This window comes from Magnolia sinica, chromosome 14 (genome assembly GCF_029962835.1).
Source record: "Magnolia sinica isolate HGM2019 chromosome 14, MsV1, whole genome shotgun sequence".
Lineage (NCBI taxonomy): Eukaryota > Viridiplantae > Streptophyta > Magnoliopsida > Magnoliales > Magnoliaceae > Magnolia > Magnolia sinica.
This window is the reverse complement of record NC_080586.1, coordinates 34,815,609-34,887,697: the sequence shown is the minus strand read 5'-3', so window position 1 is coordinate 34,887,697 and position 72,089 is coordinate 34,815,609. Positions and strand designations below refer to the sequence as shown.

Genomic DNA, 72,089 nt, shown 5'->3' with positions numbered 1-72,089 from the left:
CAAAATTAGTTACTTTATGTACCCTATATGATTTTGGGGTAGGAGAAGCTACTTTAGCCAACTAACCTAGTTACTTTCTAAGGTTCCATCAGGTTGATGGTCGAAAATCCATTTCATTCACTTTGCGGTCAATTTCAATCAGTTCGTGGTCATTTCCATGCATTTCACCGTCAATTCCCTCCACTTCACGGACAATTCCATGCATTTCACGGTCATCCCAAACTATTCCGTGTTGATTCACAGTCATTTCGAGGCATTTCACGGTCATTTGCATGCATTTCACAGTTAATTCACTTCAAACCATGATCATTCCCATGCATTTCACGGCCATCCCAAACATTTTCGTGTTGATTTACGGTTGTTTCGAGGCATTTCACGGTCAATTCCCTTCACTTCACGGTCAGTTGCATGCATTTTGTGGTCAATTCACTTCAAACCATGATCATTCCCATGCATTTCACGGTCATCCCAAACAATTTCGTGTTGATTCACAGTCGTTTCGAGCCATTTCGCAGTCAAGTCCCTTCACTTCACGATCAGTTGCATCCATTTCGTTGTCAATTTGCTTCAAACCATGATCATTCCCATGCATTTCACGGTCATCCCAAACAATTCTGTGTTGATTCACGGTCGTTTCGAGGCATTTCGCGGTCAATTCCCTTCACTTCACGATCAGCTGCATGCATTTCGCGGTCAATTCGCTTCAAACCATGATCATTCCCATGCATTTCACGATCGTCCCAAACAATTCCGTGTTGATTCACGGTCGTTTCGAGGCATTTCGCGGTCAATTCCCTTCACTTCATGGTCAGTTGCATGCATTTCGCGGTCAATTCGCTTCAAACCATGATCATTCCCATTCATTTCACGGTCGTCCCAAACAATTCCATGTTGATTCACGGTCATTTTGAGGCATTTCGCGGTCAATTCCCTTCACTCCACAGTCATTTGCATGCATTCCGCGGTGAAATTGTTCAAACCATGATCGTTCCCATGCATTTCACAGTCGTCCCAAACAATTCCATGTTGATTCACAGTCGTTTCGAGGCATTTCGCAGTCAATTCCCTTCACTTCACGGTCAGTTGCATGCATTTTGCAGTCAATTCGCTTCAAACCATGATCATTCCCATGCACTTCACAGTCATCCTAAACAATTTCATGTTAATTCACGGTCGTTTTGAGGCATTTCGCGGTCAATTCCCTTCACTCAACGGTCATTTGCATGCATTTCACGGTCAAATTGCTTCAAACCATGATCATTCCCATGCATTTCACGGCCGTCCCAAACAATTCCTTGTTGATTCACGGTCGTTTCGAGGCATTTCGCGGTCAATTTGCTTCACTTCACGGTCAGTTGCATGCATTTCGCGGTCAATTAGCTTCAAACCATGATCATTCCCATGCATTTTGCGGTCATCCCAAACAATTTCGTGTTGATTCACGGTCGTTTCAAGGAATTTCGCGGTCAATTCCCTTCACTTCACGGTCATTTGCATGCATTTCGCGGTTAAATCGCTTCAAACCATGATCATTCCCATGCATTTCGCGGTCATCCCAAACAATTCCGTGTTGATTCACGGTCGTTTTGAGGCATTTTACAGTCAATTCCCTTCACTCCACAGTCATTTGCATGCATTTTGTGGTCAAATTGCTTCAAACCGTGATCATTCCCATGCATTTCACGAACGTCCCAAACAATTCCGTGTTGATTCACGGTCGTTGCGAGGCATTTCGCGGTCAATTCGCTTCACTTCACGGTTAGTTGCATGCATTTCGCGATCAATTCGCTTCAAACCATGATCATTCCCATGCACTTCACGGTCATCCCAAACAATTCCGTGTTGATTCACGGTTGTTTCGAGGCATTTCACAGTCAATTCCCTTCACTTCACGGTCAGTTGCATGCATTTCGCGGTCAATTTGCTTCAAACCATGATCATTCCCGTGCATTTCACGGTCGTCCCAAACAATTCCGTGTTGATTCACAGTCGTTTTGAGGCATTTCGCAGTCAATTCCCCTCACTTCACGGTCATTTGCATGCATTTCGTGGTCAAATCGCCTCAAACCATGATCATTCTCATGCATTTCGTGGTCATCCCAAACAATTCCGTGTTGATTCATGGTCGTTTCGAGGCATTTCGCGGTCAATTCCCTTCACTTCACGGTCATTTACATGCATTTCACGGTCAAATCGCTTCAAACCATGATCATTCCCATGTATTTCACGGTCATCCCAAACAATTCCGTGTTGATTCACGGTCATTTCGAGGCATTTCGCAATCAATTCCCCTCACTTCATGGTCATTTGCATGCATTTCGCGATCAATTCCCTTCAAACCATGATCATTCTCATGCATTTCACGGTCATCCCAAACAATTCCGTGTTGATTCATGGTTGTTTCGAGGCATTTCGTGTTCAATTCCCCTCACTTCACGGTCATTTGCATGCATTTCGCGATCAATTCCCTTCAAACCATGATCATTCCCATGCATTTCACGGTCATCCCAAACAATTCCGTGTTGATTCACGGTCGTTTCGAGGCATTTCACGGTCAATTCCCCTCACTTCACGTCATTTGCATGCATTTCGCGATCAATTCCCTTTATTTTTGGAGGACTGATCACCTGCAACGGAGATACATATGCACATACAAATTTCTGAAGGCAGAAACTAGGCTGTGGCGTACCACTGGTTGTAGGTGGTGATCGTTCCCCCTATTCTCTTAAGATTATAGAATAATTGTACAGATATCGATACTGGTTTCAACGACATCACCCTAGCAAACGCTTAATCTGACCTGAGAGAATATACACTGGGCACTTCTGTTTCAAGTATTTCAATCAATTACTATAGGAATTTGGAACTACAAAAGGAGATTATTTCCATACCTTAGCTTTTGCTTGAATAAAAGCATCCAAATTTAGAGGCCTCAATACTCACGGTGCATTATTTGTACCTCACTAAATCAAAAGGCAATGGCAATTTATCACATGTGAAAAAGTGAAAGAGAGAGTAACGAGTAATCAGATGAATTGTAAAACTGCACAAGTGGACACACACTCTCCAGCGACAAAATGCATGAGAATGATCATGGTTTGAGGCGATTTGACCATGAAATGCATGTAAATGACCGTGAAGTGAAGGGAATTGATCGCGAAATGCCTCGAAACGACCGTGAATCAACACGGAATTGTTTGGGATGACCGCGAAATGCATGAGAATGATCATGGTTTGAGGCGATTTGACCATGAAGTGCATGCAAATGACCGTGATGTGAAGGGAATTGACCGCGAAATGCCTCGAAACGACCGTAAATCAACACGGAATTGTTTGGGATGACCGCGAAATGCATGGGAATGATCATGGTTTGAAGCGATTTGACCACGAAATGCATGCAAATGACCATGAAGTGAAGGGAATTGACCACGAAATTCCTCGAAACGACCGTGAATCAAACAAAATTGTTTGGGATGACCGTGAAATGCATGAGAATGATCATGGTTTGAAGCGATTTGACCGCGAAATGCATGAAAATGACCGTGAAGTGAAGGGAATTGACCGCGAAATGCCTCGAAACGACCGTGAATCAACACGGAATTGTTTGGGATGACCGTGAAATGCATGGAAATGATCATGGTTTGAAGCGATTTTGTAAGGCTCGTATTCTAACCCGTACCGTCCCGTAGGCTTCCGTGGTCCTCCCGGTAGAATTTCGGCGACCCGTGATCTTTTATTGGCAGTTGCACGCTACCCCGAGTGGTATCCCGTATTCAAGAGTCGGCTCGACCCGAGACCTATACCCTTGCGACCGTGCAGTCACTACGATTCCGACGCCGCGTCTCTCTCACCGAGGGGATACTTAGGCCAGGAAATGTGGGCCCGCGTTCGGTTCGAGAAAACGTCGCGCGTTGCAAATACCGAGGGAATCTCTACAACCTTTCAAATCAATCCCATCAACATTAGTCAAGTACATCCCATCATAAGCCATCACTCACCCTTACCTCTTCTTACCCAAAGTCAATTCAACCCATGCTTAGCCCATTCTTTTCTTACAAAAGTCAAAAGAACCCATCCCTTTCCACTCCATCACCACTCCTCCCCCTCTCTCTCATTTCTCACTCTCCCAAGCAACTCCCAAGGAGAGGAAACGTCCAAGCTCTCCATGAGAAGACCCATGTGTGGCCCACTCCCTACCACCCTATCTCTCATCTCCACCCTTGGATCATCATCTCCACCGTTCAAGGAGCACTTTTGGAGCATTGGAAGGCTAGGGAGGAAGAAGAATGATAAGTGGGTGCTTCTCTCTCTCTCTCTCTCTCTCTCTCTCTCTCTCTCTCTCTCTCCCCCTCTCTTATTCATTTGTTTTGTGTATGAAGACGTGATTGTGTGGCCCACTTAATGAGTTATGAGATGTCCAAACCGTTCATCAAATGGACCTCACTTTGATGTGTGTATTACCCACATCATCCAACTATTTGGGTGACTCACCTGGACAACATGTCCATAGGTGGGGCCCACCTTAAAATGCATGTCCTAGGCAACCGTCACTGGACGTTGCCACTGTGAAGCATGAGCTGACAGTGGGTGTACTCGTTCAAAAAAAAAGAGGGGCTTTTGGGATGGGCTGTTGATGTAGGCCCCACCTTGGTGTATGTATAAAATCCATGCCGTCCATTTCGTTTCTCGGCCCATTTTAGACGTTGAGCCAAAAGATGAGGCTGATCTGACAATCAAGCGGACCATACTATAGGAAATAGTAGTGGTTACCGTTAAAGAAACCATCTTGATGTTTTTATTTGCCAATATGCTGCATATTAGTCTCATTTCGTCGATCATGAGTCGTAGAATCCTATGGCTGGGTCGGATCGGGCTGATGTGAGCCCTACCATGAAAAATCTATAAAAAAAACTATTTTCTTTTTTTAAAAAAACAAGATAAAGGAGGAAGAAGCGCTGACGTGCTGCTGCCGCTGCCTGCGGACGAGCTAGGCCTCACGGCTCCAGCTATGAGCCCCACCGTGATGCGTGTCGACCATCAACACCGTGCATTTGATGGGTCCCCTCGGACCAAGAGGTTTCCCCAAATATCAGCTGTATCCGAAACTCAGGTGGGCCACACCATTTAAAATCATGTGGAGACATGACCAAACATATAAAAACACTTGGCAGGGCCTACCTGAAATTTGGATGCGGCTGAAACTTGGTCTGAACGTTCATCCAAGTGGGACACGCATAATGGGCGGGCTGGATCAGTGGACCACATCACAGTGGGCCCCCGAACCGTGACCCCATGAACGGTTTAGATGGCAAAAAAATTTCCAGCATGGATGTAAATAAACATTATGGTGGGCCCTGGCCCATGTGACCTTATAAACAGGTTGTATGGCAAGTAAACATTGTAGTGGGCCCCTGGCCCATGTGACTTTATCAACAGATTGGATGCAAGTAAATGTTGTAGTGGGTCCCAATGTCGTGTGACCCTATCAACAGGTAAAAAAATAAAATAAAATAATAATAATAATAATTAATTAATTATTGTAGTGGGCCTCAAGTCTATATGACCTTATCAACAGGTTGGATGCAAATAAATATTACAGTGGCCCAGGTTGGATGCAAATAAATACTACAGCGGGCCCTAGGCCCATGTGACCCTATCACTAAACCAGTTTGGATGGAAAATAAACATCATGTTGGCCCTAGTTTGGATGGACGGTATGTTGGACCCTAGGATGGGTGGAAAATAAACATTTTGGTGGGTCTTACTTAAGACCCATTTATGTATGTGTTGTGTCCACAATTGTAAACCTCAATCATGGAATATGTGACTTATCTATGCCTTCCATCCCTATGGGACCCACCACGATGCATGTGTTTCATCCAACCATCCAACCATTTTTGGAAAATGATTTTAAGGTTTAGGATGAAAATAATACAGATTTATTTATCAAGTGGACCATAGTGCACGGTGAGGATTGAGCGGCTATTTTTGAAATCCTTGAGATTTTATGATTAGATTAAATGGGAAATAAATGTTATGGCGGGCCTTGGAAATTTTAGTAGTGGAAATCATTATCACCACTTATATTTTAGTGTGGCCCATTTGATATACATGGGGCCCAGTGGTGTGGCCCATTTGATGTACGTATGACCATGTTATGAGGCCTACTTTGATGTGTTTTGTGGCCCATTTGTCAGGCCTACTTTGATGTATTTTGTGGCCCAATTGTCGAGCCCACTTTGGTGTATTTTGTGGCCCATTTGTCAGGCCCACTTTGATGTATTTTTATCCATGCCATCCAGGGTAGGCACCCCATTATGATATATATCAGGGCCCATGGGTTGAGGCCCATTGAGATGTATTCAAGGCCCTTGGGTTAAGGCCCATCGAAATGTATTTAGAGCCCATGAGCAGAGCCCACCTCATATATTCCATCCTAACCGTCCAGATCATAGAGGACTAGCCTCGATGTATGTTTTATCCACACCATCTATGGGACGAGTGACCCACTATATGTATGCATGCTATATCCACACTAACCATCTAGTGGGGCCCATCTGCTGCATGTACAGGGCCTACCTATTGTGCATTTGTGCAGCCATTTGACGCAACCCACTTGATGTGTCACGCCCCAAACCCGGAAATCAGATTCGTAGGAATCCCGATTGCCGAATCTGGTGCCGACAGCCTCCGTAGTACCCCATTCTCGGATCCTAGCGTTCACACGCCAGATTCCGATCCTGGAATCCTACAAGGAGGATTTTTTTTTTCTGCTAATGTACATTTATCTCGTAATAAGCATAACCACAAGTATACCCAAATCATAAAAGCAACATCATTATCACATATCAATTAATATAATCATTTGAATACAATGCTGAAAGGGAAATACATATATCGAAATCAAAGCTCCAGAATACAACTGCATGCTCCAAGCTCAACGCTGTCATGACTTAACGCCACTCGCACGCATCTATCGTGCATAAGCTTATAGAAAGCTTAGAGGGTGGTGTAAGTGTGTGTACAAGGTAAGTGCCAAGTATTCGATATAATGCCATTATCATACAAACTGGAAGTACTGGTAATCCATAAACCGTACAATATCGGAATAAGCAAAGATACTAGCAAGATCATGAATTATCTGAGTAAACAGAAATACTCACAAGATCATAGATCATACGATAACAGAGTAAGCGAAAATATGAACAAATCCATGAGCCAATCAATATATACGCAATATATAACAGCTACGCAAACGAGGAGTCATAAAGAGCCAAATATCAAATGTAGAGGATGCATTACAATATACATTTCTGATGAGTAACACAAATAGCATCAGTCGTACCTAGACCATATAACCATATAAATGCAATTGGGTATATAATTCCTTATGTGTTCACAAATACGTCAGCCATATCTAAATCATATAAATGCAGAAACACAGTAACTCAAGATGTCGTATGCCGCGGATGTAATGCAATATGCGGTGTGGATGGAATGACCATACTGGAGTGTGAGTCGGGATGGTAGTACGTAGTATCGCAGGCTATGGGGTCCATCACAAGAGACTTCTATCCAAACCAGTCCCATACCTAAATTTGGATAGTCAGACTCAATGTGGTAGACTCCTGATCTCAGGTTAGTCGCGTGCCCCAACCGAAATCCTGGCCAGTGCGAAGGCACACGTATCAACTAGTTGCTTACCACCAACCCGAGTAGATAGTGAATGAATGAATGCATGAATGAGTATGCAACCCCTGCTCACTAAATCCACATATCAGTACGATTCATCTCTGGGATCATCACCGGGGTTTAATACACTCCAAATGGCACTGTCGCTCTCCCAGCCGCACAGTCCAAGTGAGCGTAAGAAACCTCACTATCCGCCTGACCAATAGTCTGCCAATACCTATCTGGCATGTCGATAGCGGACCCATTCACGAGCTGGTCAAACTCAGCCTAGTATTGCCCCCTACCCTCGGGCGGGTAAGGCCACACCCCCTCCCAACCGACCACGACACAGTGGGAGACGCGGCCTCCTGGTATTCGGCACTTGGGCGCTCATGTATCCACTCGGTCTCGACGTTGGGGCGTCTCCTGGCCACGGAGGTTTAGGGATTTTCACCCAGGGACATCTATGGCGCCCGTATGCTAGAACCAAATATTTCCGGTGTCCCATTTGGCCATCCACGATACGCCTGTGGAGGCTACGACCCTGATGTCGCTAGGGCGTACAGAAATCATAATGCGAGATGCATGAGTCATACAATCCAGTCATGCATCAATCCTACGCATACTGCGTGCTCATGTGAGATAACCTCCGCCTATCAGGGAGCCTCATAACGACATGCTCAATGTCATATGCAATGATCAACTACATCTCATAACAAACATGCAGATGATGCGTATGGGCATGTATCATGATGCTATGCTGTCACATACTCATAACCAGTATCAACAATTGGCATCGACAATCAACCTAAATAATGTGGATATTTAACCAACATTGCCCCCAAAGAATGACCCACATAGAGCCAAACATATAATGGGCCCACGGCCTCACACAAGGGCCTAATATACAACACAATGGGTCTTACTCAAGGGCCACATATACACAACAGGTGGACCCTGCTCATGGGCCTAATACATATCACGATGGGCCTTGCCCATGGGCCATGAATACATCACAATGGGCCTTGCCCATGGGCCTCAAATACAGGACATGTGGGCCCTACACATGGGGCTTGAATACATCAAATGGACCATGCATCATAGGCTTAATACATATCACAATGGCCCTCAACTACGGGTCACATATACATCATATAGGTCTCGACAATCGGCCTCGACAAATCGACACCGATAATCTACATCGATAATAAGCACCGACAATTAGCAACGATAATCGACACCGACGTCCGGTCACATAGACAAGACTGGGTCCATAGATGAACATCTGATCAACCATAATATAAAGATCAGCCCTCGGCCGTGGTTATATCAAATCTGGTAGCATGGAGCCATCCGTCCATGGTAAATGGGGCCCACTTATTTAGGTTAACCCACGAAGAGAATGATGAGAATGGGCCTGATAAGGCCTAAGGAAGGGTCACAATGTGGACATCTAACCATCACTGCCCAGTAATGTGGACATTTAACCAACATTGCTCCCAAGGAGTGGTCCACATAGAGTCAAACATAAGGTGGGCCCAAATATCCAACAAGTGGGCCTCAAACAGTCATCACAGGTGGGCCTTACACATACAGCACGTGGGCCTACACATCACGGTGGGTCGATACATTGGGCCTTACCATTGGGCCTAATATACACATCACGGTGGGTCGCATCATTGGGCCGCACCAATGGGCCTCATACAATTCAAGTCGGGCTTCAATAAATGGGTCAGAAATATATCACAATAGGCTACGACATACAGGCCAGAAATACGTTGCAATGGGCCGCACTAATACATCAAGGTGGGCCTCTTTATATGGGCCGCACCAAAAATCATTTCAATAGTTGTGGGTATAACATATGTATCACCATACCCATGGCCCACGTATGATGATCAGCACTGGTACAAACAAATCCATGTAAATCGGTGCCAACCAAACATTGTCGAGCACTATCCCAACATTATGGATGAGGTGGATACAAAATACGAACATCTAGGCAGGCCGCACAAGTGGACGGTGTGGGTGAAGTACACACAGCATGGTGGGCCTGTACAGTGTAGGCGGGCCTAGCACATGCAGCAAGCGGGCCCTGCGCCATCAAGACGGGTAGATGGTGCGGATATACAATACATTTATCATGGCAGAATCATACATGGAAAATGGCCTTATATACATCATATTGGGCCTCGACCCATGAGCCCCAAATACATCTAATGGGCCGCAACATAGGGACCTCATATATAACAAGGTGGGCCATAAATATGGTAAGTGGGCCACACCACATGGCCACATGTATATCAAATGAGCCACACTCAAATATAAGTGGTGATTATGATTTCCACTACTAAAATTTCCAAGGCCCGCCATAACATTTATTTCTCATCCAATCTAATCATAAGATCTCAAGGATTTCAAAGAGAGTCGTTCAATCCTCACCGTGCACTATGGTCTACTTGATAAATAAATCTGTCTTATTTTCATTCCAAACCTAAAAATCATTTTTTTTTTCAAAAATGGTTGGACGGTTGGATGAAACACATGTCCCATAGGGATGGAAGGTATAGATATGTCACATATTCTGTGATGGAGGTCCACAATTGTAGACACAACACATACATAAATGGGTCTTAAGTGAGACCCACCAAAACGTTTACTTTCCACCCAACCTAGGGCCCAACATACTGTCTATCCAAACTGGGGCCAACATGATGTTTATTTTTCCATCCAAACTGGTCATAGGGTCACATGGGCCTACTGTAACATTTATTTGCATCCAACCTGTTGATAAGGTCATATAGACCTGGGGCCCACCATAATGTTTATTTTCATTCAAACCTGTTGATAAAGTCATACAGACATGGGGCCCACTACAACATTTATTTTTCTCCCAACCTGATGATAGGGTCACACGATCATGGGACCCACTGAAATGTTTACTTACATCCAATTCGTTGATAAAGTGGCATGGGCCAGGGGCCCACTGCAATGTTTACTTACCATACAACCAGTTTATAAGGTCACGTGGGCCTTTGGCCCATTGTAATATTTATTTGCCACCAAACTTTTAGTACGATTTTGTGGTCCTGGGGTCCACCGTGATGTAGTTCACAAATCCAACCCGTTCATTGTGTGTGTCCCACCAATTTAAGGGTCCAAACTGAGTTTCAGGTGGGTCCAAGTTGCATGTGGACCCCAGCAGTTGATTCCATGTGGCTTGGCATACCACCGCATGAAAGGTGATGGTGTGGGCCATCCGAGAACTTTTTATGACTTATTTTTGAAATCAACGTATCATAAAAGGGGACCTATTAAATGAATGGCATGGATCTAGAACATACATCACGGTAGGGTCCACAATTGGGGCCAAGGGGGCCTCCTTATTTAACGTTAACGTTGGACGTCCAGGAGTCTGGACGTCAACGTATACATGCATATATAGATATTTTTTTTTTCTTTTATCCTAGGTGGGACCCACATTAATCAGATCTACTCCGTCCATTATATGTGTCCCATAAACTTAGAGGTCCAAACCAAGTTTCAATCACATCCAAAACTCAGGTAGGCCCCACCAAATGATTTTATATGTTTAGGCATGTTTTCACATGATTTTTGATGGTGTGGCCCGACCGAGTCCCGTATAAGGATGATTTTTGGGATGGACATCTGAATTGTGGGGAACCATCAAATTCATAGTGTTGATGGTCGAAACACATCACGGTGGGGCCCACAACTAGGGCCGTGCGGCCCTGCCAGACCGTCCGCCAGTGCTTTTTTTTTTTTTTTTTAAATGCCGTTTTCTCAAGGATTTTCACAGGTGGGGCCCTCATCAGAAAAATCCGCTCCACTCATTGGCTTCCATACCCTAAGACCATCCAAACAAGCCCGATATGTAGCATATTTTTGGCGAATGAAAACATTTAGGCAGATTTTAACGGTAAACATTATTATTTCCTATGGTATGGCCCGCTTGATTGTCAGATCAGCCTCATGTTTTGGTTCAACGCCTAAAATGAGCTGAGAAGTCAAATGGACGGCGTGGATTTTATACATATATCAAGGTGGGGTCTGCATGAGCAGCCCACCCAAAAGCACTCTTTCTTTCTCTTTTTTTTTTTACACCACCATAACAGTACAAGCACTCCACCTTGGCCGCTCCCTGTCCAGCGTCCCCTGGACGCTGGACAGCATGGATATAACACAATCATCACGGTGGGTCCCACGTATAGGTGGCCCACGTGTCATAAGGGTGGGTCCCACATGAGCGTGGCCCACCGTTCTTAAATCAATCTTATGTTTGTGTGTTTCCACCACCATAAGGTAGGGTCCACATGATTTGGACGGTTTGGGTGAAACATACCTCAAGGTGGGGTCCATCCAAGTAGGCCACACATCATACCAAAAAAAAGAGAAGGAGGAAGAAAGGGCACCCACCTTTGATCTGCTTGGACCTCTTCTTCCATCAATGCATCCTAGAGCTCCAAATGGTGCATTTGAACGGTGGAGATTGATTTTGGAGAGTGGGATTGGGTGGTAGAGAGTGGGCCACACCAAGCTCCTCCATGGAAGCCATGGACGATGGAGCTCTTGGGGTTGTTTGGAGAATGAGAGAGAGATGAGAGAGAGGAGTGAGAAAGAGATGGGTGATGGGAGAGAGGGATGGTGCATGTTGACTTTGGGTAAAAAAAATAATGGGTGCCATGCCTTGTTGGTGAAAAGGGGATGGCTAAATAAGGTTATGTACTTAAACTTGATTAATGGATTGATGTGACATTTAGGCTAGAGATTCTCTTGAAAATTGCGACGCGCAGTGTTTTTCTCGAACCGAACGCGGGCCCACATTTCCTGGCCTGAGTATCGCCTCGGCGAGCGAGACGCCGCGTCGGAATCGCAGCGACTGCGCGGTCGCAAGGGTATAGGTCTTGGGTCGGGCTGACTCTAGAATACAGGATACCACTCGGGGTCGCGCGCAACTGCCAATAAAAGATCGCGGGTCGCTGAAATTCTACTAGGAGGATCACGAAAGCCTACGGGACGGTACGGGCTAGAATACGGGCCTTACATGATGTGTACAAAGCCCATTAGTGCCACCCATTGATGCAAGGCCTATTGTGACATGTATTGGGCCCATGACGCGTGACCCATTTGATGCGTATAAGACCCATGGGTAGGGCCCACATGTTATGTATTTGAAGCCCATGAGTAGGGCCCACCTGAGGTTTATATATGGGCCCCATTAATGTGGCCCACTTGTATTTGAGGCCCACGGGTTGCGGCCCATGGGTCGTGGCCCATTGTGATGTATACTCGGCCCATACGTCGTGGCCCATTGAGATGTGTTTCTGACCCATTTAGTGAGGCCATTGTGAAATATTCCTGCTCATGTGATGAGGCCCATCGAGATGTATTTCTAGCCCATATGCTGCGGCCCATAGCAATGTGCATTAGGCCCATGTGATGCGACCCACTTGATTTATGAGACCATTGTATAAGGTCATGGCCCTACTATATGTTTGGCCCTATGTGGGCCACTCGTTGGGAGCAATATTGATTAGATGTCCACACTGTGACCTTCCCTTAGCCCTTGATTGGGCGATTGCCTAATATCGATCGAGGCTGATTATCGATCAAGGCCGATTACCGATTCTGATTTGTCTTGGCCGATTGCCTAATACCGATCGAGGCCGATTACCGATTCTGATATGTCGTGGCCGATTGTTGATTATCGATCGAGACTGATTATCGATCGAGGTCGATTACCGATTTCAATTGTCGAGGCAGATTTTGATTTTCGAGACCTATAGATGTATATGCGATCCGTAGTTGAGGTCCATTGTGATGCATTTGAGGTTCAGGCGATGGAGTCCATTGTGATGTATATGAGGCCCATCTGAGAGGCCTATCGTGATATGTATTAAGCTCTTGAGTAAGGCCCATGGTGTTCTATATTTGGCCCTTGTGTGAGGTCATGGGTCCACTATATGTTAGGATCCATGAGGGCCATTCCTTGGGGGCAATGTTGGTTAAATGTCCACATTGTCGAGGTCAATTGTAGATGTCGGTTGTTAATACCGATTATGAGTATGTGACAGCATAGCATCATGATACATGCCCATATGCATCATCTGCATGTTTGTTATGAGATGTGGTTGATCATTGCATATGTCATTGAGCATGTTGTTATGAGACTCCCTAATAGGCAGAGGTTATCTCACATGAGCACGCGGTGTGCGCAGGATTGATGTATAACTAGATTGCATGACTCATGCATCTCACATTATGATTACTGTACGCCCTAGCGACATCAGAGTCGTAGCCTTCACAGGCATATCATGGATGGCCAAATGGGACACCGAAAATATTTGGTTCTAGCATACGGGCGCCATAGATGTCCCTGGGTGAAAATCCTTAAACCTCCGTGGCTAGGAGACGCCCCAACGTCCAGACCGAGTGGATGCATGAGCGCCTGAGTGCCGAATACCAGGAGGCTGCGTCTCCCACTGTGTCGTGGTCGGTTGGGAGGGGGTGTGGCCTTACTCGCCCTAGGGTAGGGGGCAATACTAGGCTGAGTTTGACCAGCTCATGAATGGGTCCACTATCGACGTGCTGGATAGGTATTGGCAGACTATTGGCTAGGCGGATAGTGAGGTTTCTTACGCTCGCTTGGACTGTGCTGATGGGAGAGAGACAGTGCCATTTGGAGTGTACTAAACCCCGGTGATGATCCCAGAGATGAACTGTACTGATACGTGGATTTAGTGAGCAAGAGTTGCATACTCATTCATGCATTCATTCATTCACTATTCACTCGGTTGGTGGTGCGTAACTATTTGTTACGTGTACCTTCGTAATGGCCAGGATTTCAATTGGGGCGCGCGACTAACCTGAGATCAGGAGTTTACCACATTGAGTCTGACTATCCAAATTTAGAAATGGGACTGGTTTGGATAGAAGTCCCTTGTGATGGACCCCATAGCCTGCGATACTACGTACTATCATCCCGACTTCACACTCTAGTATGGTCATTCCATTCGCACCGCATATTGCATAACATTCGCGGTATACGAAATTTTAAGTTATTGTGTCTCTGCATTTATATGGCCTAGGTACGGCTGATGCTATTTGTGTTACTCATCAGGAATGTATATTGTATTACATCATCTGCATTTGATATTTGGCTATTTATGATTCCTCATTTGCATAATTGTTCTATATTGCGTATTCTGACATTGATTGACTCATAGACTTGTCCATATTTTCGCTTACCCTGTTATCGTATGATCTTGTTAATATTTCTACTTACTCTGATAATTCATGATCTTATCGATATTTCTTCTTATTCCGATATTGTATGCTTTATGGATTACCGGTATCTTCGATATTATATGATGATGTTATTGTGTTGAATACTTGGTACTTACCTTGTACACACACCTATACCACCCTCTAAGCTTTCTATAAGCTTTTGCATGATAGATGCATGCAGATAATGTTAGGTTGCAGCAGTGTTGAGCTTGGAGCGTGCAGCGGTCTTCTGGAGCTAAATTTTCGATTCATGTATTTCCCTTTCAGCATTGTACTCAAATGATTATATTAGTGGATATATGATGATGATGATGTTGCCTTGTGATTTGGGTAAACTTGTCGTTATGCTTATTACGAGTTAAATGTACGTAAAAAAAAATATCCTCCTCGTAGGATCCCAGGATCAGAATCTGGTATATGGACGCCAGGATCCGAGAATGGGGTACTACGGAAGCTGTCGGCACCGGATTCGGCGATCGATATTCCTGTGAATCCGATTTCCGGGTTCGGGGCATGACAGATTTGACCACGAAATGCATGCAAATGACCGTGCAACTTAAGAGACTAGAAAAAGCACAGTATGAACACAACTTGGATAACATGGAGTGTGTACCGACATGGGTGTGTACTAACAAGCTAACCTAAAATAGCAAAACAAAATATATATATATATATATATATATATATATATATATATAAAATAATAAAAAAACACATTAGAAAAAAAAATGAAAAAATTATACTTCGATATATCGAATAGACCACGATATATCGAAACTCTTCGATATAATCGAAACCTAATCGATTAATGGTAGAGTAAGTTGTCGATTATATCGAAATCTAGTCAATATAATAGTAGCAAGTCATCCTTACAACCGACCGATATATCGACTATTATTCGATTGATCGAAAATGGTCACACACTGTCCAGCGACAAAATGCTTTTTAAATTGTATTATCGATATAACCGAGTAGATGTTGATATATCGGGGTATTGATATATGAAAAGGCCAAGCTATATGTCCTAAAGGGGGGGTGAATAGGACAATGCCAAATAAAAACTTATAACAGCGGAATAATAAAGAATATGATAGCCAAAGTAAATCACAATGCAGTAAATTAAAGTAACCTCAAAATTCAGATCTTGAGAGGTTGATACAAACGTTGTTCTAAGGACAACCTTACACCAAAAACCAGAGTTTATGGTAGGACAACCTTATTTCTAGAAAGATCTTTGTATCAAGTCTCAAATCGAAGAGGAATACAATAATAAATATAAACTGAATTGAAATAACTTGTAATTAAAAATGTATTGTTCTAGGGACAGCCATACACCATAAAAATGGTAGGGCAACCTTGCTAGAACAACTTTCAAATGAAATTGAAAATCAAGCGATAAAGGAATAGCAGAAAATAAATTCTAAGCTATTACAACATTCTCACAAAGCTTGAATTAAATAATTACAACATTCACCACCAAACATACATCCCACAAAAGAATAAAAAATTAGAAGAATAAAACAATCAAACACAAGGGTTTATAGTGGTTCGCCTGTGTGTTCACCAACTGTTAAACAACAGCCACACAAAAAGCTACTCCACTCCTAATATCCTCACACAGGGGATATTAGCGTTCACTAAAAATAGGTTTTCCCAGGTTCACCCAAAACCCTTACAATTGTGTCTTTGTCCGTGGGCTTACAAAATTAAAAAACCCCACTTCTGAGTTTTCCTGGCTTTCCTCAGATAACCAATATAACAAGATTTTTCTGGCAAATCTTGAAAGAAACCAAAATAATAGAAAGGAATTTACAATATGTAAAATACCTGAATATCTCCTTCGTTGTAGCAGCCCGGTAGAACCAAATCAAAGTAGATGATTGAATGTCCAAGTTCAATGTCCAGTACTCGATTACAATGGTTCTAATTCTAATAGATTTTAAATTAAACCAAATAGGGCTTGCCTTAATTGATTTTGATTCCAAAGAAAGGGAATAATAATTCCTCTTATCAAATCAGATTGGAATAGCAGAAACAAAATCAATTAAAATAAAGCTAAGGAAAGAGAATATTAAATAAGCACACTTAGCTTAGATGGAGCACAAAATTATCTCTCAGAAGCTCGACGAAGATTGGCTTGAATACTTTTATTAATTCGATAATTTCTTCTGAGATTCGTGCACTATTTATAAGTGAGAAGATCGGGTCTTCGACTGGTCTAGAGTGCTCTTCGACTAATTGAAGTCATAACAGATATTTGAAAAATCCGGTGGAATATGCTTTGACCGTTCTACGACGGGTCGTAGGTCACCTACGACTGGTCGTAGGTTTCCTTCGACTGGTCGTAGGTCCAGAAAATCTTCGCTGGACTTCGAGTCGAAGATTGTACGACTGGTCGAAGATCAGTCGACACTGTTCCTACGACTGGTCGAACAGATTCCTGGACTAGTCGAAGGCTAACAGATTTTATCCGGAATTTGTAACAAACTCACGATTGGTCGAGGAATTTCTTAGACTGGTCGAAGCAAGTCTAGGACTAGTCGAAGAAGGCCTAGGACTAATCGAAGAACAGACCAATCACATGTAAAATAAACATTCGATTTATGTATCCGAAATGACCTACTTCTAAGGTCAACCTATGGTCAATCAAACCTCAACCATGAAGTATGGACATTGAAACATTCGGAACTTGAGACCTTGAAGAATGAGCCTTGTAATCTTGATGTAGATCAAACCTTGATGTAGCTCAATCTTGAAAGTGTACAAACTGCCTTGAACTCTTCTTGAAGTCTTGCAGCTTGAGTCTTGTCTTGTGAGCAGTTCTTTCATTCAAGATCTTGAGTCTTGTCTTGTGAGCAGTTCTTTCATTCAAGATTGATCCTTGTACTTGTGAGCTTTGCTTAATGTGAGCTTAGCTTGTTCATGAATGTTGATCTTTGAGAGAGCTTCACTTAAGCAAGTTATATATAACATAATAGTGATTTTGTCATCACAAATTTGACAACAGACAGGGATAAAAACTATAGCACTTACAATCTCCCCCTTTGTCAAATTAGTGACAAAACACATAACCAAACAAAAGTAAAACAACTGGTTAATACCTGCAAATCAATATTCAATATTCAACATTCAACCAGTTTCATTCAACAAGATCAAACATATATTCCCCCTAACTCCCCCTGAGAAACATAACCAATGCTACTTCTCTCACAATTATATTAAGAACAAACCATTCTCCCCCTTTTTGTCACAATATGACAAAGGAGAACTAAATAAAGGAAGTCATGAGAGGAAACATGAGGAAGTAAGAGAGTATAGCAAAAGATTCATAGAGATACTCAAGATAGCATCACATATATCCAGCATAAATATTACATCAAGAACAAATATCCAGCATAAAATCCAACTCAAACTCAAGCAAACAAGTGCGAAGTAATAAAGTTATTACAGACCAGAAGTCTCATAAAAACTAGTCAGAACTAGAACTTGATGACGGAGGAGGAATAGAGGGATCAAGTTGGTGCATGCCTTTGTTCAAGCGCCTAAGATATTTGCGCATGTACTTGAATTGTAAATCATGAGCAACAGACATGTTTTCCAACTTAACATTAATATCCTCAACTTTACCCTCTAATGCACTCAGACGTGCATCAATATCAGATGGTACAAAATCTGGATCATTAGCTGAGTCAGAATCCAGTTCCTCAAAAATGTCATCCATATTAATGTCAACACCAGCTTCTTCATGACCACCACCACCACCACCACCTTATTCAGGAAGCAGATCCAACTTCATCTTATTAATATTTGTATTGTTGAAGATCAGATGATGGATTGGTGCTTCATCAACAGGCATATCGACTAACATATGAGTAGCCAATACAGTCATAAAATAGGCAAATGGAATGTCACTATGACCAGGATGGAGTCGAAACTGAATAATGAAATGACAGATTAAGGATGGCAAACAAATCTGAGTACCATTTGAAATAGCATGGATAACACGAACCATAAACGAAGTCAAGTCAGATTTATTACCCGAACGAGGATACAGATTAGACACAAAGATTCTGTAGAGAATTCTGTATTTGGGTAACAAATACCTTGCGGGGAGCGCATTTTCTTTTTGAGTCCATTGAACATCCATGTTGCACAAGTCTCTAGTGAGCATGCGTTTTTCAGCCATTGAGGGTTTATCAGTTAAATTATGAATAGGAATACCCTCATCATTCACAGGAATTTCCATAAGGGCTGAAATTAAATGATGATCAACGTCAAATGGCCCTTCTCTAGTAGAAATTTGAAAAGTTAAATTATCCTGTGAAAATGCACTAATACATGTAAACATGGATTGGGCAATGGACCGGTATGCAGGCCCACCCCAATGCAATAAGTTAACCTAACCTACAGCTTCAAGCATAGGAAGGATGTCAAAAGGAGCAATGTGATTAACATCAACAGCATGCTCAACAATAACATTACGAGATCTAATGTCCCTAACATATGATGGATCATCATTAAGAACAAGAAGATGACGCTTAGAGATAGCGGTCGATCTGGAGGAAGAAGAAGGACCACGTGAAGTAGTTTTTCTACCTCTAGAAGCCATTTGTAACAAGGATTTCAAGAAAATAGGAAGTTGCAAAGGATTGAGAAGTGGGTTTACTCAAAACAGATTTTTCAAAATCTAAATCCCAAATCTCAAAGATTTTCAAACAAGAAAGCTTCAAGAGAGAAAAGGAAGCAATCTAGACACTAATATGCAAGAAAAACGGGATTTGGAACACTAACCTTGAAGGACTTGAAGGATGGGTTCGACGAGTCGAAGTTCGGCTCCAAGGAGAAGAAAGAAGAAATGAGGAAGAAAGTAAAAAATCCCCAATTTGAAGTGAAACCCGTGTTCCACGACTGGTCGTGGGTATCTACGACCGGTCGTAGTACGACTGGTCGTGTATACTCACGACTGGTCGAATAAACCCCAAAAAATTCAATTTTCTTGCAATTTAAACAAAAATTGGAATACAATTTAGCAAATATATACAATATTATACAAGAAGGCATAAATTATCAATTTAAAATGCACATGCCAAGATCAAATTTCATCTTTTTGAACCTGCTTTTATCAAGAGGTTTTGTGAAAATATCAGCACATTGATCTTCAGTAGGAATATATTCTAGAGATATAACTTTTTCTTCTACTAATTCCCTTATATAATGAAATCTAATGTCAATATGCTTAGTACGAGAATGCTGAATAGGATTTTTTGAAATATTTATCGCACTAGAATTATCACAATGTAATAACATAGAATCCTGTTTAATTCCATAATCACTTAGCATTCGTTGCATCCAAACAAGCTGTGTACATGCATTACCAGCTGCGATATACTCAGCTTCAGCTGTTGAAAGTGATATAGAATTTTGTTTCTTACTAAACCAGGAAACTAGACAATTTTCAATGTAAAAACAACCACCACTGGTTGATTTTCTATCATCTAGATTACCAGCCCAGTCAGCATCCGAGTACCCAACTAATTGGACATTGGTTTCATGAGGATACCAGAGACCAAGATTTACAGTACTTGCGACATATCTAATAATTCGCTTGACAGCAATCAAGTGAGATTCTTTTGGATCAGATTGATATCTTGCGCAAATACCAACACTTAGAGAAATATCAGGTCTACTAGCAGTTAAATATAACAAACTACCAATCATACTCCGATAAAATTTTGAGTCAACATTTTTACCATTAGAGTCCTTTGATAGTTTCAGGGTAGTACTCATAGGAATATCAAAATTTTTGCCATTTTTAAATCCAAATCTCTTGATTAGGTTCAAGGCATACTTAGATTGAGAAATGAATATTCCTTCAGATTGTTGCTTTACTTACAATCCAAGGAAATAAGTCAATTCCCTAACCATGCTCATTTCGAACTGTGATTTCATCAAATCTGTAAACTCAGTAGTCAAGTCAGTACAAGTTGATCCATAAATGATATCATCAACATAAATCTGTACCATTAAGATATGATCATTATGTTTTTTAACAAACAGAGTTTTATCAATAGATCCCATTTGAAAATTATGACTTAAAAGAAATTTTGTTAGTTTCTCATACCATGCCCTAGGTGCTTGTTTTAATCCATAAAGTGCCTTTTTAAGCCGATATACATGATCAGTATTTTTAGAATCTTCAAATCCCATTGTCTGTTCAACATAGACTTCTTCATGTAAATCGCCATTTAGAAAAGCACTTTTCACATCCATCTGATAGATCTTTATCTTTTTAAAACATGCAATGGATATAAATAGTCTGATAGATTCAAGACGTGCTACTGGTGCAAAGGTTTCATCAAAATCAATCCCTTCAATTTGAGTATAACCTTGTACCACTAGTCTAGCCTTGTTTCTAATTATATTTCCACACTCGTCAGACTTATTTTTGAAAATCCATTTTGTTCCAATGATGTGTTTATCTTTAGGTCTTGGTACGAGATACCAAACATCATTTCTTACAAATTGGTTGAGTTCAACTTGCATCGCAACAATCCAGTTCTCATCAGCCAAAGCTTCTTTTACGTTAGATGGTTCAATTTGGGATGTAAAACATACATAATTACATATATCCTCAAGTTGTCTACGGGTGCGAACACCGGTGAGAGGGTTTCCAAGAATTTGAGTGGTTGGATGATCTTTAACAGTCCTCAACTCAGAATCAGTCTGATTCAATGAAGTATCGGGTTTATCAATGATTAGTACTTCATCATTATCTGAATTAGAAATTGGTGTGTTTAAGTGATCATCAATGACAACATTAATGGATTCTTGAATCACACCAGTCCTTTTATTCAGAACTCTATAAGCTCGACTGTTTAAAGAATATCCTAGAAAAATACCTTCATCACTCTTCATATCGAACTTTTCTAAATTTTCACGATCACGTAAAAATATAGCACTTGTTGCCAAAAACTCGAAAGTATTTAACAGTAGGCTTTCTATTAAACCACAATTCGTAAGCCGTTTTATTATTATCTTTGCTAGTGTATACTCGGTTAATAATATAGCAAGCTGTGTTGACTGCTTCAGCCCAAAGATTTTTAGAGAGCTTCATGCTATTCATCATGACATTAGCCATTTCTTGAAGCACCCTATTCTTTCTTTCTACAATTTCATTTTGTTGTGGAGTTTTGGGAGCAAAGAATTCATGTAATATACCTTGGTCGGTACAGAACTTCTCAAAATTGCTATTCTCAAATTTCGATCCATGATCACTACGAATTTTACTAATTTGAGAGGATTTTTCAGTTTGAATCCTTTTGAGAACTTTTCTTACTTCTTCAAGGGTTTCAGATTTATCCCTTAAGAAGACTACCCACGTATATCTGGTAAAGTCATCAACTATTACCAAGATATACTTTTTCCCACCACGACTATCCGTTCTGGTAGGTCCTATCAGATCCATGTGGAGAAGTTCGAGTGGTCTAGATGTGGTATTTGAATTCACTTTTTGTGTGAGTTCTTTGTTTGTTTGCCTATCTGGCACTCACCACATATTTTATCTAATTTCTGAAGTTTGGGTAAACCTCTTATAAGTTCTCGTTTGCTCAATCGATATAAATTTCGATAATGTACATGTCCAAGACGTTTGTGCCATAAATCAGTCTCGTCTATATGGACCATGTAACATGTTTGATTAGATGAGCTGGATTCACTAATAATATAGCAATTTTCAGACGTTCTACGTCCAGTTAATATTACAGAACCCTTATTGTTTAGTATTTCACAGCTTTGATTTGAAAACCGAACATTATGGTTATTATCACATATTTGTGATATACTAAGCAAGTTGTGCTTTAGGCCTTCAACATATAAAACATTTTTAAACACCGGAAGATTATAAAGTTGAACCGTACCTTGGCCTATAATCTTGCAGTTGCTACCATCACCAAATGTGACTGAACCATCAGTCATATCTTTCAGATCGGTGAATAAAGCTTTGTCACCTGTCATATGCCTGGAGCATCCACTGTCTAGGTACCACTTTGAATGACTTGTTGCTTTGAAAGCAGTGTGAGCAACCAAGCAGGTGACTTTAGGAACCCATTTCATAACTGTTTTGGGTTTAGGAACATAGTTGGTCTTCTTTTGTGTACATTTGTAGGAATGACCTATAGAGTTAGATTTTAAGAGCTCCTTGAGTAAATCAACTATCTTTTCAGCTAGTGGATTTCATTTCTGATTAAAGTTGACATGGCTGTTTCTAGGTTTTTGGAAAGTTTTTGAATTTTTAGAAAAATCTTGATAAGTACTTTTCCCTTTTGAGTTTGAGGACTCTCCTTTAACAAACATAGGAGGAGTATATTTTTGTTTAAGAGGTAAATTTTTATCATAGCCCAACCCAGATCGATCACCACTTTTTCTTGATCCGGATAAAAATTTCTCTAACTTTGGATCACATTGGGCATATTTCCATGTGTCCTTTAAACTCAGAAGAGAAGATACTTCTGTTTTAAGATTCTCAATTTCAGATTTTAAATCAACAATTAGTGAGTTTTTGAATTCCAAATCGCATTTTGATTTTTCAAAACAATCTGAAATTTGTGATTTTTCTAAGACAAGTGATTCAAAACAATTTTTGAGTTTATAAAACTTTTCTTTTTGAATTTTAAGTTTGACAGCAATTTTACAACTTTCCTTATATAGGGCATTGTAAGCGTCTTGAAGATCATCTTCATTTTCACATTCACTATTCAGATTTTCTTCACTTGTAGAGTCATTATTTGAAAATGTGAATTTGGCTAGAGTCATAAGAGCTTTAACCTCATTGCCCGACTCAGTTTCAGAATCTTCTGATTCAGAAGAACCTTCAGAATCAGATGATTCATCCCATGTAGCCAACATACCCTTCTTCTTCGGTTTGTCCCTTTTAGGACATCTATTTGCTAAGTGCCCATATTCTAGTCAGTTGTAACATTGACTATCTTTCAAAGATTTTTGAGATTTGGGTCTAAACTTCTTTTTGTCATTTGATTTTTGAAAATCAACCCTTTTCTTGCTTTTGAAAATCTTGTAAAATTTTTTAACTAAAAGAGCCATATCATCTTCTGAATCAGAATTTTCTTCTGAATTACATTTAGAAGATTTTAGTGCGATAGATTTTCCTTTAGGAGCTTTAAAGTTTAACTCGTAAGTTTGTAGTGAACCAACTAGTTCTTCTACCCTCATATTATCCGTATCACGAAGTTCCTGGATCGCGGTTACTTTAGAATTGAACCGTTCAGGAAGTGAGCGTAATATTTTTGCACACACTTTACTTTCTGGGATTTTATCGCCAAGACCCCACATTGAGTTTACAATGTCATTTAATCTAGTGTAAAAGTCCATAAACATTTCATTTTCCTCCATATGAATTTCTTCAAATCTGGTTGTGAGGAGTTGGACTTTAGATTTTTTGACAATTGTAGTACCCTCGTGTGTCATTTCTAATATATCCCAAGCTTGCTTTGCAATATCACAGGAAATGATTCTTTTGAACTCATCCGGTGATAGTGCGCAAGTAATTGCATTTAGTGCTTTAGCATTTGCACTACTCTCACTTTTCTAAACAGTGGTCCATTGGTAATATGGTGTGACTTTCATTGATTTTGAACCGTCAACCCCAGTGACTTCCATGATAGGAGGATTCCATTCAGTCACTGTGGCTTGCCACACATTTTCATCCATTGATTTGAGGAAGATCCTCATTCTGGCTTTCCAATAGGCATAGTTGGAGCCATCAAAGGGTGGAGGCCTTGTGACTAAAAGGCTATCAAAATTTGACATCTTAAATAGCTTAAATCGTTAGCTCAGGAATTAAATCCAAGAATTAAAAAGGAGCTATTAGGCTCTGATACCACTTGAAAAGGCCAAGCTATATGTCCTAGAGGGGGGGTGAATAGGACAATGCCAAATAAAAACTTATAACAGCGGAATAATAAAGAATATGATAGCCAAAGTAAATCACAATGTAGTAAATTAAAGTAACCTCAAAATTCAGATCTTGAGAGGTTGATACAAACGTTGTTCTAAGGACAACTTTACACCAAAAACCAGAGTTTATGGTTAGGACAACCTTATTTCTAGAAAGATCTTTGTATCAAGTCTCAAATCGAAGAGGAATACAATAATAAATATAAGCTGAATTGAAATAACTTGTAATTAAAAATGTATTGTTCTAGGGACAGCCATACACCATAAAAATGGTAGGACAACCTTGCTGGAACAACTTTCAAATGAAATTGAAAATCAAGCGATAAAGGAATAGCAGAAAATAAATTCTAAGCTATTACAACATTCTCACAAAGCTTGAATTAAATAATTATAACATTCACCACCAAACATACATCCCACAAAAGAATAAAAATTTAGAAGAATAAAACAATCAAACACAAGGGTTTATAGTGGTTCGCCTGTGTGTTCACCAACTGTTAAACAACAGCCACACAAAAAGCTACTCCACTCCTAATATCCTCACACAGGGGATATTAGCGTTCACTAAAAATAGGTTTTCCCAGGTTCACCCAAAACCCTTACAATTGTGTCTTTGTCCGTGGGCTTACACAATTAAAAAACCCCACTTCTGAGTTTTCCTGGCTTTCCTCAGATAACCAACATAACAAGATTTTTCTGGCAAATCTTGAAAGAAACCAAAATAATAGAAAGGAATTTACAATATGTAAAATACCTGAATATCTCCTTCGTTGTAGCAGCCATGTAGAACCAAATCAAAGTAGATGATTGAATGTCCAAGTTCAATGTCCAGTACTCGATTACAATGGTTCTAATTCTAATAGATTTTAAATTAAACTAAATAGGGCTTGCCTTAATTGATTTTGATTCCAAAGAAAGGGAATAATAATTCCTCTTATCAAATCAGATTGGAATAGCAGAAACAAAATCAATTAAAATAAAGCTAAGGAAAGAGAATATTAAATAAGCACACTTAGCTTAGATGGAGCACAGAATTATCTCTCAGAAGCTCGACGAAGATTGGCTTGAATACTTTTATTAATTCGATAATTTCTTCTGAGATTCGTGCACTATTTATAAGTGAGAAGATCGGGTCTTCGACTGGTCTAGAGTGCTCTTCGACTAGTCGAAGCCATCTACTCGAATGGTCAAGAAATCACCATAAATATCTGCTCTACGATCGTCGTAGGTTTCCTTCGATCGGTCGTAGGTCCAGAAAATCTTCGCTGACTTCGAGTCGAAGATTGTACGATTGGTCGAAGATCAGTCGACACTCGAACAGATTCGGTCGAACAGATTCCTGGACTAGTCGAAGGCTAACAGATTTTATCCGGAATTTGTAACAAACTCACGACTGGTCGAGGAATTTCTTAGACTAGTCGAAGCAAGTCTAGGACTAGTCGAAGAAGGCCTAGGACTAGTCGAAGAACAGACTAATCACATGTAAAATAAACATTCGGTTTATGTATCCGAAATGACCTACTTCTAAGGTCAACCTATGGTCAATCAAACCTCAACCATGAAGTATGGACATTGAAACATTCGGAACTTGAGACCTTGAAGAATGAGCCTTGTAATCTTGATGTAGATCAAACTTGATGTAACTCAATCTTGAAAGTGTACAAACTGCCTTAAACTCTTCTTGAAGTCTTGTAGCTTGAGTCTTGTCTTGTGAGCAGTTCTTTCATTCAAGATCTTGAGTCTTGTCTTGTGAGCAGTTCTTTCATTCAAGATTGATCCTTGTACTTGTGATCTTTGCTTGATGTGAGCTTAGCTTGTTCATGAATGTTGATCTTTGAGAGAGCTTCACTTAAGCAAGTTATATATAACATAACAGTGATTTTGTCATCACAAATTTGACAACAGACAGGGATAAAAACTATAGCACTTACAATATATCGACTAGATTTCGATATATTGAAAATTTTCAGAAAATGTCCAGCGTCGAACTGCTTTTTTAGTGCAATTATCGATTATATCTCCGATATTTCGATATATCGAAGTAAGTATATATCAAGTAAATATCGATATATCAAAAATGTACCTCAATGGTCTAGTAACCAGAATCTTATTGACTGGGGAAGGATTTCAAGTGGAGGAGGTGGGCCACCATTCGCTGATCGAGAAGCTCGATTTAAATGAAAAAGGGGGAGGAGATGGTGATGGAATCGAGGGTATGTTGTTGTATGGGTCAATTGAGAATGATTGTCCATCATCATCTGGTAAAGAATCTCTATTGATTGAAGTGCTTAAAGAAGGATATGATAATGAACTGGAGGATGTGATATTGCATCGGTCAATAGAGAAATCATCAGGTGAAGGATTTGAAGTGGAAGTGGACCACCATCCACCGATCGAAAGGATTAATTAGCATGAACAAGGGGTATGAGATGATGACAAATGTGAGGATATATCATTTGATGAGTCAATAGAGAGAGGGTCAATTTCATCATTTGGTGGAGGATCTGAAGTGAAGGAGGTGGGCCACCATCTTAAAATTGAGGATATCTATTTGCATGAAGGGGGAGAAGGAGATTGTAGTGATTTAGAGGGTGTGTATTCCATGGGTCGATAGAGAACGAACCACTATCATCATCTCAAAAAGTATCTGAAGCGGAGGGAAGCCACCATCCACCAATCAAGGGTCTTGATTTACATGAAGGGGTAGAAGGAAATGGTAATGCACTGGAGGGTATGTTACTCCATGGATTCATAGATAAAGGGCCGCCATCATCTTCTGGTGAAGGATTCCAAGTGGCGGACGTTCCCTACCATCTGCCTAGTAAGGAACCCGGTTTACATACAGATGGGGGTACAAGAGATGTCAATGGGCGAGAGAGTACATCATTCAATACATCAAATGAAAAAGGATCCCAACCGTTGCCTAGTACAGGAAGTGAAGTTGACAAGGTGGGCCATCATCAGCAGATCGAAGAACTTGGGTCACATTTAGCAACCACAAACGGTGTGGTAGCACAGCCAAGGAAATGTTCCCAATATGATCAACAAAGGCATTGGATGACAGGAGGTAGTCGATCACAGACAATTTTGATTTCTTTCAAGTATGGGAAGGTTGGACACTCGAATGCACGGAATTGTCGGAATTGACCGTGAAATGCATGGAATTGTCCGTGAAGTGGAGGGAATTGACGGTGAAATGCATGGAAATGACCGTGAAGTGAAGGGAATTGACGGTGAAATGCATGGAAATGACCGTGAAGTGAAGGGAACTGATCGTGAAATGCATGGAAATGATCGTGAAGTGAAGTGGAATCGTCGGAATTGACCATACATTTCATAGAAATGAGCGTGAAATGATATAGTAATTGATTGAAATTCTTGAAAGAGAAGTGCCCAGTGTATATTCTCTTAGGTCACACTAAGCGTTTACTAGGGTGATGCCGTTGAAACCAACATCGATATTTGTACAATTATTCTATAATCTTAAGAGAATAGGGGGAACGATCACCACCTACAACCAATGGTATGCCACAGCCTAGTTTCTGCCTTCAGAAATTTGTATGTGCATATGTATCTCGGTTGCAGGTGATCAGTCGTCCAAAAATAAAGGGAATTGATCGCGAAATGCATGCAAATGACCGTGAAGTGAGGGGAATTGACCGCGAAATGCCTCAAAACGACTGTGAATCAACACGGAATTGTGTGGGATGACCGTGAAATGCATGGGAATGATCATGGTTTGAAGCGATTTGACCGCGAAATGCATGTAAATGGCTGTGAAGTGAAGGAATTGACCGCGAAATGCCTCGAAACGACCGTGAATCAACAAAGAATTGTTTGGGATGACCGGGAAATGCATGGGAATGATCATGGTTTGAAGCGATTTGACCGCGAAATGCATGCAAATGACCATGCAACTTAAGAGACTAGAAGAAGCACACTATGAACACAACTTGGATAACATGGAGTGTGTACCGACATGGGTGTGTACTAACAAGCTAACCTAAAAAAGCAAAATAAAAAATATATATATATATATATAATAAAAAAAACACATTAGAAAAAAAAAATGAAAAAATTACACTTTAATATATCGAATAAAACACGATATATCGAAACTCTTCGATATAATCAAAACCTAATCGATTAATGGTAAAATAAGTTGTCGATTATATCGAAATCTAGTCGATATAATAGTAGCAAGTCATCCTTACAACCGACCGATATATCGACTATTATTCGATTGATCGAAAATGGTCACACACTGTCCAGCAACAAAATGCTTTTTAAATTATATTATCGATATAATCGAGTAGATGTCGATATATCGGGGTATCGATATATCGACTAGATTTCGATATATTGAAAATTGTCAGAAAATGTCCAGCGTCGAACTGCTTTTTTAGTGCAATTATCGATTATATCTCCGATATTTCGATATATCGAATTAAGTATATATCGAGTAAATATCGATATATCGAAAATGTACCTCAATGGTCTAACAACCAGAATCTCATTGACTGGGAAAGGGTTTCAAGTGAAGGAGGTGGGCCACCATTCGCTGATCGAGAAGCTTAATTTAAATGAAAAAGGGGGAGGAGATGGTGATGGAATCGAGGGTATGTTGTTGTATGGGTCAATTGAGAATGATTGTCCATCATCATCTGGTAAAGAATCTTTATTGATGGAAGTGCTCAAAGAAGGATATGATAATGAACTGGAGGATGTGATATTACATCGGTCAATAGAGAAATCATCAGGTGAAGGATTTGAAGTGGAAGTGGACCACCATCAACCGATCGAAAGGATTAATTTGCATGAACAAGAGGTATGAGATTATGACAAATGCGAGGATATATCATTTGATGAGTCAATAGAGAGAGGGTCAGTTTCATCATTTGGTGGAGGATCTGAAGTGAAGGAGGTGGGCCACCATCTTAAAATTGAGGATATCTATTTGCATAAAGGGGGAGGAGGAGATTGTAGTGATTTAGAGAGTGTGTATTCCATGGGTCGATAGAGAACGAACCACTATCATCATCTCAAAAAGTATTTGAAGCGGAGGGAAGCCACCATCCACCAATCAAGGGTCTTGATTTACATGAAGGGGTAGAAGGAAATGGTAATGCACTGGAGGGTATGTTACTCCATGGATTCATAGATAAAGGGCTGCCATCATCTTCTGGTGAAGGATTCCAAGTGGCGGAGCTTCCCTACCATCTGCCAAGTAAGGAACCCGGTTTACATACAGATGGGGGTACAAGAGATGTCAATGGGCGAGAGAGTACATCATTCAATACATCAAATGGGAAAGGATCCCAACCGTTGCCTAGTACAGGAAGTGAAGTTGACAAGGTGGGCCATCATCAGCAGATCGAAGAACATGGGTCACATTTAACAACCACAAACAGAGTGGTAGCACAGCCAAGGAAATGTTCCCAACCTGACCAACAAAGGCATTGGATGACAGGAGGTAGTCGATCACAGACAATTTCGATTTCTTTCAAGTATGGGAAGGTTGGACACTCGAATGCACGGAATTGACCGTGAAATGCATGGAATTGTCCGTGAAGTGGAGGGAATTGATGGTGAAATGCATGGAAATGACCCTGAAGTGAAGGGAATTGATGGTGAAATGCATGGAAATGACCGTGAAGTGAAGGGAATTGACCGTGAAATGCATGGAAATGACCGTGAAGTGAAGTGGATTCACCGGAATTGACCATACATTTCATGGAAATGAGCATGAAATGATATAGTAATTGATTGAAATACTTGAAAGAGAAGTGCCCAGTGTATATTTTCTTAGGTCACACTAAGCGTTTGCTAGGGTGATGCCGTTGAAACCAATATCGATATGTGTACAATTATTCTATAATCTTAAGAGAATGGGGGAACGATCACCACCTACAACCAGTGGTATGCCACAGCCTAGTTTCTGCCTTCAGAAATTTGTATGTGCATATGTATCTCGGTTGCAGGTGATCAGTCGTCCAAAAATAATGGGAATTGATCGCGAAATGCATGCAAATGACCGTGAAGTGAGGGGAATTGACCACGAAATGCCTCAAAACGACCGTGAATCAACACGGAATTGTTTGGGATGACCGTGAAATGCATGGGAATGATCATGGTTTGAAGTGATTTGATCGCGAAATGCATGTAAATGGCTGTGAAGTGAAGGGAATTGACTGCGAAATGCCTCGAAACGACCGTGAATCAACAAAGAATTGTTTGGGATGACCGAAAAATGCATGGGAATGATCATGGTTTGAAGCGATTTTACCGCGAAATACATGCAAATGACCGTGCAACTTAAGAGACTAGAAGAAGCACACTATGAACACAACTTGGATAACATGGAAGGTGTACCGACATGGGTGTGTACTAACAAGCTAACCTAAAAAAGCAAAACAAATATATATATATATATATATGAAAAAAACACATTGGAAAAAAAATGAAAAAATTACACTTCGATATAATCGAAACCTAATCGATTAATGGTAGAATAAGTTGTCGATTATATCGAAATCTACTCGATATAATAGTAGCAAGTCATCCTTACAACCGACTGATATATCGACTATTATTCGATTGATCGAAAATGGTCACACACTGTCCAGCGACAAAATGCTTTTTAAATTGTATTATCGATATAATCGAGTAGATGACGATATATCGGGGTATCGATATATCGACTAGATTTTGATATATTGAAAATTGTCAGAAAATGTCCACCATCGAACTGCTTTTTTAGTGCAATTATCGATTATATCTCCGATATTTCGATATATCGAAGTAAGTATATATCGAGTAAATATCGATATATCGAAAATGTACCTCAATGGTCTAGCAACCAGAATCTTATTGACTGGGGAAGGGTTTCAAGTGGAGGAGGTGGGCCACCATTCGCTGATTGAGAAGCTCGACTTAAATGAAAAAGGGGGAGGAGATGGTGATGAAATCATGGGTATGTTGTTTCATAGGTCAATTGAGAATGATTGTCCATCATCATCTGATAAAGAATCTCTATTGATCGAAGTGCTCAAAGAAGGATATGATAATGGACTGGAAGATGTGATATTGCATCGGTCAATAGAGAAATCATCAGGTGAAGGAATTGAAGTGGAAGTGGACCACCATCCACTAATCGAAAGGATTAATTTGCATGAACAAGGGGTATGAGATGATGACAAACGCGAGGATTTATCATTTGATGAGTCAATAGAGAGAGGGCCAGTTTCATCATCTGGTGGAGGATCTGAAGTGAAGGAGGTGGGCCACCATCTTAAAATTGAGGATATCTATTTGCATGAAGGGGGAGAAGGAGATTGTAGTGATTTAGAGGGTGTGTTATTCCATGGGTCGATAGAGAACGAACCACTATCATCATCTCAAAAAGTATTTGAAGCGGAGGGAAGCCACCATCCACCAATCAAGGGTCTTGATTTACATGAAAGGGCAGAAGGAAATGGTAATGCACTGGAGGGTATGTTACTCCATAGATTCATAGATAAAGGGCTGCCATCATCTTCTGGTGAAGGATTTTAAGTGGCGGAGGTTCCCTACCATCTGCCTAGTAAAGAACCCGGTTTACATATAGATGGGGGTACAAGAGATGTCAATAGGCGAGAGAGTACATCATTCAATACATCAAATGGGAAAGGATCCCAACCGTTGCCTAGTACAGGAAGTGAAGTTGACAAGGTGGGCCATCATCAGCAAATCGAAGAACTTGGGTCACATTTAGCAACCACAAACGGTGTGGTAGCACAGTCAAGGAAATGTTCCCAATCTGACCAACAAAGGCATTGGATGACAGGAGGTAATCGATCACAGACAATTTCGATTTCTTTCAAGTGTGGGAAGGTTGGACACTCGAATGTATGGAATTGTCGGAATTGACCGTGAAATGCATGGACTTGTTCGTGAAGTAGAGGGAATTGACGATGAAATGCATGGAAATGACCGTGAAGTGAAGGGAATTGACGGTGAAATGCATGGAAATGACCGTGAAGTGAAGGGAATTGACTGTGAAATGCATGGAAATGACCGTGAAGTGAAGTGGAATCGTCGGAATTGACCATACATTGCATAGAAATGAGCATGAAATGATATAGTAATTGATTGAAAATCTTGAAAGAGAAGTGCCCAGTGTATATTCTCTCAGGTCAGACTAAGCGTTTGCTAGGGTGATGCCGTTGAAACCAATATCAATATCTGTACAATTATTCTATAATATTAAGAGAATAGGGGGAACGATCACCACCTACAACCAGTGGTATGCCACAGCCTAGTTTCTGCCTTCAGAAATTTGTATGTGCATATGTATCTTGGTTGCAGGTGATCAGTCGTCCAAAAATAAAGGGAATTGATCGCGAAATGCATGCAAATGACCGTGAAGTGAGGGGAATTGACTGCGAAATGCCTCCAAATGACTGTGAATCAACATGGAATTGTTTGGGATGACTGTGAAATGCATGGGAATGAACATGGTTTGAAGCGATTTGACCGCGAAATACATGCAAATGGCTGTGAAGTGAAGGGAATTGACCGCGAAATGCCTCGAAACGACCGTGAATAAACACAAAATTGTTTGGGATGACCGCAAAATGCATGGGAATGATCATGGTTTGAAGCGTTTGACGGCGAAATGCATGCAAATGATCGTGAAGTGAAGGGAATTGACCGCGAAATGCCTCGAAACAACCTTGAATCAACACGAAATTATTTGGTATGACCACGAAATGCATGGGAATGATCATGGTTTGAAGCGTTTGACCGCGAATGCATGCAAATGACCGTGAAGTGAAGGGAATTGACTGCGAAATGCCTCGAAACGACCGTGAATCAACACGGAATTGTTTGGGATGACCGCGAAATGCATGGGAATGATCATGGTTTGAAGCGATTTGACCGCGAAATGCATGCAAATGGCTGTGAAGTGAAGGGAATTGACCGTGAAATGCCTCAAAATGACCGGGAATCAACACGGAATTGTTTGGGATGACCATGAAATGCATGGGAATGATCATGGTTTGAAGCGATTTTTGCGCGAAATGCATGCAAATGACTATGAAGTGAAGGGAATTGACCGCAAAATGCCTCGAAACGACCGTGAATCAACACAGAATTGTTTGGGATGACCGGGAAATGCATGGGAATGATCATGGTTTGAAGCGATTTGACCGCGAAATGCATGCAAATGACCGTGCAACTTAAGAGACTAGAAGAAGCACACTATGAACATAACTTGGATAACATGGAGTGTGTACCGACATGGGTGTGTACTAACAAGCTAACCTAAAATAGCAAAACAATATATATATATATATAATAATAAAAAAACACATTAGAAAAAAAATGAAAAAATTACACTTCGATATATCGAATAAAACATGATATATCGAAACTCTTCGATATAATCGAAACCTAATCGATTAATGGTAGAGTAAGTTGTCGATTATATCGAAATCTAGTCGATATAATAGTAGCAAGTCATCCTTACAACCGACCGATATATCGACTATTATTCGATTGATCGAAAATGGTCACACACTGTCCAGCGACAAAATGCTTTTTAAATTATATTATCGATATAATCGAGTAGATGACGATATATCGGGGTATCGATATATCGACTAGATTTCGATATATTGAAAATTGTCAGAAAATGTCCAGCATCGAACTGCTTTTTTAGTGCAATTATCGATTATATCTCCGATATTTCGATATATCGAAGTAAGTATATATCGAGTAAATATCGATATATCGAAAATGTACCTCAATGGTCTAGCAACCAGAATCTTATTGACTGGGGAAGGGTTTCAAGTGGAGGAGGTGGGCCACCATTCGCTGATCGAGAAGCTCGACTTAAATGAAAAGGGGGGAGGAGATGGTGATGAAATCAAGGGTATGTTGTTTTATGGGTCAATTGAGAATGATTGTCCATCATCATCTGATAAAAAATCTCTATTGATCGAAGTGCTCAAAGAAGGATATGATAATGGACTGGAGGATGTGATATTGCATCGGTCAATAGAGAAATCATCAGGTGAAGGATTTGAAGTGGAAGTAGACCACCATCCACTGATCGAAAGGATTAATTTGCATGAACAAGGGGTATGAGATAATGAGAAACGCGAGGATTTATCATTTGATGAGTCAATAGAGAGAGGGCCAGTTTCATCATCTGGTGGAGGATCTGAAGTGAAGGAGGTGGGCCACCATCTTAAAATTGAGGATATCTATTTGCATGAAGGGGGAGAAGGAGATTGTAGTGATTTAGAGGGTGTGTTATTCCATGGATCGATAGAGAACGAACCACTATCATCATCTCAAAAAGTATTTGAAGCGGAGGGAAGCCACCATCCACCAATCAAGGGTCTTAATTTACATGAAGGGGCTGAAGGAAATGGTAATGCACTGGAGGGTATGTTACTCCATGGATTCGTAGATAAAGGGCTGCCATCATCTTCTAGTGAAGGATTTTAAGTGACGGAGGTTCCCTACCATCTGCCTAACAAGGAACCCCGTTTACATACAGATGGGGGTACAAGAGATGTCAATGGGCGAGAGAGTACATCATTCAATACATCAAATGGGAAAGGATCCCAACCGTTGCCTAGTACAGGAAGTGAAGTTGACAAGGTGGGCCATCATCAGCAAATTGAAGAACTTGGGTCACATTTAGCAACCACAAACGGTGTGGTAGCACAACCAAGGAAATGTTCCCAATCTGACCAACAAAGGCATTGGATGACAGGAGGTAATCGATCACAGACAATTTCGATTTCTTTCAAGTGTGGGAAGGTTGGACACTCGAATGCACGGAATTGTCGGAATTGACCGTGAAATGCATGGAATTATTCGTGAAGTGGAGGGAATTAACGGTGAAATGCATGGAAATGACCGTGAAGTGAAGGGAATTGACGGTGAAATGCATGGAAATGACCGTGAAGTGAAGGGAATTGACTGTGAAATGCATGGAAATGACCGAGAAGTGAAGTGGAATCGTCGGAATTGACCATACATTGCATAGAAATAAGCATGAAATGATATAGTAATTGATTGAAAATCTTGAAAGAGAAGTGCCCATTGTATATTCTCTCAGGTCAGACTAAGCGTTTGCTAGGGTGATGCCGTTGAAAACAAAATCGATATCTGTACAATTATTCTATAATCTTAAGAGAATAGGGGGAATGATCACCACCTACAACCAGTGGTATGCCACAGCCTAGTTTCTGCCTTCAGAAATTTGTAGGTGCATATGTATCTCGGTTGCAGGTGATCAGTTGTCCAAAAATAAAGGGAATTGATTGCGAAATGCATGCAAATAACCGTGAAGTGAGGGGAATTGACCGCGAAATGCCTCAAAACGACCGTGAATCAACATGGAATTGTTTGGGATGACCGTGAAATGCATGGGAATGATCATGGTTTAAAGCGATTTGACCGTGAAATGCATGCAAATGGCTGTGAAGTGAAGGGAATTGACCGCGAAATGCCTCGAAATGACCGTGAATCAACACAAAATTGTTTGGGATGACCGCAAAATGCATGGGAATGATCATGGTTTGAAGCGTTTGACCGCGAAATGCATGCAAATGACCGTGAAGTGAAGGGAATTGACCGCGAAATGCCTCGAAACAACCTTGAATCAACACGGAATTGTTTGGGATGACCGCGAAATGCATGGGAATGATCATGGTTTGAAGCGTTTGACCGCAAAATGCATGCAAATGGCTGTGAAGTGAAGGGAATTGACCGCGAAATGCCTCGAAACGACCGTGAATCAACATGGAATTGTTTGGGATTACCGTGAAATGCATGGGAATGATCATGGTTTGAAGCGATTTGACCGTGAAATGCATGCAAATGACCGTGAAGTCAGGGGAATTGACCGTGAAATGCCTCAAAACGACCGGGAATCAACACGGAATTGTTTGGGATGACCATGAAATGCATGGGAATGATCATGGTTTGAAGCGATTTTTGCACGAAATGCATGCAAATGACCGTGAAGTGAAGGGAATTGACCGCAAAATGCCTCGAAACGACCGTGAATCAACACAATTGTTTGGGATGACCGTGAAATGCATGGGAATGATCATGGTTTGAAGCGATTAGATCACGAAATGCATGCAAATGACCGTGAAGTGAAGGGAATTGACCGCGAAATGCCTCGAAATGACTGTGAATCAACACGGAATTGTTTTGGATGACCACAAAATGCATGGGAATAATCATCGTTTGAAGCGATTTGAGCTCGAAATGCATGCAAATTACCGTGAAGTGAAGGGAATTGACCGTGAAATGCCTCGAAACGACCGTGAATCAAAACGGAATTGTTTGGGATGACCGCGAAATGCATGGGAATGATCATGGTTTGAAGCGATTTGACCGCGAAATGCATGCAAATGACCATGAAGTGCAGGGAATTGACCGCGAAATGCCTCAAAACGACCGTGAATCAACACAGAATTGTTTGGGATGACCGTGAAATGCATGGGAATGATCATGGTTTGAAGCGAATTGATCGCGAAATGCATGTAACTGACCGTGAAGTGAAGGGAATTGACCGCGAAATGCCTCGAAACGACCGTGAATCAACACGGAATAGTTTGGGATGACCATGAAATGCATGGGAATGATCATGGTTTGAAGCAATTTGACCGCAAAATGCATGCAAATGACCGTGAAGTGAAGGGAATTGACTGTGAAATGCATGGAAATGACCGTGAATCAAAACGGAATTGCTGGGATTGATCGCGAAATGCATGGAATTGATCGCGAAGTAAATGAAATGAATGAAATTGACCGCAAACTGATTGAAATTGACCACGAAGTGAATGAAATGGATTTTCGACCATAGATCTAATGGAATCTTGAAAAATAACCAGGTTGGTTGGCTAAAGTAGCTTCTCCTACCCCAAAATCATATAGGGTACGTCAAGTAACTAATTTTGGTTTAGGAGATATTCTTGTTAAATGAATAAAGAAATAAATGAAAAAAAGAGAGAAATTTTTTTTTATATGCTTATATATACATATTAATATAAATTTATATTAGAGAAAATTGTAGGTTGAATAAATTTATCTATGTAAAAAAATAAAAAAATAAAAAAAAATTCATAAACCGGCACAGACTACAGTTATGGCTACGGTTATAATCGGTAGCTATTGTTCATATCATCTTTGATACATATCGAATACTCTTCGATATGTATCGAAAATTGCAGGATTTTTGAGGCAAACTCGCTGGACAGTTCTGGACCTTTTTTGATTAATCGAAAGACCTTCGATACATATAAAAGGACATATCGAAGCAGCAAGGGCTACGGCTATGGCTACGGTTATAATCCGTAGCTATAGAAAATACCGTAGCAATAAGTTCCCGGCCTATTTATGTATTATTATTTTATTTTTTACTTTTGTAATCCCCACCGCTTTTTGTGGGTCCTATGATGAGGTATGTGTTATAACCAAACCGTCTATATATTGGACGAACTCGTATTAAGGCTTGAGACAAAAAATGAGACAGATCTAGCTATCAAGTGGACCACCCTGTAAAAGGCTGTGGAGAATTAAACGTCTACCATTGAAAACCTTTTAGGGGCCATAGAAGTTTTGGATCATTATGGAAATTTTTTTCCCTCTTCATCCAGGCTTTTGTGACCTTATGAATAGATTGGATGGAAAATAAATGTTATGGTGGGCCTTACAAAATTTTTAACGATGAAAATCAGTTTTCCCGTTGCTCTTTGTGGTGTGGTCCAGTTGATCTTTGGATTTGATTTTTTTTTTTGATAATGCTCCCAAATGATCTCGAAATATGGATGAACGTTGTGGATATAATAAATACGTAACTGTGGGGCCCATGTAACTTTGATATCTTTTGAACCGTTCGTAAAACTCGGAGTTCGAGGAGTGTCAGCGCTCGTCTTCGAGCACCACCGATCCGCTTGACGGAACAAGCAGGGGCATTTTCGACCTTTGGCAAGCCATCCGTACAGTTGGGGCATATTCTCACGAGAGAAAATGAGGTGGGCTTAGTCTCCTAAATGAGCCATAAATGGGTCGTACAGTTGTAAATTTCTTAATAAAGATTCTTGCCTTCCCTGCTGCGGACCGGATCAGACTGTGTATTATTAACTGCACCGCATCACCAAGACCATTATGCTCGTTACCAAGTCTAGAAGCCAACGGACGAAGATTAGCTACTCACAGGCTCAGTAGCCAAATTCGCTAATGAAGTAACGTCACCATATTCTGTAGGCCCCACCGTGATGTATGTATTGTATCCATACCGTCCATCCATTTGGAGATATCACTTTAGGGAATGTGGCAAAGAATGAGGCCGATATAAAGTTCAAGTGGACCCATCACAGAAAACACAGTGAGAGAGTAGCGCACACAGTTGAAACCTTCCGAGGGTCCACCATGATATTTATTTGAGATCCAACCTGTTCATAAGTTAACAAATACATGACAAAAGGGAAAAAACAAATATCAGCTTGATCGAAAACTTCTGTGGCCCCTATAAGTTTTTAATGGTATGCGTTCAATCTCCACTGTTTTCTGTAGTGGGGTCCACTCAAGCTTTCTATCTGACTCATTCTTTGGCTCATGCCTTAAAATAATCTCTGAAAATGGATGGACAGTGTGGATACAACACATACATTATGATGGGGCCCACAGAACATTGTGACGTCACTTCAGTAGCAAGTCTGCCTACTCAACCTGTCAGTAGCTAAGAGCCAACGCCCGTAGCTTGTCTCCGGTAACTGTGGCTACTCTCCGTACGACCACACCATTGTCCAAATAGAAAGTGAACGTAACAGATCTCATGATATAAGAATTACAGGAACAAAACACTCCATATATATATATATATTAATAATAGTACACACGAGCTGGCGCTTACACACAAAAACCGTATGGCTGTTTTTCACAACTGATTTTCAGGAACACACACAAAACAAAAATTATACATGGACGTATAATGTATATACGAAGGGCAAGTTACATGATGGTGCACGCGTTGGGGTTGTCGTCGCTGAAAGCAGTGAACTTCACCTCGGTCGAACTAGCACGTGCCAGAGAGGACGAGGAGTCCACCCATGCCGCACGTAGCCGGGCGGGGCCTTCTTATCGTACGCGCTAGGTGCGTATGGTTGGGGCACGACGTTGTATGGTACGTACGGCCATAACTCAGCCTTCTTCCCAGTCCGCCACCTCACCCTCCTCGACCCCTTGTTTGGGTCCACGTATCCCACCACCGTCAGCTTTTGCTGCTTCCTGTCCACTTCCACGTGGGTCAGACCTGTACAGCAAAGCAATGCGTAATTCAATTATTTGAAGACCGACTACTGGATTCTATTCAACAAGTCTACTAATTATCATTATACATGATGTTTGGATGCGGAACCTGCAATCCGGGCACACCGTTATGTTTGTGGTATATCCACACCGTTCATCCATTTCTCCAGGGGAAACACGTTGGAGATCGGCCATACTCAAAGTGGAAATAGTGGGGATAGAAACGGCCAACTGTGATGTTTATATGCCATCCAAGTGATTGAAGGCATGAAACAAATATCAGCCTTATCCAAAACTTATGTGGCTCAGAAAAGGTTTCAGTCGTGGGAGCCCAATTCGGCCTTTTCTTGGTGTGCAGCGCACTTGAGTTTGGATTCCTGTTCGTGCCATGTTCTAAAATAAGCAGGCCAAATGGGTGCATGTAAAAAATTACAAACAAAAAAAAACAAAAAAGGTTTGCTTGACAACATACGTGCCACTGTCGCACATGAGTGTGAGACCCAACATCATCAAGTTGGACGCACATTGAGCCTGTCCGGACCAAATAGTCGAACGTTGCCCTTATGACCCAAGGAAGGACGTGAGGTCGAGCAACGTTTTCTCAGGGAGATTGATAGATGAAATAAACAAGTTCACAGCTCTTTAAATAGGAATAGTAAGCAATGGAAAAAATTTCAGAATCAAACTACAACAAAAACTCTTAAAATTCACAACTTACTATAAAGAGTAAACTAACTATTTATAAACCATCGCGACGTCTACTAGTGCGCATGGTTTTCGGCCAAAAATAATAAGTGTCCTATTTGGCTTCACCTAGGTATTATCCTAATTATTCTAAGTACTTTTCATGTGAGGCACAACTGCTAGGGCTTAGTAAATACCATGTAAGTAATGAGTATTTCCCTGGTATTTACATCCCCCTTCCTAATGTTTGATTTGACCGCTGCTTTTTCCACGTAAAAATCAAGAATGCCATAACATATATTTTTGAGTCTCACCGTGATGCATGTCACTCATGAAATTGTGGTAAAGACCGCTTTAGTTGAAGTAGGAATATGTCAATATGTCCTAGAGGGGGGTGAATAGGACTTTTTAAGAATTTTATAATAGTTTAAAATCCTATCACTCTAATCCTAACAACAAGCATATATTAGGATTACTCAAGAGTAACTCTAGTGGCTTTCAAGCCCGGTAGAGGATCCAATCACAAACTATTTGATAGATAAACAATATGCAGACTAGTTTATGATGGATATGACTGTGAGTGTGTGTGAGGTGTGATCTCAGATGATTAGATATGAAAGTATTTAAGGAAATCACATAAACAAATGAAAGACAAAAACAATCTTAAACAAAGTCATTTTTATAGTGGTTCGACTACTTGTCTGCTCCACTCCCGGTAACCACACTCAACCCTTGAGTGTACCGGATTTCACTAAGGAGGTTTTCCATGGTTCACCTCAAACCTAAGGTTTTAAATCTGGTTCACCTTTAACCTTTACAACTTACACCTAGGCTGATTGTTTATGCTCTCACGAGCAAGGGTCAACACAATGCACACACTTTTAGGCACACTGTTGAAGGATCTTCCACGAGACCCTAACTGTTTATGCTCTCCACAGAGCAAGTGTAAGACCCGTATCCTAGCCTGTACCGTTCCGTATGCCTTTGCGGTCCTCCCAGTCGAATTCTGGTGACTCGCGATATGTAAACGGCGTCTACGTGCGATCCTGAGCCGGATCATGTCGGTCTAAGTCAGCTCGACCCGAGACTTATATCATTGCGATCGCGCCGTCACCGCGGTTCCAATGCTTCGTATTACGCGTCAAGCCAGTACCTAGGCTAAGAGATGTGGGCCCATGTTCAGTTTGAGGAAAAACGCCATGCGTTGTAATCCCTAGAAAATTCATCACATCAATCACTTCACTTATCAAAGTATACATATTAATCTATCCCATCCCTAAGTACAAAAGCAACCCTTAAAAGTCAGCTCTATCCCTTACCCAAGTACACTCATCCATCCCTCTCTCCCATCACTTCTCTCCCATCACCCCTCTCTCCCTCTCATTCTCTCTCCATTTTCAAACAACACCCCATGAGAGCACCCAACGTCCATGGCTCCATGAGAGGAGCTAGTGTGGCCCACCTTTCTATCTCTCATCTCCACCCTCCGAAACCAATCTCAACCGTTGAAATTCTTTCCTTGGAGCTTTAAGACCTATTGGCAGAAGGAGGAGTTCAAAATCTAGAGGTGGTGCTTCTTTCTCTTTCTTCCCCCCTCTCTCTTTCAATATTTTGGTGTGATGATGTGGCTGTGTGGGCCACCTGGATGTAACTCACCTTGATGTAAGTGATGTCCAAGCCGTTCATCAAATGGACCCCACGGCTGTCCAAGCGAAATGGGCCCTTCTTAATGGTGATGGGAAAACATAAATATCAAATGATCAGGTGAGCCACACTCATGTGGGACCCACCTTAATGAATATGCAACCGTCCAGCGTTTATTAGTGAAGCATGAGGACAGTGGGGTGTACTAACGTTAACCAAAAAAAAGGAAAGGGAAAGAGTGGTTTTGGGTGGGCCACTCCTATAGGCCCCACCTTGATTCATTGATTTAATCCACGCCGTCTAACTCGTTCCCCAGATCATTTTAAGCGTTGAGCCGAAAAAAATGAAGTTAATCCAACCTTCTGGCGAGTCATAGCATAGAGAATAGTATAGTTACCGTTGAAATACACCATGATATTTCTGCACACCAAAACCAATCCAATATTGGGCTTGTTGGGTTTGTCTTGAGTCATGGAATCCAACGGCTAGGTCGGATTCTCTTAATGCGGGCCCCACCTATGAAAAACATCTGAAAAATCATTTAAAAAATAAAAAATACCTGAGGCAGCAGGTGCTGCTGCTGGCGCCAAAGGACGCCGCGCAGCGTCCTGCTGCGCTCGTGCGTGGATGCCGGACGGGCAGAGATCACGGGTCCCAGCCGTGGGCCCCACCATGAGGTGTGAGAAAATTAACACCGTGCATTTTGATGGGCCCCCTTTTGTCTGTGGGTCGCCCCAAAAATCAGTTGTGTGCGTGACTCAGATGGTCCACGTCACAGGAAATGGTTGAATTGAATGTCTGCCATTGAAACCCCTTTTGGGGGTCCTAGATGTTTGGATCATTATGAAATTTGTTTTCCTCTTCATCCAGGGTTCGTGTGACCTTATGAACGGTTTGGATGACAGATAAACATTATGGTGGGCCCTACGTGGGACCCACTTGCTCCATTTGTAGCAGCTATATCTGCAACGTACTGCAGCTATATAGTTGTTGTATACGTCCAACGTGGGAACGTGGACCCCACTGATTGCATCCATGTCGTCCTTTCCCATCTGCTGGGATGGGGAGGAGCTTTGAGCAGCCACTGATGCATGTGTTGCATCCAAACCATCTATTCATCTGGTGAGTTTGTCTCAAGGCTTGAGACTAAAAATATGACAGATCCAGTTATCAGGTGGACCACACTACATAAAACAGTGGATTGAACACCCACCATTGAAACCCTTTTGGGGATTGCAGAAGCTTTGGAACCAATATGATATTTGTTTCTCCTCTAAATCCAGGTCTTTATGACCTTATGGAGAGATTGGAAGGAAAATAAGTACAACGGTGGGGCCCACTGGGATTCAACATTGGAAATCAACATCACCACTGTCATTTTTGTGGTATGGTCCAGATGATCTTTAGATATGATCCATTTTATTTATTATTGATTTATTTATTTAATGCTCTATAATGACCTCTATTGATGGATGATTAGCACGGCCCATTCGATTGGCCAATTGATTCGGCCCGATGTGATATATGAGACCCGATGTTGAGGCCCACCTGGATATAAATGACGCCCATGTGATTAGGCCCATCTTGATGTATTTCGTGGCGCATTTGTCGGGCCCATCTTGATGTATTTTGTGGCCCATTTGTCGGGCCCACTTTGATGTATGTTGTGGCCCATTTGTCGAGCCCACCTTGATGTATTTTGCGGCCGAGTTGTCGGGCCCACCTTGATGTATTTTGTGGCCCATTTGTCGAGCCCACTTTGATGTATTTTGTGGCCCATTTGTCGTGCCCATCTTGATGTATTTTGTGGCCCATTTGTCGGGCCGACCTTCATGTATTTTGTGGCCCATTTGTCGGGCCCACTTTGATGTATGTTGTGGCCCATTTGTCGGGCCCACCTTGATGTATTTTGTGGCCCATTTGTCAGGCCGACTTTGATGTATGTTGTGGCCCAATTGTCGGGCCCACCTTAATGTATTTTGCAGCCCATTTGTCGGGCCCACCTTGATGTATTTTGTGGCCCATTTGTCGGGCCCACTTTGATGTATGTTGTGGCCCATTTGTCGGGCCCACCATGAAGTATTTTGTGGCCCATTTGTCAGGCCCACTTTGATGTACTTTGTGGCCCATCCATCAAGCCCACTTTGATGTATTTTGTGATCCATTCGAGGTGCCCACCTTGATATACTTGTGACCTATCTATAAGGCCTACCTTGATATATTTATGGGGCTCATTAGTGCGGCCCAATGATGCAGCCCAATTGTTATACATGAGGCCCATTGGTGCAGCCCATTAACACGGCCTAACTTGATATGATGAGGCCCATGTGCAGAGCCCACCTGTTATGTATATTAGGCCCATGTGTAGGGCCCGCCTATTATGTATTTATGGCCCTTTTTGGCGTGGCCCATCGAGTTGTATTCTAGGCCCATATGATGCGACACACTTGATGTATTTAAGGCCCAGATGCGTGGCCCATTTGATGCATAATAGACCCATATGTAGGGCCCACATGTTATGTATTTGAGGCTCATGTGTAGGGCCCACCTGTGGTGTATATGAGGACCATAAGTGAGGCCATTGTGATTTGTTCGAGCTCCATGTGGTGTTGCCCATTTGATGTATATTAGGCCCTTATGTAAGGCCGTGGGCCCACTATGTGTATGGTTCTATGTGGACTACTCCTTGGGAGCAATGTTGGTTAAATGTCCACATTGATGGGCAATGATGGTTAGATGTCCACATTGTGACCTTCCCTTAAGTCTAGTTAGGCTCATTCTCATCATTCTCTAGTGAGTTAACCCAAATGAATGGGCCCCATTGATATTGCTTGGACTATCATCGGCCGTCCATCTATGAACCCCGCCTTGTGTCGATTATCGATTACCGATTCTGATTTGTCATGGTTGATTGCCGATTATCGATTGAGGTTGATTATCAATCGAGGTCGATTACTGATTCTGATTTGTTGTGGCCGATTGCCGATTATCGATCGAGACTGATTATCGATCGAGGCTGATTACCGATTCTGATTTGTCGTGGTCGATTGCCATTTATCGATCGTAGCTGATTATCGATCGAGGCCGATTATCGTGATCGATTATCGATTTCAATTATTGTGACCAATTGCCGATTCCGATTACGTAGCCGATTACCGATTCCGATTGTCAGGGCCCAATGTGATGTATATGCGGTCCATATTTGAGGCCCGCTGTGATGTGTATTCAACCCGTATTTAAGGCTCAATGTGATGTATATGAGGCCTATGTGATGAGGCCCATTATGATGCATTTAAGGGCCAGGCGATGGAGCCCATTGTGATGTATGTTAGGCCCATGTGAAAGACCCATCATAGTGTGTATTAAGCTCTTGAGTGGGGCCCATGGTGTCGTATATTTGGCCCTCGTGTGAGGCCATGGGTCCACTATATATTAGGCTCTATATGGGCCATTCCTTGGGGGCAATGCTGGTTAAATGTCCACATTGTCGAGGCTGATTGTCGATGTCAGTTATTGATACTGATTATGAGTATGTGACAGCATATCATCATGATACATGCCCATACACATCATCTGCATGTTTGTTATGAGATGTGGTTGATCATTGCATATGTCATTGAACATGTTGTTATGAGACTCCCTGATAGGCAGAGGTTATCTCACATGAGCGCATGGTATGTGCAGGATTGATGCATGACTAGATTGTATGACTTATGTATCTTGCATTATGATTACTGTACGCCCCAGCGACATTAGGGCCGTAGCCTCCACAAGCATATCGTGGATGGCCAGATGGGACATCGAAAATTTTTCTAGCATCGGGCTGCCATAGATGGCCCTGGGTGAAAATCTCTAAACCCTCTTGGTACCAGAGGACGCCCCAATGTCGAGACCGAGTGGATTCATTAGCGCCCGAGTGCCGAATACCAGGAGGCCGCGTCTCCCACTGTGTCGTGGTTGGTTAGGAGGGGGTGTGGCCTTACCCGCCCGAGCGTAGGGGGCATAGCTAAGCTGAGTTTGACCAGCTCATGAATGGGTCCGCTATCGACGTGTTAGATAGGTATTGGCAGACTATTGGCCAGACGGATAGTAAGGTTTCTTATGCTCACTTGGACTGTGCTGCTGGGAGAGGGGCAGTGCCATTAGGAGTGTACTAAACCCCGGTGATGATCCCAGAGATGAACTGTACTGATATGTGGACTTATTGAGCAGGAGTTGCATACTATTCATTCATGCATTCACTATCCACTCGGGTTGGTGGTGCGCAACTATTTGTTACGTGTACCTTCGCATTGGCCAGGATTTCGGCTAGGGCGCGCGACTAACTTGAGATCAAGAGTTTACCACATTGAGTCTAACTATCCAAATTATGTATGAGACTAGTTTGAATAGAAGTCTATTATGATGGACCCCATAGCCTGCGATACTACGTACTACCATCCTGACTTCACACTCCAGCATGGTAATTCCATTCGCACTACATGTTACATTACATCCACGACATATGGCAATTTAGGTTATTGTGCTTCTGCATTTATATGGTCTAGGTATGACAGACGCTATTCGTGTTACTCATCATGAATGTATATTGCATTGCATCCTTTGTATCTGATATTTGGCTCTCTATGACTCCTCATTTGCATAGTTGATTTGTATTGCGTATTCTAATATTGTATGATCATGGTCTTGTCAGTATTTCTGTTTACTCCGTTATCGTATGATATATGATCTTGTCAGTACTTCTATTTACTCTGATAATTCCTGATCTTGTCAGTATTTCTGCTTGCTCTGATAATTCATGATCTTGTCAATATTTCTACTTATTCCGACATTGTATGATTTATGGATTATCAGTATTTCTGGTATTGTATGATTATGACATTGTATTAAATACTTGGCACTTACCTTGTACACATTACACCACCCTCTAAGCTTTCTATAAGCTTATGCACGATAGATGCGTGCAAGTGATGTTAGGTTGCAGAAGTGTTAGGCTTGAAGCGTGCAGCGGTCTTTTGGAGCCTGATTTTCGATTTATGTATTTTTCCTTTCAGCATTGTACTCAAATGATTATATTAGTGGATATGTGACGATGATGTTACCTTTGTGAATTGGGTAATCTGGTGGTTATGCTTATTACGAGTTAAATGTACATTAAAAAAAAAAATTCTCCTTGTAGGATCCCAGGATCGGAATCTGGCGTATGGATGTTAGAAATCGAGAATGGGGTACTATGGAGGTTGTCGGCACCGGATTCGGCGATCGGGATTCCTGTGAATCCGATTTTTGGGTTTGGGGTGTGACAGTAAGGGTCAACACAACGCACCCACCACGTACACTCCCGCCGAATGCCTCCTAGAGGACTTGCAAGAGGTGAGAAACACCTTAGACCCAATCCTATAAAGGAATGATCACAAGGGTCATCTGAACTCTAATAACTTACAGATAAGCGGATGAGTCCCTTTTGGCTCGTTGTCGAAGATCTCCTCCTTTGTTGATGAAGAGTCTTCTGCTTCCTTGAACCGCAACTCAGAAGATGTACCAATGCAAGGCGACAGGTTGGGTCAAGGCTAAGACGGAATCCTACTCTTCTAAATATTTTCCTATAAGGAAGATAGAGCGATTCTAATCACCTATGCATTCAAGGCATCTCAGCTTAATGATTTGTCATTAAGGTGGTAGCTGGAGGATCCTTGAATGCGAAAAGTTCATTCCCCAATCCACTCTATTGAATATCAATGACGAGGGTGGATTGGAGGATGAACTCCCTTGAGAGAAAGGGCTTTGGGTAAATGATTTAAGGTAAAACACTCAAAAGCACTTTCTTCTTTTTCTACCAGCAACTAAATACATGCTCTCTATATATAGGCAAAAAGTTCCAACGAATATAAAACGGTCATATTTATGACAGAGTTCGATATCATCGAGCAGGGTCGATATCATTGAGCATATACTCTCGATTGCATCAACTGGCCGCTCGATGACACGAACTCAATGTCATACGCTTTTGAGACCTTTTGCCAGCTGGTGGAGGAAATCGAGACAGGTGTCGATATCATCAGATTCCAAACTCCGATAGTATCGATACGAGGTTCAATTCCTCGACATTTGAAAATGAGAGAGACTTTCTTTGAAATATTTCAGGTCAACAGATATGATCGAGGTACACTCGATATCATCGGAATTTGAATGTCGATGATCTTGGTAGTCGGGTCGATGCATCGATAAATCCAAAGGATTTTCCAGTCAAGCTTACTGGACAGTTTATGTCCATTTTTGATGCAATTGACTCGGCCTCAATATTTGAATATCGATTCTATCGAGTGACCCTCGATTAAAGATAAATTAGCCTGAAATATTTGCTGAATATCTGTGAGTCCAAGACCGATATCATCGAAGGCCTTCCGATATCATCGAGATTTGAATTCCGATGATATCGAGGAGTACTTCGATATATCGATGATCTTATAATTTTTCTTAGAAAAAATAGGGACTCATATGCTCTACTGTCGATTTTATCGAGTCAACTTTAATAGACTCGAGATTCGAATATCGATGATATCGATAGTTCTATCGATACATCGATAATTCCGTCCAGATGAGTATGTGGTTGTTGCACATATTTTGTCCTCATTTCGATGATATCGTTTAGTCATTGAGGACATCGACAGTGCATGTCGATAATATCGATCATTATATCAATAAAATTGGCAAAGCTAGAAAACTTAGAGATTTTCTAAATTTTGAAAATGTTTTCTAACTCAAAACCTTATGATATTCTAATTTGTTTTAAGGGTTTTTTTAACCTGGTGTTTTGAGACATGTGATGTGAGGCTTAGATTTACCTGTGGCAAGTTCGGGCTCACATCCAATTGAGGCAGACGGTTGATTGATCTTCTTATGGAGCTTATCTGTCTAGTTGACTCAACACTCATGCTAATTGACAAACAAAGGCACTTTCAGCTTATCCACACCATTCATCTATTATGCCTAATGAATTTATGGCATAAGCCAGAAAATGATGCATACCCAAAGCTTAAGTGGACCACGCCATGGGAAAAAAGGAATCAAACACTTACCATTAAAAATCTCTTGAGGCCACTATTTCTTTTGGTGTGGGTCATTTGAGTGTTGGATCTTCCTCACTTTTTGGGTAATGCCTCAAAAATATTGTGGGGTAAAATAGATGGACGGAGTGGACATATTATGTACATCACCTTGGAGTCCATAAATTTAAACTAGCTCTTTTGAACCAATTTCCAAGGTAGAAATTTTCATGGATTTTAAAACGGATGAAGTGGTAATAATTACCCATTTCAAGGGTATTTATATAAGCTTTAAAAAAAATCAAACACACCCTTAAAGCCCAATGGATGAAGAGTTATAATTAAACTAAAATTTAGTATTTATCGTAAAAATGAAATTAAAATAGGAAACGACTGTAGATCTGATGGTATTTCGCAAAGCTGGCTTATGCAACCCAACATAGTAGGGTAAGGTGACTAAATTAGCTCGTCCTACCCTCGTCCGATGACTTATTCTGATTTGCGAGATAAGTCTGTTTTAAGCTCTAACAGTCCAGATCATCTCCACTTATTGGGCCTTTTCTGGTCTATCTTGGCCATGAAATTATCCGCGACCTGCTCTACATCAACTTAGTTGTGAATGCCCCGGATCTCTCACACGTGCGCTATAGGGGGGTCTGTGGCGAAGCGCCCCTCCTATCTCAGGTGAGCGACTACACACGAAAAAAGGGCGTACCTTTCAGGCTATCAACGGCCTTCTTCACCTTCCTCTCATAGCCTTCACAATCCATCCTCACTTTAATCTCCACCATCTGATCCAAAACAAACAAATAATAATTCCCCATAATTGAGAACGGAAATCGCTGGCGTACCTTAAAAGAAAACTTTCTCAAACTAGGGAAAAGCAATTAAAGTGCATGAAATCTACTCTACCCCTCGCTAAATATACCTAGGTGATATGGTGTTAAAAATAAAAGAGTTTCTTGTACACAACGAAGGATAAAAGAAAACGATCAGATCTATCGGGTTCAAGGCTTGACTTGAATAGTCGATTTCTCAAGACAGATTTACTGCCCTTTTTCTGAAAATTCCAGCAAGTACAAATGAAGAAAATTTGTAAATTATCTTCAGGATACAATGAACTCTCAATCCAATTTTCAACACGAAAATTTACACATTTAAGTGTTGAACAGATCTCTAGTTTTAACACCGATATGCCTTAAAACATTCAGAAAAAACTCAGCGAGATATTAGATCGAGAGTAATTATATAGAAGATGATATAATGTTAAGAATTAAGAGTCTATTCTTCTAGATTATAGGATCCAGGATTTATATCAACTGAAAGGTTATGGATTTCTTCCTGAAGAGGTGCTAAAGAGCCTCCTCAATAAATCCATACCCATTCACAGCAAATAATTACCTTTCCATGAAAGGACATGACTCTATGTCCTATGGCAGTTATTTTTGTACCTATTCAGATAGGAGCAGTTATCTAATAGGAAAAATGAATCCACATAAGCGACACATGGCATAGGTGCCACATGTACAATCATGTTACAATTACTCTTAATCAACAGAGGTCATAAATCATCAAGATAAACCCTCGTTCAATTCCAGTTGTACCATGACCAAAAAAGTTTAAACCATGTGCCAAAAAGACTATCTTTTTGCTCCTTGCGACGATGCGAGCATGCGAAGTGATAAGTGCACCTAATAAAGTGCCAAAAAGTGCCCAAGCAGCTGTACAACCCACGCCATGTGCACACGTGCACGGACGGTTCTCCGCACTGTCCTCGAGGAGATGAACCTTGGTTGCATAAGCAAAAACCCCTTCTCATACCGATTGGCTATACACACTATTTATGAAAAGTTTAAATAATTAATATATTTATTTATTTTTAAAAATAACTTTTATTCTTAAAATTTATTTTTATTCTAAAAAATACAACAATCCCCCACAATTTCAAAAATAAAATCAGATTTTATAACGAATGGCATATCAGTATAAATAGGTGCATAAGTAAATGTATCTTTTGAATTTGAACCTTTACTTTAATGTATATGTATCAAGGTTATGCCAGGTACTTAGTGACCCATTAGTCTTGAACTAAGGACCTGATATGACTCACCGGACATATAACACACATCTATTCATATATAACTGGAGATCTAAAAGTTCGCACATTTCTGGCCTTGTGCGTATCCTTATTTTATGAGTATTCTAGAGACGATCCTAATCTCTTCAAAAGCGGCATCACTTCTCTACTCATATATGTAAATCTATCAAAAATGATTCTGCTTCATCTCAGTAAAGTCTGCTTATAGATTTATTAAGAGTTAGTACTCAGCCTCTTATGAAATGCAGAAACCAAACACTAGACTTTTTAGGAATGAGACTCAAATTTTCTTTTTCTAGTGTATATTTCAGTCACATAATTGACTCGTTTGTCCCTTTGAACCTAGCCTATATTTCAAAACATAGGTAGGGTTGCCATCAAGAGTGAAAGTTACATCTTTATGGATCTTAGTCCTATTCCTTTAGTGATTCTTCTTATTTGATCTCTTGATAAATATTTTGTCAAGGGATCTGCTAAGTTCAGGATGTATTTAACATATTCCACTGTGATTACTCCATCTCTGAGCAATCCTTTAACAAAATTATGCCTTAGACATACATTTCTAGACTTACCATTATAAGTCTTACTCATAGGACAAGAAAGAGTAACCAGACTATCACAAAAGATAGATATGGCAGGAGTAAGTTTTGGCCAATATGGGATTTCCAACAGTAAGTATCTTAGCCATTCACCTTCTTTACAAGCAGCACCAATTGCAATAAACTCACTTTCCATTGTAGAGTGAGATATGCACGTTTGTTTCTTAGATGCCCATGATATTGCTCCTCCAAGAGTGAATATCCAGCTACGTGTAAATTTAGATTCTATGCTATTTGCATTCCAGCTTGCATCGCTGTAGCCTTCAAGTACAACGAGATATGATTTATAATGCAGTCCACATTCTATGGTTCTTCTTAGATACTTTAAAACTCTCGAAATCGCATTCCAGTGTACTTGTCCTGGATTACTAGCATACCTACTTAGCATTCCTACTGTGAATGCTCTATCGGGTCTAGTGCAATTTATTGCATACATTAAACTCCCAATAACACTTGCATATTCTTGTTGTGTTTTACATCTACCAATATTTTTAACTAATTTAATACTTGAATCAAATGGGTTTGAAACCAGTTTACTATCATAATGATTAAACTTCTTTAACACTTTTTCTAAGTAATGAGATTGTGTTAAGGCTATTCCATCATTAAAATTATAAATCTTAATACCTAATATTACATCGGCTTTACCCATATCCTTTATGTTGAAGTTGCTACTTAGAAACTTTTTAGTTTATTTCACATAGTCCTCATTTGGTCCAAATATTAGCATATCATCCACGTATAGGCATATAATGATTTGACCTTTAATATATATGCACTTATCTGCTTGTTTTACTCTAAAACTATTAGATTGTACTACTTGATCAAACTTCTCATGCCATTGCTTAGGAGCTTGCTTGAGCCCATAGAGAGATTTGACTACTTTACACATTTTCTTCTCTTGCCCGGGTTGAACAAACCCTTCAGGTTGTTCCATACAGACTTCTTGATCTAGATCACTATTTAAGAATGCCATTTTGACATCCATTTGATGGATTACTAGGTGGTGAATTGCTATAAGAGCAATTAAAGTCCTAATGGTAGATATACGAGCAACAGGAGCATATGTATCGAAAAAATCGATACCTTCCTTTTGTCTAAATCCTTTGGCTACCAATCGAGCTTTAAACTTATTTATGGTTCCATCAGGATTGAACTTTCTTTTAAAAATTCACTTACATCATATAGGCTTTGAACCTTGTGGAAGATCGGTCAAACACCAAGTATTATTTGAGACTATGGAATCCATTTCATCGTTTATGACTTCCCTTCAAAACTGTGCATCAGGAGACGAGAGAGCTTCACTAAGCGTTGATGGATCACTTTCAACACTTAGTGGTAGAGTAATTTCCTTTCGTATTTTATTTTTATCCCCTTTTATAAGGAACATATAGAAATCTGGGCCAAAAGATGTTTCTTTTCTTACCCCTTTCGATCTCCTTGATTCATTTCCTTCTGGATGAGTGTTAAATTTATCATGAAAATTGTTAGGCTCTTCGTTCATTCGTTCTATTATATTTTCATAAACCTGCCTTTTTGTATGATTATTTATCTAGTCTTTGTATACTATATTTTCAAAAAATATAGCATCCCTAGACTCTATAATCATGTTTTTGTCAGCAAAAGAAGTTTGTTCTAGAACCAGGAATCTATATATGAGACAATGAATCCCATAACCTACAAAAGCACACCTGATTCCTCTAGGACCTAACTTTACTCTCTTAGAATTAATAATCCTAATTTTTATTATACTTCCCCACACTTTGAAGTAATGAAGATATGGTTTCTTCTTTTTCTATAATTCATATGGGGAGATATCCAATTTTTTGTGTGGGATAACAATTAGAATACGGTTTGCTGTTAACAATGCTTCCCCACACAAATTTTGTGGTAATCTAGAATTTAATATCATACAGTTAATCCTCTCAACTAATGTCCTATTTTTTCGTTCCGCTAGTCCATTTTGCCGAGGTATGTAAGGTGCTGTAAATTCATGGATTATACCATTTAATTCACAGAAGTCGTTAAATTCATTAGAAGAGTACTCACCTCCTCTATCACTTCTGAGGACTTTAGTCTTTACATTCAACTGATTTTCCACTTCTGCCTTATAAAGCTTAAACTCTTCAAAGGCTTCATCTTTAGATTTTATCAAGTATACATAGGAAAATCTAGTGAAGTCATCGATAAATGTGATAAAATACTTTTTTCCTCCACGAGTTAAGGTATTATTTAAATCACAAATATCGGAATGAATTAACTCCAAGGGTTGTGTTTTTCTCATGCTAGTCCCATACGGTTTTCTGGTTATTTTAGAATGGGCACACACATCACATTTCCCTTCTTGTTGTATTTCATATTTAGGTATAAGTCCCAAGATCATCATTCATTTCATTGAATAATAATTAACATGACCTAGTCAGCATGCCATAAAGATACTGAATCCACTATATAAATGGAAGCATCGTTATTATTATTAATATTTAGTTTAATCATACCATTACATGAATATCCTTTGCCAACAAACATACCATTCTTCGTGATAACCAACTTATCAGACTCAATCACTATTTGGAATCCTCTCTTATTAAGAAGATCGCCTGACACTACATTTTTAGATATGTTAGGTACATGCAATACATTTGTTAGTGTTAGTCTTTTGGCTGGTGTAAACTAAAGCTCTACTGTTCCTTTTCCAACAACGTTCGCACGAACGTTATTACCCATCTTCACTTCTTGTCCAGTTGTTATACCTTCATAGGTCTTGAAGATGTTTCGGTCCTTCGATATATGAATGGTTACACCAGTATCTAGCCACCATCCACCATCGAATATTACTGTATTAGCTTTAGTGACAATTGCTACAAGTTGGTCTTCTGTCATGTTAGCTTGAGCTTTCGGTTGTTTATTCCTGTGTCGACATTCCTTTATGTAGTGTCCAGGCTTATTGCAGAAGTGACACTTACCCTTTTTCTTTCCTTTTTTCTTAAACTCTGTATCTTTCTTTGGGGGAATAGATTTGGAGTTTTGAGATTTTGGCTTGTCATCTTCTACTATATTTGCTTTGGAATGATTTTCTGAAGTACTTTCTTTCTTGTCTCGGTTTGTGGACTCTTCTTCTATACGAAGATGTCGTTGAAGCCCTTCAAGAGTGTACTTCCTTTCATCATGTTTCGGTTTCTTTTTATAATCAAACCATGATGAGGGTAATTTTACAATTATTACACCGACCAAGAAATCTTCAGAAAGATCTATCCCACCAATCTTCAATTAATCAACCAAGTTCTGTAGTTCGGTTACTTGGAAGAGAATTGGCTAATCATTTTTAAACTTGAAGTGGACATATTTGTCGATATGAAATTTTTGAGTACTGATCTCTGTAGTTTTATATTTTTGATCCAATTTTGTCCATAGATCTTTAGCAGAGGATATTTTACAGTACGAATTATAGATAGAATTAGAGAGGGCATTTAGGATATGACCTTTGCATAGAAAATCATCTTCCTTCCTTTTCTTCCGTTCTTCCTTCACTTGATCTGAGTTGTCTTCTTTTGGCTCGGGTAAAGAAGATAGATCATCATCGAGAATGTAGGATAACTTGGGAGTCGTTAGAAAGAAAAAATCTTCTGCTGCCATCTTGAGAAGAATTGACCGTCGAAACGATCCAGTCGTACAAAGTCTTAGTTCATAATTTGAATGGAATGAATTGCCTCCATTGTGAAAAGATGAAAATCTGTCTTGAATGTTAGAAATAAAAGAGTTTCTTGTACACAACGGAGGATAAAAGAAAATGATCAGATCAATCGGGTTCAAGGCTCGACTTGAATAGTTGATTTCTCTAGACAGATTTGCTGTCCTTTTTCTGAAAATTCCAGTAAGTGCAAACGAAGGAAATCTGTAAATTGTCTTCATGATATAATGAACTCTTAATCTAATTTTCAACACGAAAATTTGTTCATTTAAGTGTTGAACAGATCTCTAGTTTTGACACCGATATGCCTAAAAACGTTCAGAAAAAACTCAGCAAGAAATTAGATCGAGAGTAATTGCCATATGATTATAGTAATTGCACATAGGATTATAATGTTAAGAATTAAGAGTCTATTCTTTTGGATTATAGTATCTAGGATTTATATCAACTGAAAGGTTATGGATTTCTTCCTAAAGAGGTGCTAAAGAACTTCCTCAAGAAATCCATACCCATTTATAGCAAATAATTGCCTTTCCATGAAACGACATGACTCTATGTCCTATGGCAATTATTTCTGTACCCATTCTGACAGGAGCAGTTATCCAATAGGAAAAATAAATCCACATAAGCGACACATGGCATAGGTGCCACATGTACAATCATGTCACAATTACTTTTAATCAACAAAGGTCATAAATCATTAGGATAAACCCTCATTCAATTTCAGTTGTACAATGGCTGAAAAAGTTTGAACCATGTGCCAAAAAGACTATCTTTTTACTCCTTGCGACGATGCGCACCGGCTAAGTGCGCCTAATAAAGTGCCAAAAGGCGCCCAAGCAGCCCTACAGCCCACGTTATGCGCGTGCGTGCGCGGACGGTGCGAAACCCCTTCTTTTACCGACTGGCTATACACACTATTTATGAAAAGTTTAAATAATTAATATATTTATTTACTATTTAAAAATAACTTTTATTTTGAAAATTTATTTTTATTCTAAAAAACGCAACAATCCCCCACAATTTCAAAAATAAAATCAGATTCTATAACGAATGGCATATCAGTATAAGTGGGTGCATAAGTAAAGGTATCTTTTAGATTTGAACCTTTACTTTAATGTATATGTATCAAAGTTATGCCAGGTACTTAGTAACCCATTAGTCTTGAACTAAGGACCTTATATGACTCACCGGACACATAACACATTTATTCATATATAATTGGAGATCTAAAAGTTCGCACATTTCTGGCCTTGTGCGTATCCTTATTTTATGAGTATTCTAGAGACGATCCCAATCTCTTCAAAAGCGGCCTCACTTCTCTACTCATATAGGTAGATCTATCAAAGATGATTCTGCTTCATTTCAGCAAAGTCTGCTTATAGATTTATTAAGAGTTAGTACTCAGCCTCTTATGAAATGCAGTAACCAAACACTAGACTTTTTAGAAATGAGACTCAAATTTTCTTTTTCTAGTGTATATTTCAGTCACATACTTGACTTGTTTGTCCCTTTGAATCTAGCCTATATTTCAAAACATAGGTAAGGTTGCCATCAAGAGTGAAAGTTACATCTTTATGGATCTTAGTTTCATTCCTTTAGTGGTTCTTCTTATTTGATCTCTTGATAAACCTTTTGTCAAGGGATATGCTAAGTTCAGGATGGATTTAACATATTCCATCTGTGATTACTCTATATCTGAGCAATCCTTTAACAAAGTTATACCTTAGACCTACATTTCTAGACTTACGATTATAAGTCTTACTCATAGCATGACAAAAAGTAGCCTGACTATCATAAAAGATAGATATGACAGGAGTAGGTTTTGGCCAATATTGGATTTCCAACAGTAAGTATCTTAGCTATTCACCTTCTTTATAAGCAGCACTAAGTGCAATAAACTCACTTTTCATTGTAGAGTGAGATATGCATGTTTGCTTCTTAGATGCCCATGATATTGCTCCTCCTCCAAGAGTGAATATCCAACCACTTGTAGATTTAGATTCTATGCTATCTGCATTCCAGCTTACATCGCTATACCTTTCAAGTATAGCAGGATATGATTTATAATGCAGTCCATAGTCTATGGTTCTTCTTAGCTACTTTAAAATTCTCGAAATCACATTCCAATGTACTTGTCCTGGATTACGAGTATACCTACTTAGCATTCCTCCTGTGAATGCTATATCGGGTCTAGTACAATTCATTGCATATATTAAACTCCCAATAGCACTCGCATATTCTTATTGTGCTTTACATCTACTAATATTTTTAACTAATTTAATACTTGGATCAAATGAGGTTGAAATCGATTTACTATCATAATGATTAAACTTCTTTAACACCTTCTCTAGGTAATGAGATTGTGTTAAGGCTATTCCATCATTAAGATTATAAATCTTAATACCTAATATTACATCGGCTTTACGCATATCCTTCATGTTGAAGTTGGTACTTAGAAACTTTTTAGTTTCTTTCACATAGTCCTCATTTGGTCCAAATATTAGCATATCATTCACGTATAGGCATATAATGATTTGACCTTTAATATATATTGTAATGACCTGAAAAATTTTGTGCCAAGACCCGAGTACTACCTCTTTTTTTTTCCTTAGAAGCTTATTGGGGTAATTTGCGCTAAACTCGATTGCTTGTGAAATTTGTATCAATCACTTTAAATTGGATCTGCATGACTCAAAATCTGTAGAATAGTTAGCGCTGGGTTGCTTTGAAATCTGGGATTCATCGCTAAATCCGGTTACTCTTGGGAATTTTTAGAAACTTTGGATCGGACCTGGACCACGCGTCGTAAGTCTGATAGCGATGATCTTAGGTTGTATTGGTCACCATGTTGGACTTGGCCATCACCTCAAAAATCAAGTCCAGATGATGTTTTGGGTCGATTTGATTGAGTCCGAAGTGAAGATTGTGAGAACGGTGAGAAATTAAATAAGATTTCATGAAATCTGAGTCGTGTCGCTTGCGCGATAATTTTAAGCAATCTGACCGTTGGATTCTGACCCATTTAACCCTTTGATCAAGGAAGATGGCCCAGGCATGTCTTGTGCTTGTGGTCCTGATCGAGTTTCGATGACCGTTGAATTGAGTGTGGTCTGCCACGGCTGATCTGAAGATCCGATCGGTACGAAAACTCAGCTTGACTTAGATCCATGGTCAATGAGCTTAAGTCCGACCTCTCGTGGTAAAAGGCCCACCGGAAGTGCTCCGTTGGATCGAGAGAAGCCTGTTTTGGTTATAACCTAAGTATACCTTGGCCCTGGGCTTATGTTCATCAATGTTAGGCCTATATATAGACCTTAAAACCCCAACTCTCTTTTCCATACGAATTCCTAACCCTAACTAAGAAAGAGAGGGGAAAAGAGAGAGAAAGTGAGAGAGAAGTTGGTGAATCATCTTAGATTCTTTCATGTTCTTCTTCATCCTTAAACCATCACTTTTGAATCGTTATTCCGGCAATTCTAAGTTTCTTCTTTGGGTAAGTTAACCTAACCCTAATCTGTTCTAGAGCTTAGAAGAGTCTATGTGTGTTGTAGCTTATTTCTATTCTTGTCTTAGGTTATCCTGTCACCGTTGACGAGGACATATCATCTGAATCAGTTCAGTGTTCTATTTCTGTTTTAAGGTGCGGACTTTAATTGTATTGGTTATGGTTTTCAAGGCTTTCAATGCCAGTGAATGGTTTATTCTTGTTATGGATGAGATTTCACATGCCAAATGTTATGTTTATTTTGCATTCCTGATATGCATGTGTTATATTGAAATTTGTGTATTTTATGTATATGTAGAAAGTACCGTATATGTATAAAATATAAACCTGTGTTTGCCATGATTATCTGTCGTGTACTTGTGCTAATTGTATATGCGACAACTCCTTGGTAAAAGGAATTGTCCAAATGCGTGTATTTCAACATACGTCACGTATGTTGTGCTATGTATTCTAAGTGTTTGTAGAAATGTTTAAATGGTTTAAAGTGCAACATATTAACCTAATTGCGAGCGTTGAGAAGCGATTCTCAACACTCCTAATTGATGTGTATGTTTTACCACATGCTAGTCATATTCCTTGTTGTTTAAGTTCAAGTATTACTTATGTGAAAATCCATGTTAAGTTGATATTATTCAAATGCTTACATACTACATGAACTGAGTTGTTGTTCCATTACTATTCTAAATTGTATATGCATACCTCTTGTAGTGGAATGTGTTTGGGACTATGAATAGTCTAGGAAATCGGTAATCGGCCTTGAGATCGTGGCTGAGGTTGCTTTCGCCACGTAGGACGTGATTAGATGAACCCGAGTCGTATTAGAGTTGTCGGCAGTGGTTTGGCCACGCGGAGTGTTTGCGCACTCTATGTCGTTCAACCTAACGTGCGCTCGTGTTAGTCGAGTTCGTCAAGTAACCCGATTGTCCGATGTATGTTCACCATGTATGGACGCTATTGTATGAATCTACAGTACCAAACTTACCAATGAAATCCTGTTAACCATGGTACCTTGATCCGTTAAGACTCATGAGCCGGACATGGTGGTATGGGACACTGTGGTCGAGCTGTCGGCCTACGCTAGGGTGACGAACCTCCCCATAGTGACCAGTGAGCAACCAAACTCGTGAGCCGATTATGGTGGTATGGGACACTATATTCGTGCTGTCGGCCTACATTGATTAGTGACGAGCCCTTTGTAGTGACCTCGAGCATGCTTGGATACCGCATTGAGGTGACGAGCCTTATTGTAGTAACGAAGGTATGATAGGCGTGCATTGATTGGTGACGAGCCCTTTGCAACGACCTAAAACCATATGATCGTATGAGATGATCTAGGACTGACGACCCTAGAATGGATCACTGTTTGGACGTTGATATGAGGAAGGTACCTTAGCTTCCCAATCCTGCTGTATGAAAAGAACTAATAACAACTTGATAATCATGTTCATGCACCGCATTTGCATGTGCCTGGAAGAGGTGGCGCACTTTGAGGCGATGTCATGCGTAACCTAAGATGAAGACGCTGAGGGTGTACGCACGAGGGCACGCATCATTCTACATACATCCTTGCATTAACAAGAGTACTTAGGACATGTTTGATTGTTCTGCTTTATCATTACTGCTTGATTGAATTGATAACATGTTAACCTTTGCTTTTATTGTTCCACTGAGTTGATCGCTCATTTCCTTCTGGATAAGTGTTAGATTTATCATGAAAGTTGTTAGACTCTTCGTTTATTTGTTCTATTATATTTTCATCAACCTGCCTTTTTGTATGATTATCCATATAGTCTTTATATACTGTATTTTTAAAAAATATAGCATTCTTAGACTCTATAATCATGTTTTTGTGAGCAAAAGAAGTTTGTTCTAAAACCAGGAATCTATATACGGGATTATGAATCCTATAACCCACAAAAGCACACCTGATTTCTATAGGACCTAACTTCACTCTCCTAGAATCAATAATCCTGACTTTTGCTATACTTCTCCACACTTCGAAGTAATGAAGATATGGTTTCTTCTTTTTCCATAATTTATATGGGGAGATATCAAATTTTTTGTGTGGGATAGCATTTAGAATACAGTTTGCTGTTAACAATGCTTCCCCCCACAACTTTTGTGTTAATCTAGAATTTAATATCATACAGTTGATCATCTCAACTAATGTCCTATATTTGCGTTCTGCTAGTCCATTTTGCTGAGGTGTGTAAGGTGCCGTAAATTAATGGATTATACCATTTGATTCACAGAAGTCGTTAAATTCATTAGAAGAGTACTCACCTACTCTATCACTTCTGAGGACTTTAATCTTTACATTCAACTGATTTTCCACTTCTGCCTTATAAAGCTTAAACTTTTCAAAGGCTTCATTTTTAGATTTTGTCAAGTATACATAGAAAAATCTAGTGAAGTCATCGTTAAATGTGATAAAATATCATTTTTCTTCGCGAGTTAAGGTATTATTTAAATCACAAATATTAGAATGAATTAACTCCAACGGTTGTATTTTTCTCATGCTAGTCCCAAACGGTTTTCTGGTTATTTTATAATGGGCACACACATCGCATTTCTCTTCATGTTATATTTCATATTTAGGTATAAGTCTTAAGATCATCATTCTTTTCATTGAATGATAATTAACATGACCTAGTCTAGCATGCCATAAAGATACTGAATCCACTATATAAACGGAAACATCATTATTATTATAAATATTTAGTTTAATCATACCATTACATGAATATCCTTTGCTAACAAACATATCATTCTTGGTGATAACCAACTTATCAGACTCAATCACTATTTTGAATCCTCTCTTATTGAGAAGATCGTCTGACACTACATTTTTAGACATGTCAGGTACATGCAATACATTTATTAGTGTTAGTCTTTTTCCTGATGTAAACTGAAGCTCTACTGTTCATTTTCTAACAACGTTCGCACGAACGTTATTACCCATCTTCACTTCTTATCCAGTTGTTATACCTTCATAGGTCTTGAAGATGTTTCGGTCCTTCGATATATGAATGGTTGCACCAGTATCTAGCCACCATTCACCATTGGATATTACTGTATTAGCTTCAGTGACTATTGCTAAAAGTTGGTCTTCTGTCATGTTGGCTTGAGCTTTCAGTTGTTTTTTTCTATGACGACATTCCTTTATGTAGTATCCAAGCTTATTGCAGAAGTAACACTTGCCCTTTTTCTTTCCCTTTTTCTTAAACTCCATATCTTTCTTTGGGGGAATAGATTTGGATTTTTGAGATTTTGGCTTATCATCTTCTACTATATTTGCTTTGGAATGATTTTCCGAAGCAATTTCTTTCTTGTCTCGGTTTGTGGACTCTTCTTCTATACGAAGATGTCGTTGAAGCCCTTCAAGAGTGTACTTCCTTTTATCATGTTTCAGTTTCTTTTTATAATCAAACCATGATGAGGGTAATTTTGCAATTACTACACCGACCAAGAATTCTTCAGGAAGATCTATCCCACCAATCTTCAATTAATCAACCAAGTTCTGTAGTTCGGTTACTTGAGAGAGAATTGGCTGATCATTTTTAAACTTGAAGTGGACATAATTGTCGATCAAAAATTTCTGAGTACTGATCTCTTCAGTTTTATATTTTTGATCTAATTTTGTCTACAGATCTTTAGGAGATGATATTTTATGGTACGAATTATAGATAGAATTAGAGAGGGCGTTTAGGATATGACCTTTGCATAGAAAATCATCCTCATTCCTTTTCTTCCGTTCTTCCTTCACTTGATCTAAGTTGTCTTCTTTTGGCTCGGGTAGAGAAGACAGATCATCATCGAGAATGTAGGATAACTTGAGAGTAGTTATAAAGAAAAAATCTTCTGTTGCCATCTTGAGAAGAATTGACCGTCGAAACGATCCAGTCGTACAAAGTCTTGGTTTATAATTTGAATGGAATGAATTGCCTCCATTGTGAAAAGATGAAAATCTGTCTTGAATGTTAAAAATAAAAGAGTTTCTTATACACAACGGAGCATAAAAGAAAACGATCAGATCTATCGGGTTCAAGGCTCGACTTGAATAGTCGATTTCTCTAGACAGATTTACTGTCCTTTTTCTGGAAATTTCAGTAAGTGCAAACGAAGGAAATCTGCAACTTGTCTTCATGATACAATGAACTCTCAATCCAATTTTCAACACGAAAATTTGTACATTTAAGTGTTGAACAGATCTCTAGTTTTGACACCGATATGCCTAAAAACGTTCAGAAAAAACTCAGCAAGAGATTAGATCGAGAGTAATTGCACAAAAGATGATATAATGTTAAGAATTAAGAGTCTATTCTTCTGGATTATAATATACAGGATTTATATCAATTGAAAGGTTATAGATTTCTTCCTGAAGAGGTGCTAAAGAGCCTCCTCAAGAAATCCATACCCATTCACAGTAAGTAATTGCCTTTCCATGAAAGGACATGATTCTATGTCCTATGGCAGTTATTTCTGTACCCATTCAGACAGGAGCAGTTATCCTACAAGAAAAATGAATCCACATAAGTGACACATGGCATAAGTGCCACATGTATAATCATGTCACAATTACTCTTAATCAATAAAGGTCATAAATCATCAGGATAAACCCTCGTTCAATTTCAATTGTATCATGGCTAAAAAAGTTTGAATCATGTGTCAAAAAGACTATCTTTTTGCTCCTTGCGACGATGCGAACCTGCTAAGTGCGCCTAATAAAGCGCCAAAAGGCGCCCAAGCAGCCCTACAGCCCACGCTATACGCGTGCGTGCGCGGACGGTGCGATACCCCTTCTTTTACCGACTGGCTATACACACTATTTATAGAATGTTTAAATAATTAATATATTTATTTACTTTTTAAAAATAACTTTTATTTTTAAAATTTATTTTTATTCTAAAAAACACAACATATGGCCACTCTTTGAGTTTTGGAATCTTGTAATTTTGAATAATTCTTTCATCCAGATGAATGGATTGGATGTCATATGAACACGAAGCTGGACCGTAAACAAAACTAACAGTTGGCATACCATCCCAACTTTCCCTTGCTGTGGAGGCTCGTCATCATTGTTTTTTTTTTTTTTTTGTTACATGGGTAAGTATGAAGCAGCGTATCTGACGGACGGGGATGTGGGTCTAGCACAGCAAAAGAAAAATAGTGCGGTTCATGTAAAATGCCCTGTATCCAATCTAATATCAAAACGTTGATAGCATATACTAATTTACACACATGCACCCACTTCTCCATTCGTACTAGTTCAGTTCCTGAAAGTAAAAAGTGGATGGATGGAAATAAAATATCAAATTCCCACATACACACCTGCAACTGCTTGCGCTTCTTGACGCTGCCGTTGCTGCGTGGGAATGAGAATAGATCGGAAAGGTAATCCAGAGCTCCCATTTTTCTCCTTATTGACTGATGAGACTGCAGTATGGAGCGAGGGTATTTATTAAATTCCATGCATACACACACAGGTAATTACTAAGGCAAGCGATGATGCGTCAGCTTGCATATGACAGTGTCAGCCAAGTAAATATAAGAAGTATTTCTCTGTTGACCAGATAACAGAGGATCCCGACTCATATAAGAATGGGGAGGGACGATCAGTTTCGGTGTTGTCTCTTCGGCGAAAGGGTTGACACCTGGCTCCACAGATAATTTCGGTTTTCTTTTTCTGTGAACGGACACCGACCTCGGTGGTGTATTGACGTCACCAAGTTCTGTGGCCCCACTACGATGTTTGTCTTATATCCACACCGTTCATCCATTTTTTAAGGTCATTTTAGTGTATCAATCCAAAAATAGATCAATCCAGAGAGTTTAAGTGGACCAACCCCACAAAAAAACAGCAGGAACAATGATTTCCACCGTTGAAACCATCCTAGGCTTATCATAATGTTTATTCGCCATCCAACCTGTTCATAAGGCCACACATACTTAAATTAATGGAAAAAACAAAATATAAAATTGATCCAAAGTTTATATGAACCTCATAAAGCTTTTAATGGTGGAAATTCAATCCCCATTCCTTTATGTGGTGTGGTCCACTGGAGCTTTGTATCTATATACCCCAAAAAGTCCCTCCAATGGTAGGGACGGATTGGCTATAACATATACATCAGCTTGGCCTGTATAATTTGCCTATAGAATTTGGTGATGTCAACACGCCACTTGGCTTGTGGTGCGCAATCTATTTTCCGTTTTAACATAAGCGGATTAGCGTTGAGTAGCGAGGCTCGCTACTAAAGTGACGTCACCTAGTTACGTGGGACTCACCATGATATATGTTTTGTATCCACGACGTCTATCATTTTGAGAGATCATTTTAGTGCATGATACAAATTAAGAATGCGGAAGATCCAAGGCTGGAGCGGAAGATCCAAGGCTGGAGTGGACCCCACCACAGAAAACAATGGAAAGAGTGATGCCCACTGTTTAAACCTTCCAAAGGTCCACCATGATGTTTATTTGAGATCTAACCTGTTCATGTGTTAAAGAAGACATGAAAGTAGGGAAAACACAAATATCAGCTTGATCGAAAACTTTTGTGGCCTTTAAAACTTTTTAATGGTGGGTGTTACTCTTCCCACTGTTTTTTGTGGTGCGGTTCACTAGAGTCTTGGATCTTGCTCATTCTTTGGATTATGCCCTAATATGATCTCTCAAAATGAGTGGACAGCGTGGATACAAAACATACATCATGGTGGGCTCACATAAGTTGGTGACTTAACTTCAGTAGGGTCTTGCTACTCAACCTGTCATAATCTAATCCGCGCCCCGTTTTAACATAGCAGGAATTGCCATGTGTCTTTCCGCTGCATCTTCGTTATGATACATGGTGCGAATAACAGGTGGGTCCTGTTCATTCATTGTCGCCCATTCCTAATAAAGTCAATCATAGCTTTTCGTGTGATCTGGATGTATCTACGTAGTATATTTAAAATTTTTAGTCATGTATGATGAAAATTTTACATTAATATAGTTGGATTCCACGTTATCAACCAAGCAATCGACTAAATAGCTGAGTGAAGAATAATTGTGCAAAAATAGTTAAGGACATATCATAGGTGTTGTTGCTTACATGCATAATTGGATTTATAGCCCAATTCAAATTGAACAACTATAATCTTAAGTGTCAAGATACAGTGTATAACCAAAATATGATGAATTGGGTCGCCTATTCAACCTCTTGTTCAATACGTGAACAAGATAAGATGATATTCAGCGGATAGGGTTCCTCCTTTGATGATGGGTAATTACACTTTTGCCTTCCGTACGAAAGGACTTTTCATTATAAATAAAGAGAAATGAGAAAATGATTCTTACAGTCGATCATGAAGAACAACTATAAAATGCATTTCCTGATGTAAAACTGAATTCAGCATGCGAGCATAGAGTCAAATTATAGCTAAGATTATCAGCTACTTAACTAACGTCATATATTATAGTATGTAATGTAAATGACAAGTTGAAAGTAAAAAAATTATACTAAGAAATGTAATTTACTGGGTAGGAAAAATAAAGGATTACAATAAGGAATGTAATTGACTAGTAATTAAAAGGATAATTGAATGATAATGTTGGGTTTGATTTGGTTGGTATGAGAAAAAATCTTTATACTGAATTATTTTCCTATTTATAACCTCAATTTGTCCATCTAGATGCCTTTTATGTCCTGACTGTTGTTATTGTTGCTACTCTATTTTCGGCTGCAAGTATGATGACATGTCAGAATTGGATTCACGGCTCAATTTAAACCGAACAGCTATGACCCCAAGCGCCAAGATAGGCAGATACGTAGTGTATGACTAAAATCTGATGAGATCGGTTGCCTATTTAACCACTCACTCAATGTGTAAATAAGATCAGACGATATTCAGAGAGTGTGGTTTGTCCTCTGATGATGGGTTACACCTTTGTCTTCTGTACAAAGGACTTTCCATTATAGATAAAGAGAAATGAGAAAGGGATACTTATAATTGATCATAAAGAACAACTACAAAACACCTCTCTGGATGTAGAACTGAATCCAGCGTGCGAGCCTACACTCAAATTATAGCTAAGATTATCAGCTACTTGATTAATGTCATGGATTACACTACGAAATGTAAATGACAAGCTAAGAGTAAAGAATTACATTAAGAAATGTAATTTACTTGGTAGGAAAAGTAAAAGATTACACTAAGGAATGTAATTGACTAGTAATTGAAAGGATAATTGAAAGATGATGTTGGGTTTGATTTGGTTGGTATGAGACAAAATCTTCCTGTTGAATTCCTTTGCTATTTGTAACCTTAATCTAGTCATCTAGATGCTTCCCACATCTTGATGGTTACTATAATCATTCAACACCACTACCTTCTTCTCTTTTTTTTTCTATTATTTGCCCTGTAACCGATTCTTCACGATCGACCATCTTCACAAATACGTGGCATTACTTGATGAATTCCAGCTATGTTATCAAGAAACCTTCTCCGTACATCTCTACAGATCTTCAAAAGCACCACGTGGATCTGTACAGATCACACGTAACCTACTCTGATTGGTTCTCATGAGGAATGACAACTGTTATATGTGAAAATGAGTTGGACGGACATGCTAGGTCAACTCAGATGTCCTCACACGATCGACCAGTGCCACTTATTACCAAGGAGATTCTAAATGGCCAAGAAGTGACACTTCTTTCTAAATAGTGCTAAGCTCCACCAAGACCGTATCTGTGCCTAAGTCAACGTCTAAACCCTTCGAAAGAGCTTCCTAGGCACGATCCTGCATAAGGCCGAGCACGCCTTACTCGGAAGGCTTGCGAAAGAGCCCCAACACTGAACTACGAGATGGAGAGGATGGTCATCCCGGTTCTCACCTTACCCTACTACAAAAAGGAGCTCAGACTCTATGCTTGGACACGACCTCAGCTCGGTAGGTCAACAATTTGCCCAATGTTAAGGGAAAGCCCGACCATGGCTTGTTGGAAAGTCCTGGTCGACGTACTATTCCATGAGACTTCTACGCAGGCCACCTCAGATGTCCTACTCAACCTCGGCCTTCTACCACATGCTTTTTCTAATTTCGACCGCTTAGATCTTATCAGAGAGATCTGATCGAGATTTTAGCCGAAGATCTTGAAAAATATCCACAACGCTTTTGGGACATGAATCCCTCTACAATATGCTCCTAATAAGTAGGAAGATCGCAATTTGCGCCGCTGCCCACTCTTTCCATATAAATAAGAGCATTCATAATGGTGAAAGGTACGCACAATATAAAGCCCAATAACCCTTATGTTCAACCAGACCTAACTTTCCTACTTGACTTTAACATCGGAGGGTCCCCTACTGCAACCAGGGTCTCCTTTATCTTCTCTGTGTGCGGGTACTCAAAGGTCCAAGGAGGGTTAACCAGATTTCTACATTAACATTTTGGCACCGTTTGTGGGAACGATATCAAAGTCGTTCTCATCTTACCTACAGGGGTTCAATAGTGGTGAAAGGGAGAAAGAAAGCCTAGACTAGCACTGTTGAGCCTAGCCCTGCATTGCTAAAACAGTACGTGGATCATCAGGACTCTTCTTCCCAGCCTCAGGATGATTTTGCGCCCGTAGGCCCAACGCAACAAGCCTAGAATCAGGGAGGCCGGCTCATCTCTCTTGAGCATCAAGTTGAAGCCCTAACTAGTAATCTTTTTTAGATAAGGCGAATGCTAGAGTGACAAATCCCTCCCCCTGGTGAGGGGGCTGAGGAAGTTGTTGCTCGAGCAACCACAGAAATTTCTGCACCATCCCAAGCACCCGTTGGCTCTCGAAAGACTAAACAGGTTAGCGAGGCACTGAGACAAGCACCTTCCCATGCTTCGGGCATTGTCATGCTGGCTGTCTTCAACTTACGCCATGAGTTGGAGAAGAAGAGGCGTGACAAAGCTCCCTCAGTCATGGCCGAGACGGTAGCCAAGAACGAAGACCCTTGGGAGGCCGAGCTCAACGAACTACGAGATCAGATCGGTGACATGCGGCAAGCCTACCTTGTGCACACTCTAATCTCGATAGAAGACATGCTAGAGGAGACTAGGCCGTCATTCACTGCCGACATCATGCACGCTCAGCTTCCTCTAAGATTTCAGATGCTACAAATCGCTCCTTATTCTGGGACCGCAGACCTGGCTGAGCACCAAGAAGCTTTCAAGGAATGGATGGAGTTTCATGGCACATTGACTGCGGTAATGTGCCATGCGTTCTCCTTGACTCTGATAGGAGCAGCTCGGAAGTGGTTTCGGCAACTGAAGCCACGATCCATTAGCTCTTTCACATAGCTCAGTAACGCCTTCATCACTAACTTTATCGGAGGAAAGGAAAGGCTCAAACCAACTACTCACCTCCTCACCGTCATCCAGAAAGAAGATGAACTGCTGAAAGATTATATCAAACACTTCAACCTGGAATTGATGCAAGTAGAGGGCTACTCGAATCAGATCGCCCTTGACGCCATGATGGCCGGCTTAAGAGGGGAGGTTTCTCTTCTTGCTCAACAAGAATCCGTCGACAACACTAGCCGATCTTCTTAGCCGAGACCAAAAATATTCCAACGCTAAAGAGCTTTTTAGTTCAGGAAAAGCTAATCGAAACGGGGGGGCTCAACCAAGGAGAAACGACTTAAGGAAGAATAGGCGTCAGCTCCCAGCAACAAGCCAAGAAGAGACGACAATTCGATTAGAGGTCAGCATCCGAGCAGACGACCCAAGAGTAGGTTCAGCTCTTATACTCCCCTCAATGCGATGCCCAAGCAGGTTCTTATGGAAGTTCAAGACAAAATGCTCCTCAAATGGCCGATTTGGATGAAGTTCAACGCTGACAAGCGGGACAAACAGAAGTACTGCCACTTCTATAGCGACCATGGCCACTCTACCACCAACTGTTTTGACCTTAAAGAAGAAATTGAGGCCCTCATCTGTAACGAACATCTGTGGGAGTATGTCAATATAAGAGAAGAAGAATCAGATCGGAAGAACAAACAACCCATTAATGGAAACAACAACAAGGATATTAGAGAGATCCGCACTATCTTTGGAGGATCTGCAGGTGGTGGAGATTCGAACCGAGCATGCAAGGCTCACGCTCGAAGCATCAGTAAAGGCAGCTCGGAACATTAGGTCTACCCCACTTCCCGACCTCCGAAGGAACAAAAGATGGTATCCGGAGAACTAGCCTTCACCGAGGATGATGCTCGAGGTGTCCACCATCCTCACGATGATGTACTGGTGGTAACCATGACAATAGCCAACCACAAAGCGTTTCAAATTCTGGTGGACACCGGCAGCTTGGCTGACATCCTCTTCACCGACACCTTTGATAAAATGGGAGTTGGAAGGTTCTGATTTCAACCTATCAAAACTCCTCTACTCAGATTCCCAGGAGATGAAGTGACCTCCGAAGGGTCTATACTACTCCCGGTCATCGCAGGAGAAGGACATAATCAGACGACAACGACTATAATCTTCCTTGTAGTCAATTTCCCTTCTATTTACAACGTCATCCTCAAATGACCATCTCTCAATAGATTGTGAGTAGTGGTATCAACATACTACCTCCCAATGAAATTCTCGACCGAGCACGAAGTCGGGCAAGTCAGAGGAGATAAAGTAGGAGACTTGGCAGTGGTACTCCATGGCACTAAAAAGACAATACCACATGATGGCCATCACCTCCCTCTATCCTCGAAAGGACTCAATTGAAAGAGGAAGTCCGATGGAGGACCTCATAACCATCTTGCTCGATGAATCCAACCCGACCCGAACAGTATAGGTCAACTGATCATTGGCTCCAGCTTTGCGAGATGAGATCTTGGATCTCCTTTGACGACACATTGACGTATTCACCTGGTCCCATCGAGACATGCCCAACATCAGTCCAAAAGTGATGGTTCACAAACTAAATGTTCACCCCAACCACTGACTAATGAGGTAGAAGCAACGGGCGTTTAAACCAGAACCATCATCGGTGAAGAGGTTGGCAAGCTCCATAAGGCAGGTTTCATCGAAGAAATCTACTATCCTGACTAGATTGTCAATGTTGCCTTGGTTAAAAATTCCAATAGGAGGTGTCGGGTCTATGTTGATTACACTGACCTGAACAAAGCATGCCCAAAGGACAATTTTTCCCTTCCTCTGATCGACCAGCTGGTTGACAGCACAACTGGACACGAGCTCCTTAGCTTCATGAATGCTTATTTGGGATATAATCAGATTGCCATGCATCCCCACTGTCACGCACCAAACTGGGCAACCAAGCTCACAAAATTCCTGATCGCCGAATCCGGTGCCTACAGCCTCCGTAGCACCCCATTCTGGGCTCCCAACACCTATACGCCAGTTTTCGATCCTTGGATCCTACAAGGAGGATTTTCAATATGAATTCGTCTCGTAAGAAGCATAACCACAAGTATACCCAAATCACAAGAACATCATCACCACATATCCAATAATATAATCATTTGAGTACAATACCAAAAGGAAAAAATACATGCATATAATAAAATCTTCA

The 72,089-nt window shown here is 40.3% G+C and overlaps 1 pseudogene; it reads right to left on the bottom strand.

Moving 5' to 3' along the window:
• Positions 1-39,954: 39,954 nt before the first annotated feature.
• Positions 39,955-65,000, bottom strand: LOC131225211 (heavy metal-associated isoprenylated plant protein 27-like; annotated as a pseudogene).
• Between the last annotated feature and the right edge of the window lie 7,089 nt (positions 65,001-72,089).